Below are 72,089 nucleotides of genomic sequence, written 5' to 3'. Positions count from 1 at the left end.
CTCACTCACTCTGCTACCACCAAGCAGATGTGGCACGCTCACCACACTCACCTTGCCAAACTGGAGGCGCTACCACCCAGACCACTGTGGCACCATCAACCACCCTAAAACTTTAGCATAGTAAATGCTTACACTGGGGGTGCTACCCCCCAGAAACCTTGTGATACACTCGACCACACTCACTCCGTTGCATACCAAATGCTACACTGGAGGTGCTACCACCAGACACCCTGCGGAACACACAACTGAACACATACGTCTCTGGCATACACAATGCTAATGCTAACTCTGGAGGCGCTACCCCCAGAGACCTTGCAGTACACTCAAACACACTCACACAAACCCTGGAGACGCTACCTCACTCACCCTCAATAGATATTCTGGACGCTACTTTATACTAATTTCTGCACACCCAGACCACTCTGCCATCCTCACCATAAGCATCTCACACATTTTAGCATCAACAAGCCTATTTCCTTCTAAAACAACCTTCAATTTACATTACTAGTAAATCCTGTATATGATGCTAAAAGTCCATGCCGTATTTGGGCAGCCTAAAATTCTAAAGGTCCATGTTGCATTATGGCAAGCTACCTGCTACAAATACTCAAATAAATTATATCACTTGCTATCCTCACTTATAACATACTCCTTACATATTTATACTTGCAGCTTATCAACAATTGTGCATATAGTTAAAATCCTAATCGTCCATAGCCAGTCCATGGCTGTAAACTGCAATTCCTCAAAGGGTTATCTAAACCTTATGCATAATCTGCTTCCTACGCATACCACTGGACATCCTTCTCTAAGCAAAAAGTGTTTCTACACTTTCAACATTTGCTGCTCACACCTAACGCAAATTGTTATGTTTATTCCTACTATGTTAACAACATTATATGTTACTGCAACATTTTACATAAAACATATAATATACACTTTCTTTTGAAAACATCCCAAAAACCATAAAGGATACATATGGCACATTTCTTCTTCTGTTTCTTTACACCTACGGTACAGTCAAACAGTACCACTGCTCCCAACCGTTCGGTGGAGAACTCCATTATTCTCCTTGTCTGCGCCTCGATCTGTTGGAGTCACCATGCAGCACAAACCTCTGCCACTGCCAGGCCGCACGTACCGCTGCTCCCTGGTCATTTTCTCCCCTGTACCTCTCGTGGCACAACGAAAGTGCTGCCACCTTAATTAAAACAAAAACATTGGCACATTCCTCTGCCGGCGATTCACCTTCTCGCAACTACTTTCTCCCAACGAACATCACGTCACATGGTATACCGCCGACACCGAACTCCTCAGTGATACTGTCACTAATGTGTTTCCGGCTTTGAAACAGTACGTCATCAGACTGCTTTCTCTTGATGCTGGGGCCATGCTATAGGGTGCTTTACTCTGAGTTCTCTCCTTTCCCTCTTACGATACGCAACACTTGCCATGATCACACTATCCAAGCAACGGCTCTTGGATTTCCTGGCCGTTCGACCCGGTCACCAACTCCCTTCCCAGGAACACGACATCACCATTATTACTGTAGCAGCTGAGACCTTCAGGGCTCCCTCTGTCCAACCGTCACGCAAACCCTGTACCAATGTTCATTCTCACAACTGTCGCTGCATGTTACATTATACACTGTTTCTTCTCTATTGTTAAAGATAACAATAACGTGTCTTTATAGCTGGGGTCTCTCACTTAAAATACACTGGAGAACTCCCTTTCTTTAGAGTTGCCTCCGTTCTATGGGCACATTTCTCCCACTGGGCGTTCATGGGCATATCTTCCCTTCTTCAGCCGTGGGGTACCCTTCTCCCTTTTTAGTCCATGGGCCACAACTTCCCCATTTAGCTTATGGGGTGCAGCTTCTCCTTTCACCTTATGGCCCAGCTTCTATCTTCAAACACTGGACTCAGATCTCCCTCTTGCTTATGGGCAGCTGATCCCTTCTGTTATGGGGCTCTCTTCCTCCCCCTTTGGTGCCCTGGATGATGGGTCTTACTTGTCTTGGGGGCAGTGTTGTCCTACTTCTTGTCCTTCTTTCTCCTGCACCCCCTGCAGCAGGCTTCTTCAGCTTTTTTTCTGTTTCTTGCACACAGGTTCTTCTTCTTAAGACATCCTCATTGCCATTGTAGTAAAGTGACCTCCAGCCTTCTTATAGTTACATCTAAGTAGTTTATTAACAGGTTCTTAAGTTACAGATACATTAGGTACTAAGGACAAATAACACTGGCACCCATCACCCAGGCAGGATAGCTCTAACTGCCTGAGTGTGGAACCCTCACATTAACATTCTGACATTCACACATCAACAGTCCACATGACATCACCAGCTACAGCATCCACAGACAGGTACTATATAACAATAACGATTTATAATTCTTCATTATTTAAAGAATAGTTTGGCCTGTTTAAATTTACAAGGAAACTGAGATTATGGCAGTCTTCAGTGGACTTCCAAAAATCCACAAGGATCTCACCAATCCCCCCCCTTTGTCCTATCGTAGCTGGGGTAGGTGGGCTATTAGAACCACTGGCACAACATGCGCATTCTATTCTGCAGTCTCTTATACAATCGACACCTTCCTAAAAGACACTGGGGATTTTCTTTGTAAATTAGAGGACACCAGTAAACTTCCAGAGAATTGTATACATTTCATGATAGATGTGATAAGCTTATATACATCTATTTCCCACAAAGATTGTATACATGCTCTTGAATGGCTGCTATTGAAACATGATGCAGTAGGAGCAGAAACATTCTTCTTGTCAGAACTATTGAAAATTATTTTGTATTGCAACCTTTTCTGCTTTGATGATAATTACTATCTACAAAAATCATAGACCTCCATGGTGTCAGCTGCAGCCCCACCATTTGCAAATACAGTAATTTATTTCTTTCAAACAACATATATACTACAGAGCAAGACATGGAGCCTACCTATCTTTAAGTGGTATTGATATGTAGATAACATTTTTGGAATATGGCACAGATCTGTAACATCATTACATGTGTCTTACAAGAACTTGAAAGGCATATATCCAAGGGTTCAATTTACCATGGACATAGCTAACCCTCACATACATTTCTTGGACCTAAATGTACTCTATTCCTATGACTCAGAATAATTCATAACTAACAGCTATTGTAAGCCAACGGATAGGAGTTGCACACTCAGAGCAGACAGCGTTCATCCTCTGAGTGACAAAACATCTCAATTTCTGCGACTATGTGGGATAATTGCAGAAGAGATTGAACTGGCTATACAACTTGAGGTTATGTCTTTGAGACTTAAGGAAAGAGGTTCTGACAGTTTTTGTATTTAAAAAGCAAATCTTAAGGCCATGTCCAAAGACAACAATTTGCTTTGACTCCATCCAGTCCAAACCAACTCCAGATCTCATCTATGTTGCCACATACTCAAATCAAAGCAGGAAGCTACAGAAAACCATTAGAAATAATTGGTCTTCTTTATTAGAAGGCAGAAGTCTACACCCTCTATTTGCAGAGGCTCCATCTTTTTCTTATGAAAGGAGTTGTCATTTACAGCAAGAAATGGTATTAGCTGAATGTACCAGTCTAGATTCACATATTTCTGGGAGCTTAGCAAAGAACGATACATACCTCTGTTCAAACTGTGGAAGTTCTCATTCTATTATGAAAGAGCCTATCATTCACCATCTTTTAAAGTGATATACAGTTTTCCTAATACACTTCGCCACTGTGATTCTCAAGGGGTGATCTAGGCAATCAGATGTCCCTGCAGAAAAATGTATGTAGGCAAAACTACTTGGAAGGTCAAGATTAGATGGAATGAGCACAGCTGAACTACTAGATTAAAACACAGCAATTCTCCTGTATCTCGTCATTATGTTGAACACAACCACAATGTATTACACATGCAGTTATGTGTTTTAGAAGGGGTAGTTAAACGTAAAAGAAGGGGAAACTAGGACAAACTTCTGTCACAACAAGAGGTATTTTATGTAACCTTTTTGGACACATTAATGCTTAAGGGTCTGAATGACCACCATGAACTACAATATTTTTTATAAGAATATTCTTTTTCTCAAGCATTCAAATTAACAGTCATTTTCCTCCTTACATGGGATAGTGGGGCCGTACCTGTGGTAACACACTTTTCTGGATACAAAATACAATAGATGAACATACATTATGCCATTGAGCCAAAGACTGATATTTAGGATGAATATTGCTTCCATTTATCCTTTATGAATGCATCTTAATTGACATTAGCTCAATAATTGTTCCTACATTTTACTACATTTTCAAACACATTTTGAAAGGTTGTTTGTGAGTACATCTACTCATTCTAGTTCTATATATGACATTGGCTTGTAATGTACCCACTCAAATAGACACCTATTGAATTCCTAGTAAATATGTTTGCTACAATACTTATATCCGTGGTAAATACACTTTGCAACCAATTTAATGCATCAACTTACCATTGGTCGCACAATCATGTAATTTCATTTTTGATATGTTTACTATGCAAGCAAATTGTGATTGAAAGATGTCACCAGTGATTATGTTGTTACGTCATGACATCACTGTGGCTGTACACAATGATGTCACTATGCTGCTATCCGCCATTGCACTGTGCCTTTACAAAACAAATGTCCATCTCACAATCTGTTTCAATCCTCCAAATTGTAGGCTGTTTTCCTTAAACGACCAACACGATTTTGCACTGGAAAGCAAGACTAATTGGATTCATGCTGTTATTATTTAGGTTTATACATTTTATATGCATTTTACAGTTGGTATAGTACTATTTTATATTTTATTTTTATTCCACATTTTATATTTATTTGTATTCCACATGTTCACAGCTCTAACAGTGAAAATACCTGAGATACCTCCCTGGTGTGGAGTAAGCTATCATTTTTCTTTTCCATTTTGAAGAGTGTTGCTTCAAATATATAATAAGGATCCTTGAATATACTTAACTCTACGCTTTGAATCCTATCAATACCATCTTCCCATGGAGATGGTTGCTGTGTAATTGGATGATTATGTTTTCGAACACGAATGTACCTTTCCTGATTAGTATTTAAACTGGGGTTGAAGGGTGTGCTATGGTGATAATAAAATACATTAACTACAAACATTATACAAATGTAGAATAATGAATTTACACTCACATACGTATTCTATTACATCCAACTGTATCTAATGAGTCTTTCCTTTCGTTATGTGTTTTAGTAGCTGTTAATGCTTGTGAAGAAGGTCCATAGACTGAAACACTAAAGCACAAATCATATACTTAAAGCTCTGTTCAATTATGATTATGTATTGAGATAATGATATCATACACCATATGCATATGTATCTATAACTGTATCTATACACTTGTATTGAATGATTAAACTATTTCCTAACACATATTACTAAGTTATTTTTGTAGTTGAGCATGGGCAGCTTCTTCCTAACATAAGGAGAGCCTGGCGTTGCATTGTGAACTATGCAACAAACCAGGGTGTGTTAACCTTTGCTCCTCAAAAACCTGTTATAATGGATTAAACGAAGTCCATTTACTTAATTTATTATAAATACATTCACACAATTAGAGTGCAATTTACTAGAGATTGATTTATTCGAAGCTCCTGCCTCCAAACATCTGGGATAAAAACAAAACAACGTAAATGTTAATAGCTGTCCCCCTACACTAGGCAAGACACTGGCAAGCTCATTCCTCTACCTCTGCCTCTGCCTCAGCCACAAGACTCAGCATGAACTCGAGCTACTTCAAAAAAGGCAGCACGCGCTCCCCTCCAGAAAGAACATTGCATGATAACCTGTTCTGAGGTGAGAGTTGGTAGCACACGCGTTTTGCTCACTGTACCTTTCACAGATGGGAAATATCCATTTGCATATCAGTCTTTGTCCCGCCCACATGGGCAGTCCAGCACCGAAATGCTATGGCAATTCCTCTCTGAACAAGAGTACCAACAGCAACCCCATACACGTGTTTCAGCCTTGTTGGGCCTCATCGGTGAGGTGAAGCTGTGCCTCTCTGAGCACAGTGAGCCTCTCTCTTATGCCGCAACCTGTCGACCTTACAAAACCCTGAAGGAGTTCAAGAAAGTTTGGCCTGGCCAAATCGGTGGAAATTTGGGTGCTTTGGAGTTTGCTTAGTAAATTTGCTCAGGCTAAGGCATCATTGACGATTTACAAGGTTCGAATTGCTGTAAAAAAAAGCTCTACTCTACCTTACTGCTGCAAAGGAACTGGCACATACAACACATGTAAAAATCCTCATGCTGCACACCACTTATGTTCAAGAAAACAAGCGTATAACAAAATGGTGAGGATTATTGCTATCGAAAATGGACACAATTTTGTTGGGGTGTAAGTCCACCTTAGCCCCACATGTTCTCATTGTACAAGCCAAAAAACAGTCAAAGGTCACAGTTAACAAGCATCCCACAGGGCTGGTTAATGGGTAGTGGACATTAGATGTTAAAAAAAGAACTGGAGCCTCATTATGAGTGAGCCGGTCTGGAAATAAATGTGCCGGTAACAGGTTACTGGCACCATTTCCGGACCGGCTAACTCTGTGTTTGCTGGTAGGGGCTCAGAACTACTGGCTGGTCTGACCTGCCCGGAGTTTATGCCCCTATTGGTATGTTTTTCACTGAAGCACCGGTACCGTTACTAATGGTGCCGGTGCTTCGGGTTCCATTTCTCCTGGAGTTCTATAGGACTCCATGGGAATGGGAACTTACTGTACCATTGCCGCTTGTGATATTCCGGTTGCACCAGGATGTCAGGCACCGGTAACATTAATACAGGATTGGTGGCAACCCGTCGGTAGCACCGACGGGTTACCGCAACCTCGTAATGAGAGCCCTGGTTCTCAGCTTGTTTCTAAATGCAACATTATCCTACCATGCCCTGGCTCCGGAAGTAGACACATTCCATTTAAGCAAAACCTGTGCACAGAGTAAAGAATAAAACCGTGGGTCTTGATGAAATACTGATTGGAATTCCCTCCCCACAGCCTTAACGGGGCTTAATAATGAGATCTTAGTGTTCACGCCTGAAACTCAACATGAAGATATAGATATTGGCTCGGATTGCACAGAACAGTTGGGATCGTTCAAACATTTTTTGAAAGTGCGTAAGCTTAGCAGGCCTTTAAGCCATATATGGACTTTTTTCTTAGTGTGCTTTGAAAAATGTCAGGGCTTTCCATTACCGAGGCTTTGCTTTCAAACTTGGCAGTTCTAGCAGTGCACTCCTTGGTAACAGCATATCCTTACAAATCAACTTTACAGATTTAAGAAAAATATGTGATTCTTCAAAAGGAGCCTCTAGTTATATCCACTACAATGACTTACGGGAAATTAACCAACTTATTAAAGCTGTCCTAGTAATGTCTGTATTGTAACAGATAACGTGTTTGACAATATTACTTTTGTAATACAATTCACTGTTCTAGATAGATTGAAATAGAGGCTTGGCAAAGCTAGTAGTATTAGCTTTTGAGTGGGCACTGTATAAGGATGTGTCAGGTACTGCCATCCAATGCCAAGACACAAGAACTTCCATCATTGCCTGGGACTGACAGCAAATGTCCAGTTACACACACCATTTCGTGGTGCTGCCATTAATTGCCCACATCATTGGCATGAATTTCCATCAAATGACCATATATTCACAACATTGTTATGTGTTGTCATCAAATTCCCAGGCACTCTTATTATTAGCACCAGGGATTGGCATCAAGTGCCCAGGTAATCATCCCATGGCTAGGGATTTGCCATTGACTGTGCAGATACTCTACTCACACCATTGACATGATTTACAATCAAGGTCTAGATCATCACTATATTGCCAGGGGTTGTCTTCAAAATGTCAGGTTCACACTTGCCCCCACACAATTTGCTGCCATGGTGCAGGTGATGTGTACAGTACAACGGAGATAGAGAGCAGCCAGCCAATATGAACATTCCTTATACTAGTCACACTATTCTTCACAGCGCTAGGAAAAATGGGTGAGGAAACTGAAGAAACTGTATTAATCAAGAAGGCCATGAACTGAACTGAATATCTGTATGCACAGTGTGTGGGTGCATGGAAATCGTTTTGGTGTAGGTGCAGTGTATTGGTGAAGGTATAGCATGTTGATGTATGTGGAGTATATATATGCATGCTGTGTGGGGCCATGTGCCTGCAGTGTGTTGGCATGTGTAGGCAGTGGGTGAACTTTGTGTGTGTGTGCAATGTGTGTGAAGTATGTGGGGAAAGTGTGCATGTCCAGTGTGCATAGGCACTGTGTACGTGCAGCAGTACATATGTGTAGGGCACTGTATTTTGGGGATGTGTGGTCTGTGGGCTAAATGAGGATGTGAGGGAAGAATGTGTGTGGGTGGAAAGTGTGTGTTCTGGCAGTGTGTGGGGTGAATATGTGAGGGCATGTCTGGCGCAGTGTAGGTTTGTGTGTGTTGGTGTGTTTGGAAGGCCAATGTCTGTATTTGTGTGTATGTGTGTTTATGTGTGTCTGAGAGAGAGCATATATATATCTGTGTGCCTGTGTGTGTTTGGTTAGGGGCACGGGAAGTCTGTGTGTTGTTTTGGGATGTGTGTTTTGTGAGAGAAGAGTGTGTATGAGCAGTGTGTGTGGTGTGTGTGAGTGTATTTGTGTGTGTTTGTGTGTGTTTGTGGTACTGGGTGTAGAGAACAGCGTGTGGGGCAGTATGTGCATGTACGCATATGAGGAGGTCATTGTGTAAGGGCACTGAGTGTGGTTGTATGTGTAGGTGCAGTGTGTATGGGCATGTGTTTTGTGTGTATGTAATGTGTGTGTGTGCATGTGTGGATGATTACTTTAATAATTAGAACATCCACTTAGAAAAACATTTAATTGATGATCCATTGATCCAAGATCAATTTAGAAATGTGTGTACTGGCGGTCACTGTTGCACGACAACAGGTTCGGCTGCAGCCAGAAAGTGCTCTGGCGCGGGCTCGAAAATCCTCTCAAAATATCCTGTTTCCCTGGGACGAATTCCCTGCATCACGGCAGAATAGAAGAGCAGATGATCCCATGCCCTGAACGCAGTAATGGCACCTAGAATTTCTGCTAACCGCAGACCAGTCCCACGCTCTGAGATGAGCTCTGAGACGCAGAAGCACAGCACCGTGAATCCGGTGCCCCAGGGCTGCAGCAGCTTGGAGATCCTTGGCCATGGTGTATGTTGAAACGGTGGTGAGTGTTGTGTCCTCGCTCGCCACCTAGCCTGACACTAAACACCCTCCTCACAATGCCTGTGGTTGCTTTGAACCCAGCGGGTGCCCGTACCCTCCCTCCTAGCCTGCTGCACAAGATCTCATGCCGCGGGACCTGGATCAAAGCCCTGAGCGAGTGGTGAGCCAAACTACACATGGGCCCTCACCCTGGCCCTCCGCTCTGCCTCTGGAACCTCTCCTGCGATACCTGGTGCACAGACAGGGGTGCAGTGTGAGCCCAGCCATGGATCATGATATTGTAGGGCCCGCTTGGCTTACGATCAGAGAGCGGATCCACCTGGGCCTCCCCGGAGGTTGAGGGGGACGACCACATTACTCAGTAGCATGTGGCTTTAGCAGACAATATTCCTGAGGTGGGCTGGGGGTGCATTGGGATTCAAGCAGAATACCAACCTGAATGAACACACCCCACCCGTCCTATACCTACCTAGTGTTGGGCTCAACTCTACTGGAACAACATGCAGACTGCTCACTCTGGGGTGCAGGGGCCTAGTGTTGCTACCATCCCTGATCACTTTGGGCCCTCTGCCATTTTGAAGGATTTTAAACTACGTGGAGACAGAAGAGCACCGCTCTCCAGGAGCAAATATCAGCATGGTTAACACAAAGAAACAGGCAAAAAGGAACCAGTTTGCTAAGCCTGATCCCCCTCCCACCTTTTCATTACCTGTCCCAGGCCCCTTTCAGCTCGACATTGCCGAATCGGACGCTGGTCACTCTAAAGATTAGGACTGATACACTGGGCACAAAAATCGACACGCTCACTTGTAAGGTCGACATTACTACAGTACGTATATATAAATTGTGTAACTGCATGACCGAGGCAGAAACCAGAATTTGGGAAAGCGAAGATAAAATATCCACCATGCAATGAGAAGTCTCCCACCTACAGCAGACCATGAAGGAAATCGCAGCAAAAAATGATGGCTTAGAGGGTTGATCCCGGCCTAACAATATACGCTTCCTTGGGGTCCCGGAATCCACACCCATAGAGCAAATGTAGCCATTTGTGGAAAAGTTCTTAATGGACATTCTGGGGGACCCCCAAGTCTCAAAAATGGTTTTGGTGGAAAGTGCACACAGCTCCTTGGTGACCTAACCCCGCTCCCCACCGGGGCACACAAGCGACCCATCGTTGCACGATTCTTTAATTAGTAAAACAGAGATGCCCTTCTCTGGGTGGCCAGGGAGTGGGACAAGCTCCACTGGGGCTCTCCAATTATCTGTCTGTTTCCAAACTTTAGCCCACAAGTGCAGGAACAAAGGAAGACTTTTCAAACTGTAAAGAACACCCTGAGACAAAAGGGCATTCTCTACACAATGCTGTTCCCTGCTAAACTCCATGTGGTACATAATGGGAAGGCAATCTTCTTCACTATTCCTGAAGCAGCAGAGCAGTTTGTGATCGAGCTGCCTAGTCCTAATGGCTCCCTAGGGCGATCACCCTGACAAAATGCTGGCCTGAACACTGTCTTGAATACCTATCCAGCTACTTCTGGAATGATTGTCCCGCACCTTATGCTCTCCACTCATGGGTTTCTTATATCCTGAGGGGATTGTTCCACTTGAACCTGGTGAGCCTGACACCATTGTAGTCTGTCGGCCACCTGCGGTGCCTCGATTCTGCAGACAATGCAAACGTTATGTGTTTCACCTGTAGTTTAAGCTGTATTGTTATGGGAGGTGCTTCCGGTATGTTATGATTTCTGGCATGGGTGATGGGGGTGTTAGGTTATTTAAGGGGGCGTACGGGTGCGGGATGGCCATATTAGTACACAGTCTCATAATGGCACACATTCAAACCTACGTAGTCACACAAAACCCATAGAACATAGTCGATTCTCTGACTGGACGGCCCAGGGAAGCACTGTGCGGCAATCTGTGTCAAAATATTGTCTCCCCGACAACCGATGGGTGATAAAATTACACTGCCTACTTGGAACAGACGAGGCTTTACCAATCCCCAAAAAACTAGACTGAGCCAACTACCTCAGGAATCAGTAAAAACCCCATGGTGACTAACAACATATTTAGACAATACTCTGATCAACTGTACATGTCATGATTGAATGCAGGGCACAAATCCATTTCACAATATCTAGACCAAGTGTCCTTGGGATGGTCTACTGGTCCCCCTTCCCAAGCTACAAACTCACAAGAACAGGCTCATGACCCTTTCTCTCCTTGAAACCCGGCAATGGGTGCACTGCAATGTGTAGCTTGTTTCTCTGTATTAATGTTGTATCCATGTTAATGGTGACAGAAAGTAGCGATGAATACTCTTTTGCTCTAAAACATACCATATTGCTATGTTAGGGGTGATGGTCGGGAGGGATTTGGGTAGTGGGGGTGGCTTGGGGTTTGCTGCCAGTATGTTGTGTTACTTTGAAAATGACAATAAACAGAATTTAAAAAAAGAAATGTATGTGCTATTTTAGGAGTGACCTAAACTTAAAACTTGGCATTGGCCCCTCCCAAGACCTATTGGACCAGACATAAGATCTTGTATTAAGTTTACGAGAACTTATAATGCTTGACCCTAATCATACTATATAATAAAAGGCCAGATGTATGTTTGTCTGAAGTCGTCCGGCCTGTTTCACCCCTTATTACCGCTAGATGGAGCTGTTGCCTTAAGCATACAACAATAAGACTTCAAGTCCATCTTCCAGGGAAACAAAAATTGTATTTCAACAATGATAACATACAATTAGCTGCAGATAGGCTCAAGACAGGGATACCACTTTAACATCATACTTCAAGTTGCATAGACTAAGAAAATATACACATTTAAAATATAGGGTGGCAATAGCCTCCCTATAGTTAAGGTGAGTCGAACTACCACTCGAACCTCGACAAATTCTATTGTTAATAACCTTTGATTCGAGTAACAGATTTGGCCACAATTCTGAAGGTGATTAGGGACTCCCACCACCCTTGCCATACTACACTGCAAAGTTTGGTAAAGTTTCATTAAAAAATGAAAAAGTTGTCAATAAGACAAAAAAATGTGTTTTCCGAAGTTGCGGCCTACTTCCCAATCATGTTCCCATAGACAAACAAGGTACATTTTTGCCAAAACGCACAGCCCAAACCACGGACGAATTTGGACCAGGTCCGAAACAACTTGGACATGAAGCATTTCAAAGAGTCATTTTTGTGGTTTGTGGTTATTCCGTCCAGTAGTTTTTAAAATATTTGACAGAGAAGGGGTGCCCCCTTCTCAAAAATAGATGGTTATATCTCGGGTAAATTACCAAAACTGGGTGTTTTTAGCAATGAAATAGCCGCCATCTTCTTTTTTTCTCAAAGAGATAGATGCAGCTATACCGAAGGATATTCAAAAATAAAAAACAGGGGAAAAGTAATTTGCATGTCAAAATCAGTCTAGAGGTGGGGGTTGGCTAGAGGTCACAAAGTGAAATTAGGGAATTGTAGGGGGTCTAAGGACTGAGTTTTCAACATAAAGCTCATAAAGCTTTTCTGTAACCTCGAAAATAACCTGTTTTAAAATATAGAGTGGCCGTACCGACTGGCACTGGCTGAAGGCCATGGCTAATGGTTCGGTAGTGTTCGGCCATGCCCTCCGGCCTTGGCCGAAGGCCATGGCTAGTGGTCTGGTAGTGTTCCAAAAATCTATGGAATGACAAAACCCTTGAAATCCAAAGAAAAAACGTTTGTTGCAGGGACGTTAGGAATGTTACATTGAGAACTTAACGCACCAAAACACCTGAAAGTCAGCTAAAGCCACCTTAACTTTACACTCCCTGTTGTGCAGCCTATGACCACAATGATAACATCATAGGTGACATCACTGATGACCTAACGGCATCAGACATAAGATCACTCTACATATTTGCTGATATTTAGACCATCCTTACATTTCTACAAATGTGGTATTAGAATTTTAGAATAGTTCATAACAATGAGTACATTGATTAAAACAGTAAACAGCTGCACATGGATCATATCACTGTTTGTGAAGCTTTCCATTGTAGTGCATTGGTAAAACGTGATATTTGAATTATAAATCGTACACTGCTTAGAATGTTCCTGTTTGTGCAAAATCTAAGACATGTTCGCTATAAAACAATCTGTATATAGATTTTTTAAAAAGTGTAGAAATAAATAGAAAGCGACACATGTTGAACCTTAATTATTTACGACGTTTTAAAATAAACATATGTAAATGTTCAACGGTTTTATTGTAAGAAAAATGTGTGCAAGTATAATTTTCTAAATGACATGAGAAGTGCTTTAAAACAGGGAACAACTAAGTATTAGGATATATTTGACAATTTTTCAAACATGGGTATTGAAAAATGGTATTAGATCTCTAAATGTTTATATTTATAGAAAATAAGGAAGTTTTAAAATTGAACATCTGCTTGAAAACATGTACACAGATGTGTATTTCTTTCTGTATGCCTTTTGTAAGTGATTAACATGTTAAAATTGATTTCAAACACATACTGTACAAAGTAAAAGTAATCTGTAAATAGTATCCCATTTTTTATACATTGACTTGTGTGTATGTCATAGATGATGTAATTAGTGATGCCACTAGTGATATCATTGTTGTGGCCATAGGCTGTGCAATAGAGGGCGCAAAGGTAAGGTGGCTTTAGCTGAATTTCAGGGGTTTTGTTCTGTTAGGTTCTCACCTTAACATCCCTGCAACTAAAGTTTTTTCCTTGAATATATAAACAGAAATTCACGTTTTAAACTTTATTTGACTTCCATTTACTTCATTTTATGATCTCATGTCTACTTCAAATCATACTGCATGTGAATTGTATTACTCTGAAATCCCTCAACATTACATATTTGCATCCAAAACCCATAAGTGGAATCCAAGACAATGAGGAGCAGATACAGCAAATGGCTGTATGTACTATGTGACGTTTCAATGGATTCTGTGAGATTTTGTTTGAGGTTTCTTCTCCTTCATGTAAAAGGAGCAAGATCCTTTACAAAATGTTTTTTTTTTCTATTAACATAAATTACGTTAAAATACACCAATAATATTATTATTCCTATGTTTGGTACTTGTATACAGTGCAATCCCCGGAATAAATTTCAGTCAATTTTCCAATATGATTTGGTTCATTTATTTTGTACATGTATATTTCTTCATGTATTCATTTCATGCATTTATACATATGCTCTATCCACATTGCATAATTCCATTGTGCACAGTTTCGTGCTTTGTTATAGTTTTCCATGTATTGATTTCACACACATATATACAGTTCCATAGTTTATAATTGTCAAGAATGGCACTCTGTCAAATGTGGCACAGGGTACCCAGGTAGGTTTTGGGTGGCTGTGCTGAAGTAAGGTAGCAGATAAGCACACACAGCAGGAAGTTCAACAAGAAAGAAGAGTAGGAAACTGTAGCTGTGAGCTAAAAGGGGCAAAAGATACAAAGGTACAAATAAACTGGATTCCCTCTTGGGGTGTATGCTGAAATGGGAAAGAGTGTTCCACGAACCTTAGGAAAATCCAGCCTTCTGCACAGATTGCTATAACAGAGGCCCACGCTGTATGCTCATGGCTGGGAACAACAGCAGTGGGTGTCTGTAACACTGAAAACGCGACAAGGGAAGGGGCAGAGGTTGCCTGCCGGAAACCAACAGGCAAGCTCTGTACAAAGGGATTGTATAAGACACATGAGAAGACAAAAACAGATATATCCAGCGAAAAGGAAGTCAATGAGCAATCTAGCAGAAGGAAAGACAGTTAGACTGAAGTAGATAACCAAAGGTGGAGTACAGAGGACTCAAGGAAGAGAACAAGGGAGCAGCAGTCAGGAAAACAGAAGGACTGCAAAGTAGGAAGCAGGTCTGCAGTCAAGAGTGGCACTAGGTGCAGGTAAACTGTAGTGGCTTGCGGAGGACTGTAGTAGGCTGCAAGGCAGGGAGTCCAGAAGAACAGGACAGAGAGAGATAAGTAGTAGGTGACAGACAGAGAGCCCCAAAGAATAGGGCCGCGAGGTAGGGAGCCCAGAGGAGCAGGGCGTTAGGCAGCTAAGTGTAAAACAGGCTGTAAGGCAGAGGAGTGCAGCAAGCCGCAAGGCAGGGAGCCCAGAGGACAAGGGCTGTAGGCAGCGGAGGGAGACAGGCTGCAAGGAAGGAGCCCAGAGGACACGGGCTGCGAAGAGGTGCAGGCTGCAGGGTAGGGAGCCCAGAGGACAAGGGCTTTGAGACAGCAGAGGGTTGCAAGCTGCAAGGTAGGGAGCCCAGAGGACAAGGGCTGTAGGCAGCCGGAGTGAGGCAAGCTGTAAGCAGGGAGCCCAGAGGACAAGGACTGTAGGCAGCCGGAGTGAGGCAGGCTGCAGGGCAGGGAGCCCAAAGGACAAGGACTGTAGGCAGCCGGAGTGAGGCAGGCTGCAGGGCTGGGAGCCCAGAGGACAAGGACTGTAGGCAGCCGGAGTGAGGCAGGCTGCAGAGCAGGGAGCCCAGAGGACAAGGACTGTAGGCAGCTGGAGTGAGGCAGGCTGCAAGGCAAGGAGCCCAGATGACAAGGACTGTAGGCAGCCGGAGTGAGGCAGGCTGCAAGGCAGGGAGCCCGGAAAGGGCACTGGATCAAAACAGGATAATGTAGCAACAGGAACAGCATACAAAGTAGCGGGTCAAAGCAAACAGGAGTGGGGAGATCTCAAGATGCAAGACACTGTGCTCCTGCAGGCAGCTGCTTATATACAGCCCTGCCCTGTTCTGAGGCAGGCTAATTGACAGCACCTGGAGCAGCACACCTGAAGACAATCTGCCTCCTCCCTCTCTGGTCCTGAGCAGGGGGAAGCAGCACTGGCCGCTAGGGCTTCTGGGGATTGTGGTCCCAATAACGATGAATGAGAATAGCCAGGAATTGAGGACTGTAGCCAGGTGCATTATGGTAAATGTAGTTAATTGAATAAAATATGAAAGAACCAAAGTTGAGCAAATGGAAATAAAAGACCAAGGCGTGAATAGGAGTTGTTCAAAGAGTATTAGAAGGATCAATGAGTACCAAGTAGTCCATGATGGTTGCCAATGCGTGCGCCAGCGGCGCGGGCATGACAATAATATCATTTTGCACACAGCTTTTGTACTTTTTTTTCTTTTTCCTTCTATTTTCAATACAAGAATCTACTAATCTCCCAACACGTGTTTCCCCACAACTTTAGCTGTGCTTCCTCAGGAGAGATTCTAGACCAAAGAGAAAATAAAAAAAGAGCTCTAATTTGTTTCATGTTTTAAAATGATAAGAGAATTAGACAAAAAACATATCAGAATGAAGGAAGAGGACCTTCTCAATTTTACACTCTGAAAATGTCTTCCTTTATGCACATTAGTCAATATACATGGGCTTTTCCACTCTGATATCACTATAAGATATTTGTGTAGGTTCACTTGCATAGGATTCTTAGAAAGGTGAATTAAAATGCTGCATACTGGGGCAGCAATGCTGGTCAGAGCTAGATATGATTTAAAGACAACTTGACAGGAAGGGGTGAGAGTTATCACCCCAAGGCATTTTGAAGTTAATTTGACCTCATACATCAATGAGAAGTGGGTAGGGTTCTAAAGGGGACTTTGGGCCTCATTACGACCCAGGCGGTAAGTTACCGCCTGGGTCGTACCCTTACTACCATGGCGTAAACTATGTTTACGCCATGGTGGTTGGCGGATTTACCGCCCCATTCCAAGGTGAGTGGGGCGGTAAATCCCCATTTCCCATTTTACCCTTCCCCATTCCCATTTTTGCCCCATAGGGCATAATGGGAATGGGGAAAGGCGCTAATTACGCCACCGTAAATTACGGTGGCGTAATTAGCACCAAGGTCCCTTTGCGGCATGGGTTTTAACGCCTGCAAAAAGCAGGTGTTAAAATCACCATCGCGCAAAGGGACCTTGGAATCAGGCGTTAAGGGTCGGCGCCGTTTACGGCGCCGTAAACCCCTTAACGCCTGGGTCCTAATGAGGGCCTTTATCTTGATAGCCAAACGGTTGCAGTTAATACACATCAAATTCACCTCCATCCCCACATTTGACGCAACAAGTGTGCTAGTAATAAACACTCATCTTGATGGAACACATTCTGGCCAATTAGTGCTAAACTTACCTTGACCTAAAAACAGTGTCACTACCCCTTGCTGATGCACATGTTTCCGTTTAAGTACATAATAGATCCTTGCCTAGAGTACATTGGTACTCTTACAGTAGCCCTGTTAACACATAATTGCCCCATGCCATTACTCAACACAAGATACAAGATTCAAATGACGGCACATCATTCCCCCCAATAGCCTTGAGCAAGCACAAATCAGTATCACTTGATATAGACGCCATCGCAAAACGCATTATCAGCCTAACAGGCAACTACTGCTCAGCAGCCCTTTAAGCATGCATTGGCAATGTTCACAGTGCCCCAGAAGGCATTCATTATGCAGCAATGCCCCTATTATGCAGGTGCCTGATGATGCCGAAACATGCTTGTGGTTGCTTGTGGTCTTTTGCAGAAGGATTGTGATCAAACAGTTCAGGCTGCAGTGTCCCTTTTGGGATAGGACCAAACCTGTTTTGCTTATGGGCTATCCCCCCTTTCTGTAATGCCCTGATAGGCCCAAGAATGATGGTCTGGAGGGTCTCACAGAAAAATGGCAGTGGTTAAAACTAAGGGCCGCATCACGAGCTGGGCGGTAACGCCGGCGCTATTAGTGCCAGCGCTAATATCCCTACCGCCAAACCCCCTGGCACTATTAGCGCCAGATCATGGGTTTGGCAGAAGGGTTATTGCCCATTCCCCATTGGGCCTATTTGGGAATTCCTCATTCCCCATTGGGCCCAATGGGGAAAATGTGCGCTTTTACCGCTGGCGGAGTTGCCGCCGGCGGTAATCGTGCCGAAAATCGGCAATTTTGCTGTGGATTTCCCCCCAGGTAAGAGCTGCGGGGAAATCCGTCAACGCCATGATCTGGTGGACTCTTAAATGCGGCGGTAATAGTGCTACCAGACTCGTGATGAGGTCCTAAATCTAAAGATTGCAGCCATCACCTCTTTTGTTAGGTTCAAGATCCTCAGATCTCACAAAATGTTTGGTTGTACAGACACAATGGACTTTTCGCAAACGCATACAAAACTACTGAGGTTGTACCCACACCACCCAATTTATGTGATTGGACACCAACAAACTACTTATACTTTTACTAGACAGACATGAAGAACGATGTTGCCCTCATTCACAAAGGCAGTGTATTATTTCTCACAGACATAACGGAAGTGGAAGCATGACACACACAGTGTTTTGAGGCTGTGCTCCAATTGTGGCATGTCTGGGCCTACTATTGTGTTATGTTCTTAGTTGAAGGTGAAAAATAATCTTAACCTTCTTGTTAGTCTGCAACAATGGCTGGTCTATAAACAGTATCTCTTTTCAAGCAATGAATTCATGCATTCATATGACAAAACTGAACTGAACTCCTCCCAGAAAATGAATTCGATAACTCTACCCTTCTTCAACTCCACGGCTCTTGGTGGAGCCACGTGGGGGGTCACCATACTCAACCTTTTGATGACTTCGTTCTCAAGGCTTGCAAACTCAGCTTGCAAATTATTGCTTTGCTTCACCCCTTTCTATGACTCCACACCATTCCTTTGCCTGCCACGACTACTGACACATGTACAGAGCTGACAAACCTACAGACCTCCTCTTTTGAAAGGGGGTCTGGAGACTAAGAAATAGCAGTATTTATGTTTCATTCTGGAGGGACTGCCAGTCTTTAAGGTTACTCTGGGACCTGCATCTGGAGGCTTGAATACCTAGATCTCAGAGTCAGAGGTCACACTGTCATTTCATCACTGGTAGTGGCCTTTAAATGGCATTCTTATGTCAGGATGTTTAACTAGGAAGAAAGAGTCAAAATCATAAGGAAACAAAAGCCTTGCTCGGTCTGTTATAATTTAGGAAAGGCTGAACCCACAATTTTAGGGAGGCTTCTGTACTGGGAGCCTATAAAGCTAGACCTGCATCACAGGAGAACATGATGCATCTTAAAAGGAATATCTCTCTCTCCCTCTCTCTCCCTGTCTGTCTCTCTCTCTCTCTCTCTCTCCCTCTCTCTCCCTGTCTCTCTCTCTCTCCCTCCCTCTCTCTCCCTGTCTCTCTCTCTCTCTCTCTCTCTCTCTCTCTCTCTCTCTCTCTATCTCTGTCGGCACTCTGAAAAGGTAACTGACATATATCTCTAGATGCAACCTGCAGCAACATTCCATTTAATTTCATTAGAGAATGTTCTTTTGCATTATCGACACCAAACACAGCACTGAAGTTACAAAGCCATTTTGCCTTATTGCTTAAAATGCTAGGTATAACATTACCTATGTTATCATAACGTTGTTTTTTTTCAGTTTTACCACCTTTATGTGTACATTTGAAAGACTGGTTGTTACATATTTAAGCCCGTGCTGTATGTATTCCGACCTAGAACACACATTCAGAGTACCTTGTTGGTTGGCACGGTCTACCTCAATAATCTAATTCATTCATAAATTAAAAACAATTCCAGAACCGTGAAGGGGCTTGGTAGATGGTGTTCATAATGTGTGATTGCCTCCTGTTTGGCGGCCCGTAAAACAGCTGTGATAATACTGGCCTCCTCTGTTGAGGTGCTTACGCAGGCTATGGAGTCCAGTCACACATGCTATCATGTACATACGGTAACAATGGAGGAGGATTTTTGAGGAAATATCCTTATTGATTATAACACTTAGAGAACCTCATGTCTCTGTTTGAAGTAAAGATCACATTACTTGGTTTTACACATTGAAGGGGTGTGAAATAAAGGGGCACTGTGGTAACCAGGTACTAAAAATAAATAATAAAAATACTTTTTTATTATTATACAAGTGGTGTATTACAAACTTTATACAACTATATAGATGAACATAAACATAAAAGGTACGTTTTTGTCACCGTACCCATTAAACAACGTTCAGTTTCTTTAAAAATGTAATCATACTAATTAAAACTGGTGTAGGCCTACCCAGTAAAACAAAACGTAATTCATCACTTATAACGTCAAAGAGAATACAAAAATTCTGTCTACTTAGGTGGACGAAAGTCTTTTTACTATTTCTATTAATAATATTGAAGTTTGCAAACAATGCCTTGCGTAAATATTTATTCACTCGATATTATTGCTTTATAGGACCTGTTTATCTGTTTTTAGTGAGCATTTGAAATTGTCATATCGCTATGTCAAAACACACTCTAATTTCACAATTACTTACATAAGTCAATACATATTTTGAAAGCTCCCCAATATATAGAAGTTAACGTTTGCACAGAATAGCTTACTAATATGTATAGCAAAAAGTCTTCCATCCGCATTGGTAGGCGGAAGTCGTATTATTATTTATATTAATGCTCCAGTGTGCACACATTAACTTACACGCTTTTTTGAACGTTTTCATATGTGTTCCTGGTATGTGGGGAAAGTGGCTATCAGCTGCATCTGAGATGGCTAGCTGAGCAGTGCCAGCCCTCCAAGGTGCATCTGATTGACACCAAGGGAACAGAGTGTGATCTGGGCTTATTTTGACCAGGGATAGGCGGGAAGGGGAGAGAATGCATGTGTACCTGAACATGACAATGGCTGTGGAAGGGGTGGACTCATAGGCAAACAGCTCTGTGCCAATAGCTTTGGCTTATAGGGGGTGCACCACCACCACCTAATATCCAAACTAAAACAAATAGGGGCCGGTTCTTAAAGGATCAGCACGTGCATAGGTGTATAGTGTGAGATACACAGGCACCTTGCATTGTGTGTGCACAAATTATTACAATCAAGACCGAGATTCTCAAAGGGGTCTGGTGATTAGCTAAACGAGGCTGGCTGTGGAAGCATAGCACCCACATGCAGCCCCCTTATGAACACGGTGGTGGCGGGTAATGGCACAGCCCTAATGTATTCATTGATTGAGGTCACCCACTCTGGTCAATCCTTCAGCAATACCGTGACCCCACCGGCACTTACAGTGAAAACCCTCATGCAGAAACAACCCATGCAAATAGAGTCATGACAGAGACGGCAAAATAGACTGAATGTAATGCAATATGTACATTACATATTGTACTATCTTACTATCGTTTAACAGCAATGATAGTGCCTGAACCAAACCCACTAAACTTGTCCCACTTTCACATAATTTACTGGAGGCCCTGACAATGGCTTTTTACTCTAGATCACGTGGCAACACATTGCACATTAATTGCAAGAGGTCAGTTTACAAATTGTAACCTTTGCATTAGTAATTACATGGGTATTTACAAGGTAATAATAGCCTGAGGTTCAGAGGAATGCGTGTCCACTAAATGTGTGTTCACATTTGGACCTCTCATGCATGAGAAGGGGTGCCATATTATTCCTCACATCCTATTGGATATCACTCGCGTGTATCACCTACATGGGCGAGATTATACGCGCTAAACAGGAATACATTCAGATGTTCATTACAAAGTTTGCTGTACCTTATTAAATGGGTAGCATAACGTTGTAAAACCCCAAAAGGTAAGCACAATCTAAATGTACACAACATCACTTCAGCCCTCATAAAGGGCGTTCAAATACACTGGGCCTCATTACACGGAAGGCGGTAATGGTTAACTGTCACCGTTAATGGTAACGGTGACCGTTAACCATTACCGCCTTACTACGAGGTCCCTTAGCGGGTTGGTGCTTTAACGCCTGCTTTTTGCAGGCGTTAATAACCAACCCGCTAAGGGACCTTGGTGCTAATTAGGGGACCGCAAAATTGTGGTGCCGTAATTAGCACCTTCCCCATTCCCAGTATGCCCTATGGGGCAAAAATGGGAATGGGGAAGGGCAGTGGTGGAAGGGGGAATTACCGCCCCGCCAACCTTGGAATGGGGTGGTAATTCCCCTTTCCACCAAGGCGGTGCCGGTATTTTACTAATAGCTAATAGCACCTTGGTCCTCCTCCTTCCGTGTAATGAGGCCCACTGTTTCCTTAAAGGTCATATCCCTGCAGTGCTGCTTACCCTGCGACAGCAACACATATCATGACTTGCTCTGGCTGGTTATTTGAGGTTGTGGTCGAAGAAGAGTGGTTATGAGCTCTGATTCGGTCTTTGTAGGCCGACACAGCGCATATTTGGCTGTGGTCCTCTTTGCCCTGGCTGGATGTGCTGTAAAGCACAGTGCTACTCATATAGTGTGATGTGCCGCTTGCAGTAAGAGGTACACTGGCACAGCCTTCTTTGCTGATCTTCTGGGGCTCAGAAGGGAATCGACACAGAAACAGAGTGGGAGATGCAGGACTATTAAGATGGCACACCACAATCTCTCAGAACAAGAGACAAATGGCAGAAAAAGAAAACTAACATCACCTCCATGACCCTGTCAATAATGTGTCCGACACCTTCCTCCAACCCTAACCTTGTACTGCAGAGCTTTAATTCTATACAAGGCAACCCCATTCAGGGATTTCAAGCTCTGCACTTTGAGCTTCCCCTGAGAACAACCTTTGTTACTCTCCGCAGCATTTCCTTTTTCTCTGTGCTTCGCTTGTTTTTAGGATTCCTTAAAGCTATTTCCCGGTCCCTTATGGCCAGTTACAAGCTATCTTCTAAATGGCACAGCTGAAGGTGTGGGGTCCTCACTTTTGGCATCTGCACCATGGTGGCACTTCTCTCGGTCAGTCAATTGAAGCATGTGCACACCTTCTTAGTCTCCCTTCAAGCTGGTCTAGGAAAGAGGTGCCAAGCATGGTGCTCTGCAAGGGGCAACACAGAAGTGCCAGTCACAGTATCACACGCAGGGCATAACACCTGGCCTCTGGGGGATCTAACAAATGGAGTGATAACATATGCCACCATGTAATCCTTATGAAGATCAGTTAAGAAAATCCTACATTGGTACATACATTTAATGTAACATGATGGAGGCAAATAAACCAAGGCACAGCAATCATTACACGGGTTGCCTATTGAAGCAAGTGTAAAGTTCAAGTCATTGCGCATGATTCATTGTGCCCGAAATGGCAAATGATGCCTAGCCATGCAAGAGAAACTTCATAGTAATAATCCTAGTCGAACTTTAAGAACCACAAATACCTATCTTTTGTCTGTGCCTAGGTACAAAGGGCTGGGCCCAGGCTATGGAATTCTCTGCCCCTACATTTAAGACATAATGATGACTTTGCTCATTCAGGAAGGGGCTCAAGACCTTTCTTTTTACATAGGGGGTTCCCTTCCTTCTGGTATCTCTGTTCTACTTGTTCCCTCAGTGTGAGCGCCATGATGCCTTTGGCGAAAGCACGCTCTAGAAGAAACAAATGGATTGATTGATTGAATGAAAATGTGTCATGATGATAAACAAGGACAGAGTCAGTAAAATGCCACAAAGGATAATCCCAGCAAACCACCTGATTGGAATAGGTAAAGGCAAAACTAATGCAGTGTAGTATGAATCAGTGCAACTGGCCAACCCTAAATCCTTCACATGGGATAGGTTCATGTCTACCCCGCTGTTTAGACTTAATAGAGACAGCTGCTTAGAATATAGGGTATCCCTAACACGAAGTAGGAGCAAGAGGTAGAGATCCATGTGTTTCTACAAAGGGTAGATCAATATTGACAACTGTATCACAGCTGCGGTCATCAGCAGCAATGGAACAAATAGGGTATCAATGGGACAAAATCCAAAGGGCGCTCAGCGCAACATCAGAGAAAAGTCTTCAGTCTAGCGGGATTAAACAAAGACATAATGGGCAAGTGAGAATGTAATCATTCATTATTGTAAATTTATATTCCCGGTATCTGTCTCTGAATCAGTGGCAACTCTGTGAGGACATGGGAATGGTCCATTCACTTCTCAGTTCAGTTTGCCAGATTATGGTTTCCTCCATTTCCCATAATGCATGGTTTTTTTTAACTTATCGCTCTGAAGGGTTGGTTCCTTTCTTCTGTTCCCTTTCAAAAGGTTCTGTTCCTTTTGTTCAGTTATGGCATGCTCTTTTGACTGGTCGGGCTGCAGACGTTATGATATGATATGATATGGCATTTATAACGCACCTATACACAAGTGTTTCAAGGCGTGACGAGGTAATGGAGGGGAACAAGGGGACAAACAACGATCCTACTAGGCCAGGTGTCATTCAGATCGCGCAAGTGTGTGGGAAGGGAGGAAAGTAAAGTGCAGTACAACGGAGTAGATAATAGCAATAAATAAAAGAAATAGCGGCCAGTATGTGGCAAGTGCAAGGGTAAGTGCGGACATCAGCTATCAAGGTCTGGTGGGGGAATGTAGGATACAGAACAGTTCCCGAGTGCGGGGGATGCCAGGTGGGCAGTGCAGAAGTGTGACACTGGCAGGAGCGGGACCTGGGCCCGGCATCAGAAGGGTGTCCAGGTAGCCAGTGCAGTACTGGGTTCAGCCAGGAGGTCAGCAGAGTAGAGGAGGAGAGAAGGCAGAAGCGAAGAGAAAGGTTTTGAGGTGCTTCGGAACCAGAGATGGTTCTCCTCAAGTTTAAGGGAGGCAGGGAGACTGTTCCAGATGGAGGAGCCAGCCAAGGAGAGAAATCTACCACCAACTCGTTGCTTGGAGAAGTGACTGACTATGAGGGAGTTGGAGGCAGATGAGCAAAGAGCTTCAGAAGGAAGATATTTAGCAAAAGCGAGTTGGAGGTATTGAGGCCCCAGACCTGTGGACGATGCAGAGGGTTTTGAACATAATCCTCGCAGCCACTGGGAGCCAATGCAGAGATTTCAGTCCTGGAGCGATACGATCCCTGGGCTGGAGGCCAAGGACAAGTCTCGCGGTCCTGTTCTGGATAAGTTGCAGAGGGTGGAGAGTAGAAGCAGGCAGATTTAGAAAGAGGCTGTTGCAATAGTCCAGCCTAGAGAGAACCAGAGCTCTGGAGACATTGAGCTTCTGGGGGAAGGAGAGGAAAGGAAGAATACCTCTGAGGAGGTGCAGTTGGAAGTGTGACTTCTTAGAAACATCAGAGATGTGAGGAGAGAAGGAGAGTGTGGAGTCGAAGATGACCCTGAGGTTTTTGGCCTCAAAGGTGGGAGCAGGAGGAGGGCCAAGAGAGGTCGGCCAGAGAGCTACAAGGAAGGAGGGAGCGGGTGTGCCGATGAGGAGAATCTCATTCTTGCTAGCATTAAGGCAAAGGTCATTGGCGGCACACCACTCCTGGATAGTAGATAGACAGTCAGAGATGAGGGAAGGGGAGGAGGAGGCCGAGGGTAGCCTGAAAATGAACTGGGTGTCATCCACGTAGCACTGAATGTTTGGGCAGAGCGTGGCGATGCAGTGGGCAAGGAGTGCCAGGTATTGGTTGAAAAGCCAGGGAGAGAGGTTAGACCCCTGAGGGACACCACAGGTAGAGAAAAAAGTGACAGAGAGGAAGGACCCAAGTTGGACCTGGGAGGGTCGGTCAGAGAAGAAAGAAGTGAGCCATGCAAGAGCCTGACCAGTGATACCCAGGTTATCACAGAGACGGTTGAGCAGGATGGCATGGTTGACAGTATCTAAGGCAGAGGAGTGATCAAGCAGGATGAGGACGGAAGGGGTGTTAGAGTCGAGGTTGGAGAGCAAGTCTTCACGGATTTTCAGGAGAGCAGTTTCCGTGCTTCTGGCAGCTCTGAAGCCAGACTGATGGCCATGAAGACAACCATGATTCAATGTGGAGATACCGCTGGGAGATGGCCTATGAATTTCCCCAGGTAATACGTTCTCCGGATTCTAATCCCTGTACATGAAATTATTACGTGTTTCAAAGTTTCCACCTCCCCTTTCCTTGAGCAGTATCTACAGGAACTAAGGGGGTAATTCATAGAATTCAGCGCACCCGTGGCGCCCGCGGCTGGAGCACAGTGTGCACGTGCGAATCCCTGCACCAGCCGCGTGCGCTAAAATACATTTCCGTGCACAGCGTATTCATGGATTCCAGGGTGCGCAGGAAGTTTCACACGCGATTCCATCAGGGTATGTGTATTTCAGGGGTGTGCGGGAAGTTCCACACGCGATTGGCCCCGTGCGAGCGGGGTACGTGTATTACTGGGGTGCGCAGGAATTTTCACACGCGAATTCAGCAGGGTACTTGTATTTCAGGGGTGCGCGGGAAGTTACACACGCAAATTCAGCAGGGTATGTGTATTTCAGGGGTGCGCGGGAAGTTTCACACGCGATTCCATCAGGGTACATGTATTTAAGGGGTGCGCGGGAAGTTCCACACGTGAATGTCCTGTGTACGTGTATTTCGGGTTGCGTGGGAAGTTACACACGCGAATTCAGCAGGGTACGTCTATTTCAGGGGTGCGCGGGAAGTTAAACATGCAATTCCATCAGGGTACGTGTATTTCAGGGGTGCACGGGAAGTTCCACACGCGAATGTCCTGTGTACGTGTATTTCGGGGTGTGCGGGAAGCTTCACAAGCAAATTCAGCAGGGTACGTGTATTTCAGGGGTGCGCGGGAAGTCTCACACGCGATTTCAGCAGGGTACGTGTATTTCAGGGGTTCCGGGGAGTACTACACGTGAATTGGCCGTGTGGGTCCTCCCAGGTGTTCGCTCTACAACCTCCACGGCCCCTGCAGGCAGCCCACACCACGGGGGACTACCCTGCACCCCTGCTCATGTCCCGCAGGCAGCCCATCCACCATGGGCATGCCCCCGAGCCAAGCCACATGTCACCTTGCACTACTGATCAACAATGCATGTCTCCCAGCACCCCCACCCTCCAGCAGTGCAGGGCACCCTCCACCAGGCCCCCACTCCTGTCTCCCTGCACCCCCCACCCCCCACCAGTCAGGGGCACCCTCCACCAGGCCCCCACACATGTCTCCCAGCACCCCCACCCCCCAGCAGTGCAGGGCACCCTCCATCAGGCCCCCACTCCTGTATCCCTGCACCCCCACCAGTCAGGGGCACCCTCCACCAGGCCCCCACACATGTCTCCCAGCACCCCCACACCCCAGCAGTGCAGGGCACCCTCCACCAGGCCCCCACTCCTGCCTCCCTGCACCCCCACCCCCCACCAGTCAGGGGCACCCTCCACCAGGCCCCCACACATGTTTCCCAGCACCCCCACCCCCACCAGTCAGAGGCACCCTCCACCAGGCCCCACACATGTCTCCCAGCACCCCCACCCCCCAGCAGTGCAGGGCACCCTCCAACAGGCCCCCACTCCTGTCTCCCTGCACCCCCACCCCCCACCAGTCAGGGGCACCCTCCACCAGGCCCCCACACATGTCCCCCTGCACCCTCACCCCCCAGCACTGTGGGGCACCCTCCACCAGGCCCCCACACATGTCCCCCTGCACCCCCACCCCCCAGCACTGTAGGCACCTGCCAGCAGGCCCCCCCTCATGTCCCACACATGTCTCCCAGCACCCCCACCCCCCAGCAGTGCAGGGCACCCTCCACCAGGCCCCCACACATGTCTCCCAGCACCCCCACCCCCAGCACTGTGGAGCACCCTCCACCAGGCCCCCACTCCTGTCTCCCTGCACCCCCACCCCCCACCAGTCAGGGGCACCCTCCACCAGGCCCCCACACATGTCTCCCAGTACCCCCACTCCCCACCAGTGAGGGGCACCCTCCACCAGGCCCCCACACATGTCTCCCAGCACCCCCACCTCCCAGAGTGCAGGGCACCCTCCACCAGGCCCCAACACATGTCTCCCAGCACCCCCACCCCCCAGCACTGTGGGGCACCCTCCACCAGGCCCCCACTCCTTTCCCCCTGCACCCCACCCCCCACCAGTCAGGGGCACCCTTCACCAGGCCCCCACACAAGTCTCCCAGCACCCCCACCCCTCACCAGTCAGGGGCACCCTCCACCAGGCCCCCACCCATGTCTCCCAGCACCCCCACCCCCCAGCAGTGCAGGGCACCCTCCACCAGGCTACCATACATGTCTCCCTGCACCCCCACCCCCCAGCAGTGCATGGCACCCTCCACCAGGCCCCCACTCCTGTCTACCTGCACCCCCAGCAGTGCAGGGCACCCTCAACCAGGCCCCCACACATGTCTCCCACCACCCCCACACCCCACCAGTCAGGGGCACCCTCCACCAGGCCCCCACACATGTCTCCCAGCACCCCCACCCCCCAGCAGTGCATGGCACCCTCCACCAGGCCCCCACTCCTGTCTCCCTGCACCCCCACCCCCCACCAGTCAGGGGCACCCTCCACCAGGCCCCCACAGATGTCCCCCTGCACCCCCAGCCCCCAGCACTCTGCCCCCCCCCTCACCAGGCCCCCACACATGTCCCCCTGCACCTCCACCCCCCAGCACTGTGGGGCACCTGCCAGCAGGCCCCCCTCATGTCCCACACATGTCTCCCAACACCCCCACCCCCCAGCAGTGCAGGGCACCCTCCACCAGGCCCCCACTCCTGTCTCCCTGCACCCCCACCCCCCACCAGTCAGGGGCACCCTCCACCAGGCCCCCACTCCTGTCTCCCTGCACTCCCACCCCCACCAGTCAGGGGCACCCTCCACCAGGCCCCCACACATGTCTCCCAGCACCCCTACCCCCAGCAGTGCAGGGCACCCTCCACCAGGCCCCCACTCCAGTCTCCCTGCACCCCCACCCCCCAGCAGTGCAGGGCACCCTCCACCAAGCCCCCACTCCTGTCTCCCAGCACCCCCACCCGCCAGCAGTGCAGGGCACCCTCCACCAGGCCCCCACTCCTGTCTCCCAGCACCCCCACCCCCCACCAGTCAGGGGCACCCTCCACCAGGCCCCCACACATGTCTCCCAGCACCCCCACCCCCCACCAGTGAGGGGCACCCTCCACCAGGCCCCCACACATGTCTCCCAGCACCCCTACCCCCCACCAGTCAGGGGCACCCTCCACCAGGCCCCCACTTATGTCCCACTCATGTCTCCCTGCACCCCCACCCCCCAGCATTGCGAGTCACCTGCCAGCAGGCCCCCACTCATGTCCCAATCATGTCCCCCTGCACCCCCACCCCCCAGCATTGCGAGGCACCTGCCAGCAGGCCCTGACACATGTCCCCCAGCCAACACGTCACCACAATCTAGATCCCTGGCCCTTATGGGCAGCCTCCACATGCCAAACACCCACCCAAGTATTGCATCCACCCACTCAGAATTGCCAATTACATGATACAACCCCAACGGCAAGTATGTAAATGAACATATGTCCCTCACATACACACAATGGGTGTAAGTGAATGTCAAAACCCATATCATGACATGCATGAAACCAATGATATGATACTACACATTGGAGTTTGATGAAAAAAATGTATTAAAAGCAACATAAATGGGATTAAAAATAAACAAACGACAATGGGAATTAAAATCAAAAAAGCAGCATGTCCGTAAAATAATGAAAAACCACAAATCATAATCCAAAGGAAAGGTGTCCAAAGTCACAGTTCAAAAAAGTACATCCAAGGGAAAAACAAAACCAAAAACCATTGCACCATGGGTAAATAAAATAAAAAAAACATAATCCAACAGTCAACTATATACAGATAAACAATCCAGGGACCATGATCCCAACTGAAGAAATGAAACCTATCTAAAAATACTACGTAATAAAAAAACTATATACAAAAATGTTGGCCATTGTCCAAAAGGTCCAAAATCAAGAAAAAAGCAAAGGAAACCTAACACTAACTACATAACTATTTACAAGGGCAGCGGGCTAGTCCAACAGCTCACTGGATGTTGTCATGGGCCAGGGCATCATCGAACTCCTGTTCAATGGCTTGGAGGCAGACATGTTCCCTGGCCCGAGGTCTCGCAGAGATAAAGCAGTGTCCAGCTCCAACTCCCTGCAAAGACCCTCGAGGCACTCAGCCCGCCTAAGCGCCCTCCGCATGGAGTTCTCCGCCCCGACCATTGTGAGCCGTTCCTCCTCTGCCCGCTGCCGCTCTGCACCTATCTGCTGGCCCAACCGCTCCCACACGGAAGCCACTCCCATTCCAGGGTTCTCCTGCCCTCCGGCCGATGCCTGCACCCCTGATGTTGATGGCCCCGAGCCATGATGCCTCCCACGTCGAGCCTGCCGCTGCCTCCAACGCAACTGCCTGTGCCAGCACGACGGCATCCAGGCTGATGGAATCCACCGACGTCGTCATGCACGTGCCCTGCCCGATGATGCCGTCACATCCTCCATCTGCTGGGGTCTAGTTGCTGGTGTGTCCACCCCTGCTGGACCTCTGACTCCCGACTGCGGCAGGGATGGGATGCCCACCGAGTTGGCTGCATTGGTCGGGGCAGGTCCACAGGGGGCCCTGGTGGCATCTGGGCCGGAAGACGGCATGGAGAACGACTGGCGCATAGCCTCCACAGAGGAGGAGAGGGTCGCCAAAGTGCCCGACACATGTACGAGACCCCTGACCATGACCGCTCCCAACTGGGCCACGTTGGCACGGTGCTCTTTGTGATGACGTACGTGCTCCTCCCGGGTAGCACGCACCTCATCACGAATGACACCCGTGCGCAACGCGACACCAATCAGGACCTTCTCCATATGGCCAGGGGTCCCCTTGTCCGCAGGTGGAGGGGAGTCAGATGACATGGACATCCCCCCTACCTGTGGACGGGCCTGGGATGGGGCATCCCTGCTGGTGCATGGTGGTGCAGTCACAGTGTCAGGGACAGTGACATGCACAGGCACCTCCACGGCGACCTGTGCTGCCTCCTGCCCCTGCCCCTGGACTGCACCACTTGCACCAGCAGGGATGCCCCCACCAGACCCCATGTGCCGCTCAGTAGCGGCCTCCTCCTCCTCTGTGGAAACCACCAACCTGGATGGCTCCACACCGTCCTCCGCCGTTGCAAGCCCCTGTGGGGGCTCACCCACCCCTTCCGCTGCAGCCGTGGGGGCATCCCCGCCGCTTTGCTCCACAGCGCCGTCTCCGCCCTCTTCTTCACTTTGCGCTGCGTAGAGGGAGACATAGAACACAAGCATCAGGGTACTTTACAATGGTCCCCTAGACAGGAAGCAATAGCAGATGAGTGGCACTGTCAAAGATCACTTCCATCATGTCCCTCCACAACACATGGGTCAGTGCAGGCAAAACACATGCAGTAACAGGCATGGCGCATGCTATGGACATAAGCAAACATGTCCAAGGGACTCTTGAAACATACAATGTGGTTTTTGAACTCACATGCATCATGGGTCATGCCTATCACATTCATACACTTCACCGTACTTTCATCCATCTGGACTCGTACACCCCAGACACAGTGGATACAAGGATCGCTAGGCTGCATCAGTGGATCTGAACATTGACACAGACATGTGTCATGCATCCATGGCATTCACAAGTCACAGACACACAGGTCAGACACACAGACATGGAAACCATACATGTACATGGCATCATCACCCATCCCTCACCCCCACACATGTCCAGGAACAGAGACTGGCATGCTCTCATGTGTCCATTCCGCATAGGGCTCCCCATGTAGCATTTAAACACATACACCAACCGTGTGCTTCACACATTACTGGTCTCGCATGCATGACCATGACGTCCCTGCACACACACACGCGTACATGGCCTATGTCACACATACAGGCAAGTATCAGACAACCAGCACACTACAACATGCCCTGTCTCACACAGCAATGCCTGGCCACTTACCACTCGACTCCAGACGAGTCTGCCTCTCAAGGTCCTGGACGTGGAGCGCTGGGGATATACGTTCCAGGACCCTCATCTGATCTTCCGACAAGTGGCCCCTGAAGTCCTCCCAGCGCTTCTTGACATGTTGGAAGTCGCGGACTGCCACCCCCTCCGCGTTAATGGCAGTCACGATGTCCCGTCCATCCTTGTCGGCGCGTGATGATCCGAATAGGGCATCATAATGCCCCAGGACATGCTCCACCAGGACACCAACTTCCTTCTGACTGAAGCTGGTTTCCCTCTGCCCCTCTGGCTGGGGGTCGCCAGTGGTCTCGGATGGTGTTTGCCCCGACATGGCGACCCCGAGGCAGGCGTGGGTGGGCAACTGGGTCCTGGGGCTGGGCTGTGGAGCGATGGTATCCCAGTCGGGAGTCTTCTGTTGCAGCAGGGGTGGACACAGCAACTGGACCCATGCAGATGGCTGATGTGCAGGCACCAAATGGCAGGGCACGGTGGCAGCAGGCAGGCAGGCAGCAGCAGATGGCTCGTGGGAGGCTGCTCGGGGATCTGGGGGGCAGTAATTCGGCCTTTTGGGCAGGAGCGTGGTCTTCTGTGTGCTTACACGTGGCCAGCTTGATACAGAGTGATTTGGCACGTGAAAATTCTGCACGTCAGCGTGTAATTCGAGGAAAGGCCCTTAGCGCGTAAGTGCGTCTGCACGTATACGCAATTTCATTGGACAGAAGGCCCTTCAAGCGCAAGCGCCTCTGTGACGTGCCGCGCACAGGCGTGCATGGGCGTTTCAGCGCGCGTGAAAAACTGCACGCCCGCGTGGGAATGCATGTAATCTGAGGAAAGGGCCCATGCGCGTAAGTGACGTGATGCGTGCAGGCGTTTCCCTCCGCATGGGTTAAAGGTGAGCGGGGGCAGCAGTTCGCTGTACGTGCCTTTCGTGGAGACCGACGTGTGTTGCTGCTTTCTGTTGTTTCGCGCGCCATCACAACTTCACAGCTTTCAAGGACGTATCTCTTCTTTTGGCGGGGGTATTGGCTATGCGTGTTTTTCTGCATCGCGCTAGTCAGACGGTGAGTCGCACACGCTATTTTTCCCACTGCGGGTGCCCCTGTGTATCGCACCCATTTTCGATATCATAGTAGCCTGCGTGTCCCACGCGTACGCCTTATTCGTGTTACTGGGTGCCACCGCGTACTGCGGGAGGTTGATTCCACGCACGTAGGCTGCAGGGTTGCATGCACGGTTTTACTGCAGTTTTGGGGTGCCTGAGCGTTGCGTGACCCGTCACTACATCACCGGGGTCACATACAGCCTTGCAGGTGCAGGGGGGCTGTTAACATCTTGCTTCCCACCCTCTTCACCCCAATTGCCCAGGTCAATTGTGGTGTACACCTCCCATTGGCACTACTCCATCTGTGCCGGCACTACTACATCTGTGCCATGGTTGGGAGGACACCAAAGGTGAGGGGTGCCTAAGCTGGGCGTACTCCTCGTGGCGGGCGTGGTCGGGACGTGGCCGTGGTGACCAGGGTGTCCAGGGCGGCCACAGAGGGGGAAGAGGCAGGGGTGCACCACTTGAGCACAATGTTGTGCCATGTGTCGGTGCAGTCATGCCACCACCCCCTGTGGTTCTGGGGGATGCAGCTTCTGCATCTGGCACTGGCGCCCGTGTGACCCGGCAGTCCGTTCCATCGACTACCACGGGCCCAAGGGTAGTGGTAGCTGCAGGTGCAGCTGTGGTCACCGCCACCCAGGCTCAGGGTCTGCCAGCGCAGGCTGCGTTGGCACTTGAGGAGCCCTTGGTAGATTTCCAACAGGCCAGGAGGGAAACCAAAGGGGCAGGCAGGGCTGCTCAGACCAAGACACGTGTCCCTGGGGCAGTTATGTCATCTGCTGCCCCGAACAGCCAGGTGTTGGCAAGTGCAGGGGCAGATGCACCCAACAACACCGCGGATGTGAATCTGCAAACCAGGACCGTTGCGGTCAATGACCCTGCCACAGCTGATGTTGCTGCGCAAGGTTCATTAGAGGGCACCCAGATGCCACTGACACAACTCAGGCCTTTGGTCGTCCCTCCACCTGCCACTCCCATGGCTCAATCCACCGAACCCACTGGCCATACTGGTCAGGGCGGCATTAGCCAGCCAGGGTCTGCGCCACAGTCCAAGAGGAGGAAGGTTGCACCTGCAGCACAGGCTGGGACCCCACACACAGCCACAACCTCCTGCACGTCGAGGAAGAAGCCTTTCTGCAAGCAGGAACTGGACTTCCTCGTGGGCTACGTCCGGGGCCACAGCCGTGACATGCTAGTGGGTGCCAATAGTCAGACTACGGCTGCCCAACGTGACACCCACTGGAAGCATGTTGCGGAACATGTCAGTTCATTCGGCCATGAGGTGCACACGGGCGCAAGAGTGCAAAAAGCGTTGGAATGACATCAAACGTAGCACTAAGACTAAGCGTGCCTCTAATTACAACTTGACTCTGGTGACTGGCGGTGGGCCTGCACCAGAGGAGGAAGAGCTCACTCCGCATGAGGCACTCGTTGCGGAGTTCATACCACCTGTATTGGTCGAAGGAGTGGGAGAGATGCTGGACTTTGATGCCCAGTCCAGTGAGTGTTGATGCGTGTTTGTTGAGGACGTGTGTGTTTCACTTGTGGGATGTGTTGTGCATGATTGCCACTACATGTGACGTGTACATGGTTCTGATGTGTAAGTAATGCAATGCTTCTGTGATGCATGTCTGCTCTGCTGGATGGTGGCCATGTGGAGCATACGGGGACTGTCCGCATCACCACTATTGCACCCTACTGACATGCTGGTTACAAGTATGCCCCTCCTGTCCATGTTCCAGCTCACTGGCCCTTCTGCATGTGGCGTGGGGTGACCTTCCTCTCAGCCCAAGTACAATGTCATTGCATGACTGACGTGCATGTCTCCTCTGCCTGAATGCGGGGACTCCATGTAGGCATGCTCCCTTGCCCCTCCTCCGCCACTCTGCACCCCAGTTCCACCTTTGCACTGGTCTGCTTCAATCATGCCAATGTGTACTTTCCTGTTCATGCGTCCTGTGTAGATGCTAACTTCCAGCATACAATCTGCCAGATATATGCCGTGTGGTACAGCCTTAGTACTTGATGCATGGTATCTCACTTGTACTGTGCATAGGTCAGATGTCCCGCAGGGACATGAGTGCCCATTCATGCTCCATGTGCATTGCACGCATGCCCCTATGTGTCCTTGACTGGATGATCACTGTAATACAAGTCCTGGGTGACATACATTGCATGGCATCTCATCAGCCTTCCCATGTCAACTGTGGGTCAGTACTACGTTGCACACATGTTTAGGGTCTGACAATCTGTGTGGCTCACAGGCCTCAGCCTGTTTAATGGCCAATGACTCTGTCCAACTGTTGTAGTGTCTTCTTCACACGTGGGCGGCCTCCAGAGTTTTCATCATGTGTCCTGCTTACTGTCCCATCATCATTTGCAGTGTTGTCACTTGAATCACATTAAGCTGTTGATGCCAGTCAACACTGCCTGTCAATACACAGGTCTATGGTCAGCCTTTTGATACCATGCTAGGCATACCTGCTTTTGTACTTGGGTAGAGGGGTGCTTGGCTTCTAGATATGGTACACATTGAATGCACAATGCACGTGATGCCTGAATTTGACCTTGCACTGCCTTCACATTTCCTGACACACACCATGGAGTCCTTGTACATGTAGGTAGTGAGTGGCGTACACATTTTCTGCACTGCATAGACCCACTTCCATGGAAACTGCCACCTTTCAACAGGTCTGATCACAGAAGCAATTCAAAGTTGACCCAGCATGCATGCCAGGTTATATGTTGTGTGTCACATGTCTGCCTGATGCGTTTGTTGTCGGTGTGTGTGTGTGTTGTGTGCTTCTGACATGTGTAGTGACCTTTTTTCTCTCTATTTTTCAGGTGATGACGCAATGGAGGCAGAGGATGGTGTTGTCATGCCAGACACAGGGTTGTTACCACTACCTCAACCCGGCACAAGTGGGGGTCGTGGGGTGGTAGACCACGAAAACACCCAAATGCTACAGTCCATCTTGTCTCTGGCTGCCTATGAGTCCAGCCTTGATGACGACTCTGACGTCCATGTTGAGTTGGATGAGCATCAAGTCCATGTGTCAGGGGTGAGTGATTCTAATGTGGACACTCCTCTGTCCGCGACACCTGCACTGAGGGATCAGACAGTCTTGATTCCTCCGCCCGTGGTTGATCGGGACGCAGGGTCACCCTCCACACCAGTCACTGATGTGCCTGGGACATCATGTCGACAGGGGTATGTAGTTGTGCAGCCGTGGGTGGTGCCAGCACAGCGAGGACACCCGGTCCTTGGGTCCCGCAGGGGTCAAGCCCAGCAACGCGGTCACCGCGCGCAACTGCAGTATACTGAGTGGGAGCAAGACATGACTCCCAATTCAGAACGGCAGGGGGCAGCAATGGAGAACATCGCTGAGAGCATGGAGGGTGTGGCCCGATCTGTGCTCCCCCCTGCTAGGCAGGTGCTTCTCCAGCAGCAGGCGGCACGGTCCACGGCCCGCTCGCTCAGGCTGGGCATGGCGGCCTCAGACAGGGCACGCCAGGCTGAAATCTCGTCTCTGCGTCAAGCAATTGCTGCTCACGCAGAGGCGCACATGGATGCCCTGAGGGAGGAGTATGCTTCCCTCAAATCCACTCTGGGTGTCCTTATGATGTCCCAGAGGCAGTGGGCAGAGGAGAGATTTTCACAGCTTGAGCGTACCATCTCGGCTGAGCTACAGGCTTGCCGGGAGGTGCAGCGGTTGTCTAGCCAGGCCTTGCAGGAGGAACTCCGTGTTACACGTGCTACCTTGCAAGAGGAAGCACGTGTATCACGTGAGGTTCTGCATGCAGACCTACGTCACATCGCCACACAGAACCAGGCTCACCCATCCGGCAGACTTGCTGCCGACGAGGGGAAAGCTGCAGCTAGGTGTGGCCAGCCTACTGTGCCACGTCCTCCTTTCCAGGATGAGCCAGACTCGGACGACCATCTATCTCCCACATAGGTTGGGCTGTGCAGGCGTTGAGCCCATGGAGTTTTTTTTTTGGCTCCGCATCATCGCATGTGGGTGTTGAGCGGCACCCTGTACCTCCCCCCTCCTGGGTGCCTGCCCTTCCCCCTGGTCGTATGTGGCCATTTTTGATTTTTATTTTAGTTTAGTTAGTTAAGTTTCTGTTTGATAGTTAGTTTAATTAGGTAATGTAGGTTTTTCATAGTTAGTGTAATTAGTTAATATAGTTTAAAATTGCTTGTCTATTGTGCTTTCATGTGATGGTGCGGTGCTTTGTGGCTTTTGAAGGCATCCACTGTCTGTTCCAGCTGGGCCCTTCAGGCTTGTCTTGTGTATGTGTTTGCTGCTTGGGGTCCTTGACTCACATATGCCACTCCTGTCTCCCTTATCCTTGGGCTCGCAAGGATGGTTCGGTGTGACAGCCTATTACACAAGGGCTTTGGACTGTCATATCTGTGGCATGTCTGGTGCTGTGTAACTTGTGTTGACACCCCTAGTGGGGATGATTGCGGTGTTATTGTCCACTGTTCAGCTTTTGCTAGAAGGGGTGTTTCATGATTAATGTGTACATTCATTGCTATGCATTGCGTAGTATGTTTCTTATCTTTACTGTACACGTGCTTGTTGCAATTCATGCCGTAGATAGTGTGTTCCACACTTTGGATGTGAAAAACGGACTGATGGTGTGATTTCTGATGTAAGTCTCTGACATGGTCCAGTAATGAGATGCCTGAAGAGACACACACAGATGACTTTAAAGCATTAATCATGTGTTTCATGCCCTTTCTGCAGGGGGATGAGCCTCCACACCACCTTTGCCAGCAGACATGGCCCATTGGACGTCTGAATTCTGGACACGTTTGTTGGTGCCCACATGCACATGTGTGCACAGGCAGAGGCACAGGGATTGCAGACCTACATCCTAGAACTGCTGACGTGTTCCAAGGAACTCCAGGCAAGGTGAGCAGCACAGGGGGGCCACAACACAGCAAAGCTTGCACCAGGCGAGTTGCACATGCAGGCTTAGTAACAGCACTGAGGGTGAGCTTGGACAAATATTGGTGTTGAAGCACAGAATGCAGCTCAGATGTGTTGGTGGACTGGTGGCTGTTGATTGTAAGGTTGTCTGGGGCACCTGCAGGGGCTGTGGCACATACCCTCCGGTACACCAAGGTCCATCGAGGCACTTGTATCAACTATATAGGTTTCCGAGACATGGAAAGGGGCAGCTCACAGGGACATACAGCAAGAGACATACTCGGGTGCAGTGCATTTCATTTCCATGTACATTTTGAAACATGCACTGCCTTCTTTGTTTCGGTCATGGTGCCTAACTCCATATTTTTCCTTCATACGATGTGTCTGAAACTGCCTTACCGCTATACAACTGCAAAACAATTTATATCAAATGTTGTCCCACCTTTTTGTGAAGTCACCCATTTGCACTTGCCACGTGAGCTAGTTTGTTCTTAATATTCTCCATGTGCTTTGTCCAAAATCCATTTACTGAGCAACGGATCCGCAAATTGTGTGGGATATTGTGACCCATTCCAATGTGCCCCACTGCATCACTTCACAAATGGTGAAAGAAACAGCCCAAAATGGATGCGCTGACTCCTGTGCGTGCCAAAACCGCATTTGGGTCACAACTAAGGAAAGGCTGCACCCCTGCCACACACAGTCAGAGTGGGGGTGAAAACAGAGTTATCACTGCAGGAGAATGCCAGTGGACTTTGCCACATTCAACATGGAGCAAAACAGCAGAAGTGTGCTGAAAACCGAAATTGCTTTTAAAATGCTAGCTTTGCAACCTTCAAAAGTACTGTTTTGGCACTAGATCCATTTATTTCCATTGAATCACTGATATTAAAAGGGTACGACAAAAACTGCAAACAATCTCAGCACTCAAGGGAATACCTAATGCTGAATAAATTGTGCATGTGCTACAGAGGAAAATGTGATTTAAAGGACTCAGTTTAATGTGCTTTTTCAGGAATGAAGTGCAAAATCGCCTGTTTTGAAAGCATGTTTTGGTTTAAAGGTTTAATTCTTTCAGAATGATTAAGGATTGCTAATGTCAAAATCCCCTATAAACTGTGTTCATTTTAGATGTTTCAATGAAAGATGTAGATGACTTAAAGTTAAAACCCAGTCTTCAGTAATTAACTATTACAATTCTGCTTTGACAGTCCTCAGCCTGGGAAAGATTGACACTTCACTGCTGGCAGGAAAGGACTAATTGCTATGGGAAGGCCTCGCATAATCATGAGAAAGGACTCATCAGACTTTCGTCTGGGCCCCAGGCAAAAACAATGGTAGGCTTGAACACTCATCCTTACATCCTTACAGGGGAGGGGCAGGATGTTGCATTCTCTGGGAAGAGCCTTCTCATTGAACTTCAAAGGACTGGCCATTTGCTCAAACTGGTGAAGCAAGAAAAAAAAAACTGACATGGATTTTGAAATTAATTTGCTTATTTTGCCACAGATCTTCATGACATTTAACTTGGCGGCAGGAATAAGTAAATGAGTGAAAAGTACATACCTATACATTTGAACTCATGCTAGCCAGTGGAAAACTTGGTAGGATTTCTTACTGCATAAGGAACAAAAGTTATGCAAAAACACTAATTGCGCAGGAACTGTTAATGCTGCAACTCTAATATTATGTACTCATGTTCCAGGGGTGATTGCACATATATGTACCGAATTAGGAATTGTTAGGCCAAACCTTTATGATAAAAATTGACAAAATTCAATAGAAAGACAACACCAGGTCTCACCGATGTGGGAGTTGGATGTAAAGTTGACCCACAAAATATGTAATGTATGTGTCCAATTTTATTAGAGGGCATAAGTATATACATGTGTATTGTCGGAAAGTTACATTTTGGACCCAATAACTATGGGAGGTTCCCAAGTCACATGATAAAACCTGACAACCTTTTCTGTCATCCTATCAGCAAAGAGCAAGGAGGGAACTGTGACTTTGACCACTCATAGCCTGGTGGGTGTGGGTTGTAAGTCTGCCCCTATCATAAACTTAGTGATGTCACTTGGCAGGATAAATAAGGGAACCTCACAACACACAAACACACTAACTCCTAACTCCATCCTGGTATCCGCGTGACGTTCTGTTCCTGACTTCTTCATCTTGTTCCTGGATTCTTCATCTTGACCAAGCCAAGACCTCGGAATTGCTAAATTCTATTTCAGTTAGGCCGAAATCCTGAAACCATTCCAAAACGTAAAGGAAATAATTCTGATCCAGTTTGGCTTGCTACCATTTATGCTTACCTGCTGATACTCACCATCCCGCTGATCTGCAGTGTCCAACAACCAGGAGGGCCAATCCAATCCAGTCCAACCCAGTCTGAGGTGCCAGTCCGTTGACCAGAACCGCCCAGATGATCCAATTCCGCCAGAAGCGCCCTGCGGCCTCTAGACCCGATACGTGATGACCAGAATCATAGTAAACCATAGTCAAGTTGCCTTACTTGTCCTATCCCAATCTATAACCCATCTTCTCTTCACTTAAGAACTTGCAATAGTGTCACACCAGTCTTGAAACCTTGCTTTGATTTCTTGCGCTAGTAATAATTTCTTTTAAGTCCTTTTGTCTTGTGAAATCCCAAACCCTTAAATTCTCCCACGGGTAGTCAGACTGAGTCCTCCAAGGCGGACACAGAGCTACTGGGGTTCATTTCTGTGGACCACTCTGGGGCTTACTGTGTTTCAAACTGGTAACCAACCTGAATACTCTAGTTTAGAGCATAATTGTCATTGTAAAAACTGATTTCTGTTTTCATTTCTGCGCCTTTATTTTCAAAAACACCTCTCATTCAAACGTGCATAACTTCCTCAATTCTATAGCTAGAGACCTAATTTCAACTCTGAGCTGTAGCTACATTCCTTCTCTAATCCCTTAGTGAAATTCAGGTGGGAATTTGCAATTTTGCAAATGTTTTACATGTGTGTTTTCCCAATCAAAGTATTTTCAAACTTCCATTCTGATTCTAAGTGTGTATTGTTGCTCATATGATAGCTTATGTTTCTTAGAATCTTTGTAATGTTGCTCCCATAGGAATTTATATCAATTTAAGGATTTTTGTACTTTTCATTGTTTTTCTAAGCCATTTTCGAGTGTCATTGTAAAAAGTGTAAAATTTCCCAAACATTTTTCTCTCTTGTTTGGGGAGGGAAGATTGCATTTAAACCCTATACACTGTTCCTTATTCCTAAATGCCTGCTGCTTACTTACATCTGTATAGAATTGCTTCCTTGTGAGTTGAGAAATTTGCAGGGGGAAATCTTAACTTAAGCGCTATCTTTCAAATGTGCCAAAACTGTTCTTTTCCCTGTGTTTTATCTTCTGTATTGATATAAGTGAATTCAACTGCCTTACCAACTTTCTGATTTGTATTGTGACCACATTGGTGATTGCTGAATACATTTTACCTTTACCAACCAGCCTGATCCCTGCTCCATTGTGACCTGGGGGTATTTTGAGAATGGGTGTGATATGAGTGGTATATCACTCATAATAGTGAACCTATAGACACAATAAATAAGTATATTATTTGTGCATTGCATGGTAGGCTGACACCCGGGTGTATTGCCTGATTGAAATCCTTAACAATTGGACCTTATTAAGCTGTTCATTGCTAACTACAAACACATTCCTTAATTTTGTAAATGTCCCCAGTTTCACTCCTTTTACCTTCCCCAAATGAAACACGCACAACCATTCTCTCACAAAAGGCAGCAAACATATTAAATAATTTCATCAGGGCAACCTCAGTGTGAGCCGTAATAACCGCCTAATTTGCATTTGGCAAAATGTACCATGGCTAACTAATCGAACAAGGGACATATGCTTTTACATCCTCCAGACCCACCTAGCAAAAGGCGAAACTGAACTGGAGCGATTACATATCCCTTGCGAACAGTATTTCTGTTGCCAAATACATGCTGCTGTCTCTCCGTAAACGCCATAGCAGACTGAGGTGGAGTGCCATAAAAATAATAAGCAGAGAGTGCCTTAAGGTTATCCTATATACCTAACTCCATCAGAACTGCCCAGAATTGGGATACACTCACTGAGTTGATGGCTAAATACCCCAAAAAGTACATTTCTTGAGTGCAACATATTTTTGATAAAGCAAAACTAATCACTGAAGACTGCTCTACCATGCCCTGGCAACTTATGAAATGGGCCTGTGCATCTTCACAAATAACAGCCGCGGCTGAAAAACAACCTGACAAAGGGCCTCATCACGAGTTGGGCGGTAACATCGGCACTATTAGCGCTGGCGCTAATAGCCCTACCGCCAAACCCCCGGCACTATTAGTGCCAGATCATGGGTTTGGCAGAAGGGTTATTGCCCATTCCCCATTGGACCCATTCGGGAATTCCTCATTCCCCATTGGGCCCAATGGGGAAAAGTCACGTTATTACCATCGGCGGATTTCCCGCCAGTGATAATCGCGCCAAAAATCAGCAATTTTGCCACGAATTTCCCCCCCGCTCAGAGCGGGCGGCAAATCCGCCAAAGCTATTATCTGGCAGACCCTTAAATGCGGCGGTACTAGCTCTACCGCCGCATTTAAGGGTTACCGCCAGACTCGTGATGAGGCCCAACATGTTGCCCATTGAGTCTAATAGTGAAAGAGAGTGATAGTTGATGGGAAGAAAGAACTCTAAGTCTATTTTAAAAATGTATCACCTCTACCACTGCTTTCCAGGAGAAAGGGGCTCTCTTAAAGTCCAGTGTTGATTCAACAATCTGATGGATAAAGAGGACCCACAAGATCAATCAATGCAGAACAGGTCCACAGTTATATTTAACCTGAAATATATTCTGCACTGTAGCTTGTGATCTGCTTTGCTACCCACATGGCCATGCAGTAAAATTACCAAAGCTGACTAAAGAATCCGAAACTACCTTGTCCAATAATAATGCCTCATTAAAGTGGGACTTAAAATTACCATATAAAACTGTGATCTTCTCTCAGGACTCAGGGTGAGATGCTCCTAGTATTCATTCTTTGGGTTAAATTAGTTTTGATGGTGGATTTCAGGCCATGAGCGTTGTAAGCAAATATTACACTACAAGATAATTCCTCAAGTTACCTCAAATTTAAACAATCATTAATAAAGGGCTCTCAAAGTGGATTTAATCACTAAGTAAACCCAAATTACCCCACAAAACCCATGGGGCCTCATTATAATTGACACAGTCTGGTAATAAACTACCGCCACATTTACCGGACCGGGTCACTGCAAGTCTTCCAGTAGGGGCACTGAATTACTGGCAGGCCTGAACTGCTGGCAGTTCAGGCCCCTACCAGCAGGTTTTTCACTTTAGCACCATCCCCGTTAACTCCGTTCGCACCCCCTCCCATTCCCCACTCATCCTTCCTGTCCCCACTGCCCCCCTCACTTCTTAGCACCCATGTAGTTACCCATGCGGGTGACAATATTGTCTTACCTTTTCTGTGGACCTCTGAGACAGAGAAATGTGTATATTCAGTTGCAGATATTTATGAACATCGTCAATACAGTTTGATCTCATATTGCTCAAGTCATACACAATCACAGCTGTTTTCTTCCTCTGTCACTGTGGGCCTCACCTTCTTGTGTATGTGATCTATCAGTTCCAAAATAGAACTCAATAGGGGCCTCTGTTACACAGTCAGGCTCTGGAGCATCAGACCGGGGACTAAATACTTTTTTGTCATAATATATACATATACAGATACATCTGAAATGGGAAAGTAGGTACTTTAACATTTCAGGTGAAAGGTTTTTTTCTCAACCCTTTTAAACCCACCATAACTTTCTTGGTGTTGAGTGTATATATATATATATATAATAGTGAAAATGTGTGGGTTTGTTGCTTCACGTATTTTCCCTATACAATTCCACACCATATCACCAATCTGCACCACATTTTGCACTGTCAAGATTTAGGACCCTCCAGACATTACTGGATCCATGACATTTGAACAGCCCACTCCTTTCCCAGGATTTCAGCAAAATAGGAACATGTATGTTCCCTGCACAATTACACACTGTTTCACCAATCTGCACCAAATGTTGCACTGTCACCCCACCCGTTAGGACCCTCTGGATGGTACTGGCTACATGACATTTAGACACACCAGATTTCAGCAAAAGTCAACATTTCTTTGTGGGTTTGTGGCTTGGCAAAGCTTTGCTTCTTATGCAATTCCACACCATTTCACCGATCTGCACCAAATTTTGCTGATTTACCTGTACCTATGAGGGAATGAAAGCCTAGGCAATGCCAGGTATATCAGCTACTATAAAATAAAAAAGAAACGTAATTTATGGAATCCACCATCTGTTTCAAAGAAAGATCCATCTGAGTCTCACCAAAAAGGAACCATATGTTCCATCCTTTGGCCAAGAGAGATAACACTTCTTAATCAAAGGCAAAGTGAAGGAAGGGTTTGAGGGGTGGAGCCCTTTGCCTTTGAAGACCCAGTGACATATTATTTGCTTGGGACGCTAAGCGATGGCATGTTTTGCTATGTACATGAAGTGCCCTATTTTGAAGTGCAACTCTCATTAAGGTTTGATATGTTACACTGTTTTATGTTATGCTACATCATGGTTATGTCTTTAAGCTATAGAAACATGCTGTGCGTTGTCTTTTTGTGTTGTGATCAGTGAGTTCTTCTCGTACATTAATGCAAGTTAACTAGATTGTACCAGAGTGCTATGGTTTTTGACTTGCACTTATATAAGTCTCGGAAGGATAGCTTAGGGGCAACGTGCTCGTCTTGGAAACAAGACCACATGGAGCAACACAGGTTCCATCCCCGGGTCAGTGTAGAAACCTTTGGGTATTAAGCGCATTATAAATAACCTATCATATCATATACTCATTCACTCCTTTTGGAGGTTAGGGGAGAAAATGATGCCTGTTTCCATTTTTACTAGCTGGTTAGGTCATGTTATATTATGTTGGGGTTTCAAAATAATGTTTTTCGTTTAAATGTCTAATGTTGAAGCAACCGTAAGACTGCAGGTAGCACCCACTGAACACACCAAAAAAGGAACTGTACGTAGACCTGGAAATCTACTGCATTAACAAGACCCTACACCCATGTTATGAACTAGCATTCACAAGCTGGTATTGGGTTATTCCTCCACAGTTTAATGGCATCCATTGTATTCATGTTGGGGGTTGCTGAGCTAGGTCCATTCTGACCTGAAACTGAATCAAGCGCTTAACTCACTGAGCTAGCTTACTGACTGCTTGATCTAATCCTATTATGTGATATTTAATGTTCTTTTATATAGCTCTGAGAACCCAAAGGTGTTGGGGCACTGTATAAAGCAAACAGCCATGCTTGTTTTAAGTTATATTTGAATTAGACAGTCAGTCTGTAAGCACTCATATCTTCAGATGTTGTTAAAAAAGACACGCCTCCACTAGCTTTCAAAATGTGTTTGGTTTAACGGTGAGCACCTGCAAACCGATTATGTTTTTCCATCTGCACATTTCTGGTTGATCCGAAAAGCTTTCTGTAAATGTGTTGAAGGTGAGGGAAAGATAGAGTGAAGATTTAAGTGTAGTCAGGCTTTTGCTCTTGACTAAACGGTGACTTCAGGTATTTAGGGGATTTGTCATGTAGATCTTTTGTGACACTGTCACCCCTTGAAACAGATCTTTGCTGTTACCCATCCCTTCTGTACCTTTCATAAAGGCAGTAAAACATTTTATGGACTGGGATGTACTCCTCTACGAGAGAGGCGAGCAGACAACAGATCCCTATGAAATGTTTATCTAGGAAAAATTGCTAAAAAATGTATTACTACAGATTATTTGATGTGCACAGTGAAACAGAAAATCATTGACATATATGTGTGTGGGTCAACCAATGGGATTGCTCTAACTTACAATTGTATAAAAAAAAAAGAAAAAAAAGATGAGTGTTTAAAAATGTTTTGTATACGATGTGTTTTAAGAAAGAATAATACATGATTATTTTTGATACAACTTGGTGTGATATATGACAATATAATGATCAAAAAGCATATATGAGAGGAATAACCAAGAAGGGATAGTGGGGAAGCAAGTGACCCTTTAAACATGATGTATTGTTCAAATCAAAACTTAATGGAGGCTGTTTATAAGTGGTCGGTAAAAAAGCACCTCCAGTCTCTCTGAGTAGTAGTGTGCCTTTCATAAAGGCTTCATTTATTTTCCTCATAAGCAACATATATCTTTAGGACCTTTGTCCTCGACCATGGGCAGCCTACTCATCTAGACCTTTTAAAAGGCAAGGTCATTCCCTTTGGAAGACCCTGGTCAACCACGCTAACAATAGTATTAGGATAGCAAAGCACATCTCAAGCCCCTCGCAGACACACAGGGTAATTCATAGAATTTCGCAGAAAAGTGTCGCAAGCGGCTGGCGCAGAGTGTCCGCGTGCGATTGTGTGCGCCAGGCACGTGCGCTAAAACCGATTTCCGCGCACAGCGTATTCATGGATTTCATGCTCCCAAACCAGCCGTGGCGCAGAGTATCACTGCGAGCCTGCAGCAGCGCCAGTAACGCCCCCAAGAACGCCCTTGCGCAAGGAAAAGCCATCAAAATCGCTAAATCATCGCAAAGGGCTGCGCTAACCCTGGACCAGTGTACAGGGCTGCCAAACAAGGAACGCAAAGCGGGCAACCTTCATATCAGGAGTACGCGGGAAGTTTTACACGCGATTAGCCAGGGTACGTGTATTACAGGGGTACGCGGGAAGTTCAACACGCGATTGTCCAGGGAACGTGTATTACAGGGGTACGCGTGAAGTCTTACATGCGATTAGCCAGGGCATGTGTAATACAGGGGTACGCGGGAATTATCACACGCGATTTGGCAGGGTACGTGAATTACAGGGGTGCGTGGGAATTATCACACGCCATTTTGCTGGGTACGTGTATTACAGGGGTGCGTGGGAATTATCACACGCGATTAGGCTGGGTGGGTCCTCAAAGGTGTTCCCTGTGCACCCTCCACGGCCCCTGCAGGCAGCCCACAAAACAGGGGACTACCCTGCACACCTGCACATGTCCCCCTGCACCCCCACCCCCCAGCCACCAGGGGCAGCCTCCACCAGGCCCCCACCCATGTCTCCCACCACCCCCACCCCCCAGCAGTGCAGGGGCAGCCTCCACCAGGCCCCCACTCATGTCTCCCACCACCCCCACCCCCCAGCCACCAGGGGCAGCCTCCACCAGGCCCCCACCCATGTCACCCACCACCCCCACCCCCCAGCACTGTGGGGCACCCTCCACCAGGCCCCCACCCATGACTCCCACCACCCCCACCCACCAGCCACCAGGGGCACCCTCCACCAGGCCCCCACTCATGTCCCCCTGCACCCCCATCCCCCAGCAGTGCAGGGGCAGCCTCCACCAGGCCCCCACCCATGTCTACCACCACCCCCACCCCCCAGCCACCAGGGGCAGCCTCCACCAGGCCCACACCCATGTCTCCCACCACCCCCACCCACCAGCCACCAGGGGCAGCCTCCACCAGGCCCCCACTCATGTCTCCCACCACCCCCACCCCCCAGCCACCAGGGGCACCCTCCACCAGGCCCCCACTCATGTCGACCACCACCCCCACCCCCCAGCCACCAGGGGCACCCTCCACCAGGCCCCCACTCATGCCCAACTCATGTCTCCCAACACCCCCACCCCCCAGCCACCAGGGGCACCCTCCACCAGGCCCCCACTCATGCCCAACTCATGTCTCCCACCACCCCCACCCCCCAGCCACCAGGGGCAGCCTCCACCAGGCCCCCACCCATGTCTCCCACCACCCCCACCCCCCCGCCACCAGGGGCAGCCTCCACCAGGCCCCCACCCATGTCTCCCACCACCCCCACCCACCAGCCACCAGGGGCACCCTCCACCAGGCCCCCACTCATGCCCAACTCATGTCTCCCACCACCCCCACCCCCCAGCCACCAGGGGCAGCCTCCACCAGGCCCCCACCCATGTCTCCCACCACCCCCACCCTCCAGCCACCAGGGGCAGCCTCCACCAGGCCCCCACCCATGTCTCCCACCACCCCCACCCACCAGCCACCAGGGGCACCCTCCACCAGGCCCCCACACATGTCTCCCACCACCCCCACCCCCCAGCAGTGCAGGGGCACCCTCCACCAGGCCCCCACCCATGTCTGCCACCCCCCACACCCCCCAGCACTGTGGGGCACCCTCCACCAGGCCCCCACCCATGTCTCCCACCACCCCCACCCCCCAGCAGTGCAGGGGCACCCTCCACCAGGCCCCCACCCATGTCACCCACGACCCCCACCCCCCAGCACTGTGGGGCACCCTCCACCAGGCCCCCACCCATGTCACCCACCACCCCCACCCCCCAGCAGTGCAGGGGCAGCCTCCACCAGGCCCCCACCAATGTCTCCCACCACCCCCACCCCCCAGCCACCAGGGGCAGCCTCCACCAGGCCCCCACCCATGTCACCCACCACCCCCACCCCCCAGCACTATGGGACACCCTCCACCAGGCCCCCACCCATGACTCCCACCACCCCCACCCACCAGCTACCAGGGGCACCCTCCACCAGGCGCACCCTCCACCAGGCCCCCACACATGTCTCCCACCACCCCCACCCCCCAGCAGTGCAGGGGCATCCTCCACCAGGTCCCCACCCATGTCTCCCATCACCCCCACCCCCCAGCACTGTGGGGCACCTGCCAGCAGGCCCCCACCCATGTCCAACCCATGTCTCCCACCACCCCCACCCACCAGCCACCAGGGGCAGCCTCCACCAGGCCCCCACCCATGTCTCCCACCACCCCCACCCCCCAGCAGTGCAGGGGCACCCTCCACCATGCCCCCACCCATGTCTCCCACCACCCCCACCCCCCAGCACTGTGGGGCACCTGCCAGCAGGCCCCCACCCATGTCCAACCCATGTCTCCCACCACCCCCACCCCCCAGCAGTGCAGGGGCACCCTCCACCAGGCCCCCACCCATGTCTCCCACCACCCCCACCCCCCAGCACTGTGGGGCACCCTCCACCAGGCCCCCACCCATGACTCCCACCACCCCCACCCACCAGCCACCAGGGGCACCCTCCACCAGGCCCCCACACATGTCTCCCACCACCCCCACCCCCCAGCAGTGCAGGGGCACCCCCACCAGGCCCCCACCAACCTGGATGACTCTGTGCCATCTTCCCCCGTTGGGCCCTGTGGGGTCCCAGCTGCCCCTTCTGCTGCCGAGGAGTCCAACTCCGACCTCCGCCTCTTGGACCTCCCCTCGCCAGCTGCGGCCTGGGAGGTGGCACCAGACTCCTCACTCCCCGACGAGATCACAACTTGGGAGGGGATCCGGGCCTTGCGTCTCCGGCTGGTGGTGCGACCCCTGCCGCTGTGCTCCACAGCACCTTCTCCGCCCTCTTCATCAGTTGACGCTGCAGACAGGGAGAAAGAAAACACAGGCATCAGGGCACTGTAAAATGGACTCATACACACATGACAGTTATACATGAGTGGCATTGGTAAACCTCACACATGGCATCACAATCCCCAACACACATGTCATTTCAACTTGCACACATGAGCCATACCACAGCCATAATGCAACAGCCAGCACCATCCATTCACATACAACAGCATGGGCAGCCAAAGGTCATCCACACATCACATGCAACATAGGGAGTACACTACACATGCACACACAACACCAAACCTGCATGCATGTGTACACCTCCGCCAACTGTCGCAGTGTCTCGATTGACATCCATGTCACACCTGACAATCATACCTCCACATCCTGTGCCATGCAAGGCCACACACACAAGCACCATCCATGTGTCACACATGAGACCCCTCGCATGTGTCACCCTCACAGCCCTGTACACACCCCCTACTTGGCCACATAAAAATACATGTTCAACCTGCACACTCCTGGCACACCACCACACGCACAGCTTACAATCAGAATGCATGTACACTTACCGCTCGACTCCAGACGAGTCTGCTTCTCAAGGACCTGGATGTGGAGCACTGGGGATATGCGTTCCAGGACACTCATCTGATCTTCCGACAAGTGGCCCCGCCCGCCCCTTAGCATCTGCTGCCATCATGAGGCGCCGGGCCTTGTTGAGGGTCCTGGACCTGAAGTCCTCCCAGCGCTTCCTGACACGTTCGTAGTCGCAGACTGCCACCTCCTCCGCGTTGATGGCAGTCACGATGTCCATCCAGATCCGAGTCCGTCCTTCCTTGTCGGCGCGCAACCTTCCGAAGAGGGCATCATACTGCCCCAGGACATGCTCCACCAGGACACCAACTTCCCTGGCACTGAAGCTGGTGCCCCTCTGCCTCCTTGGCCGGAGGTTGCCACTGGTGCCAGATGTTGTAGTGCCCGACATGGCAACCCCAGAGGCAGGAGTGGGTGGGCAACTGGGTCCTGGGGCTGGGCTGTGGGGCGACGGAAAAGCAGTCGGGAGCCTTTGGTTCCAGCAGGGGTGGTCACAGCAACAGCACCCCTGGCTGATGTGCAGGCAGCAAATGGCAGGGCACGTGGGCAGCAGGCAGTCAGGCAGCAGCAGATGGCAGGTGGGAGCGTGCTCAGGGCTCTGGGGGGCAGTAATTTGGCCTCCTGGGCAGGATCGTGGTCTTTCGTGTGTGTACGCGTGGACAGCTTGATACGGAGTGATTTTGCACATGAAAATCCCACACGTCTGCGTGTAATTCGATGAAAGGCCCTTAGCGCGTAAACGCGTCACCAGCTTATGCGCGTCTATGAAGTCACGTGCACGCGTAGGAATAAGTTGCGTGACACGTCCGAGTCTCAAAGCGTGTTATTGGTGGAAATAGCCCTACACGCAGAAGTTACAAAGCGTGTAATTGGTGAAAATGGACCTACACGCAGAAGGGTCAAAGCGTGTAATTGGTGAAAATGGACCTACACACAGAAGTGTCAAAGCATGCAATTGGTGAAAATGGACCTACACGCAGAAGTGTCAAAGCGTGTAATTGGTGAAAATGGACCTACACGCAGAAGTGTCAAAGCGTGTATTTGTTGAAAATGGACCTACACGCAGAAGTGTCAAAGCGTGTAATTGGTGAAAATGGACCTACACGCAGAAGTGTCAAAGCGTGTAATTGGTGGGAATGGGCCTAGCACGTACACACCGCGTAAGTGACGCTGTACGTGTGGGCCTGCATATAAGGTACGTGTAGAACACCAATTCCTTGTACGTGCTTTTCGTGGAGAGCGAGTGGGTGAATTCTGTACTTCCTGTCGTTTCACACGCGATTTACTTCACAGCGTTTCCAGTTCGTACTCCCTGTTACCTCTGACAGCTTTTTCTCTTTTTTCTCTTGTACTGGTTTACCTGGGCCTGTTCCCTCAAACAGTGTTCCCTTCTACTGTTGTCCTGTCTCCTCAGACAGCGTACATATCTTCTTTTGGCGGGGGTGTTGCCAACCAAACGCGCTCATTTTTCACGCTCTTTTACCTGGCAGACGGTGAGTCACGCACGTATCTAACATCTGTGCTCGCCCGATGTGTAGCCTACCCCTTCAGAGGTCATTCTAGGCTGCGTGTGACACGCATACGTTCATTCTTGTGTTACTGGGTGCCACAGCGTAGTGCTGGTTTTTCTTTCTGCACACGTGGTCTAGGAGGGGTTGCGTGCACGTCATCTCCCTTTTTTGGGCCTCCTGTGCGTTGCGTGACCCGTCATCTTTCCCCAGGGGTTACATTCAGCCTTGCTTTAGCACTAGGGTACAATTACCATCTGGTACCCAACCCCTTTGACCCCCAATTGCCCAGGACAATAGTCTACAGCCACTCCCATACGCACATTAATATCAGTGCCATGGCTGGGAGGCGAGGATTCCGTAAGGGTGGCAAAGGTGGAAGAGCCACAAGTGGTGGCCGTGTTGGATCCGGTAGGGGACGTGGTCGTAACTTGCAGGGTGAGCCTGTCCCCCCATGTGTGGAGGACCAGTCAAGGGCACCCATAATCCCCCCCCTCCCCCCCTCCCGTTGAGGCTGATGTGGCTGACACCATCCATGCTCAGCCCTTGTTGGACCAGCCCATTGTGGCACCAGACCTGGCTGACTCCATGGCTGACTTCCAGGTCAGCAGGGCTACGACACGTGCGCTGGTGCACGTTGATGCCATCATGCCACGTGGATCTGGGGCAGCAAGGTCATCTGCTGCCCCAAGTAGGCAGGGCGGAGAGGCTGCAGGGGCAGCTGCGGCTCCATCCACCCCAGCTCTCACACACCCAGCCAGGACAGTGTCGGTCCTAGTCCATCCTGCTGACATTCCCCCTGACACCATTACACTTGAGCCAATGCCTGCACCAACTCCCATGCTGAGTGTGCAATCCCACACACCTGATACAGAGCCCACCAGGGCTCCTGCCCCTAGTGTCCAGAGCGGCGCAGGACACTCAGGATCACCACCACCTTCCAAGCGGAAGAGGAAGAGTGCTCGTCCGGCATAGGCTGATGCCCCAGACACGGCTACACAGTCCGGCCCGTCGAGGAAGCCCAGCTTCACGGATGACGAACTGAATGCACTTGTCGAGTATGTGTCCGGACATGATAACGAGATGGTCATTGTTGCAGGATCCAAGACCACACCTGCACAACGCCAGACACACTGGCAGACCGTTGCGGACATCGTAAGTGCCCTTGGAATCGTGAGGCGCACAGCCAATGATTGCTATAAGCGCTGGAATGACCTAAAGCGCAGGGCAAATAAGAAGCTGGCCTCAAGTCATGCCGCAGCTCTAGTGACTGGAGGTGGGTCTCCAGTATTAGACATGGAACTCACTCCACATGAGTCAGTCGCTGGGACCTACGTCACGGAGGAACAGATCCAAGGTGTGGGAGATCTGCCTGATTACGAGGCATTGTCCGGTGAGTGCACATGCATGTGTGTGTCATCCATGTGCATGGTGTGTGTGTGAGGGCATCTGTTTGTGTGCCAGGTGAGAGTGTGTGCGCCTGAGTCATATGGGTCAGCCATGTGCTTCATGCAATACATCCTGCGCAGCTGCATATGGCCATTGCAGTATCCCTTCTGCCAACAGTAGACATCTAGCCCAACAGCACCCCAGTTGCCCTTGAAGTGTCACCTTGCCACAAAATTGTTGCTTATTTTTCTATGTTCATTCAGACAGATTGTTTGCATTTCACCACTTATACTAGGTAATCCTCAGTCCTCTAGTCACATGTCTGGCATGGCTATGGTAAAGTGGAGTGACTTTGTTACCTGGATATCATATGTTCACACATGTCCCTGTGCAATTGGACCATATTGGACTGGCAGCTCCAGGTGAAAAATCAGACCTGTTTGAATTAGAAAAGCTATTACATGCGGGAACTGGACTGAATGAATAAGTGCTGCCCTCCTCTCCATCTTCACTCAATAGCAATGGTACATGCCATCTGTGTGATGGCATGTGTGTGTCACCTGGCAATCACAGGCCAATGTGTGATGCCACTGCCAGGCAGCATGCAGAAAATGTGTTCTTCTTCCATCTTTGTGTCATCAGTGTGTGCCATTTGCCTGCCCTTCATACGCAGTGAGGGTGCATGCATGGGAGGGTCTTAGTCATGTGGGACATGTGTCAATCAAGTACTGGTTCTCTTGCTTCTCAGCCCTCATTGTGTGCCATGGTGCTAATGGCTGTTTCCATTTCTTTGTTATTATGTCTTTGCAGGGGAAGACGCACCTGATACTGCTGGGGTTGTGGAGATGTTGCAGAGCCAGGAGGGGTCCGAGGGCCGACCATCCACCAGTGAGGGACGTGGTGTGCTGGTGGGTGAGAACCCACAAGTGCTGCAGGTCGTGCTCTCAAGGGGTGTCTCTGGCTGCACCTCCCCCGAGCTGTACTCAGCTGTTGATTCGGATGATGAGACCTACGTGCCGTCGCAGGTGAGTGTTCCAGGGAGGGATTCTGTTCTGTCCCACCCACCTGCACCAGGGTCAGTACCCTCAATGGGGATGTCAGTGTTGGCAGCTAGGCCTTTGGTGGTTACGGATGCAGGGTCACACTCCGCGACATCTGATCCTGTTCCTGGGCCAGCAGATCAGAGGGGGAATGCATTCCTGCAGCCTCAGGCAGTGCCGGCACAGCAAGGCGCAGTCCGCCTTGCCCCAGACAGGTGTGGTGCCCGCTGACGTGGTGGCCGTACGCCGACTGGCAATACCGCATGGGAGCAATCCATTTACGGTATGGCTACCCAACAGGCAGCATCATCCGAGATGATGGCTCAGGCCATGGATAGGGTGGCCACTTCCATTGTCCCCCCTGAAAGGCTGATGGAGCGACTAGAGCAGGCAACCGACTCCATCTGCCAGTCACACAGGGAGGACATGTTGGCGTCCAACAGGGACAGGCGGGCGGCACTGGCGACTCTGCAGGAGGCCATCTCCATAGAGTCCCAGGGCCACAGGGAAGCCCTGAGGCAGGAGCTACATCAACTCAGGACGACTCTTGTTGAGCTTGAGGCTTCAACACACCAAAGGACAGAACAGCAGCTGGAGCGTCTCATCCGTACGCTCTCAGCTGAGATGCAAGCAACGAGGGCGGAGGTCCGGGCATCCCGTGAGTTGTTGCATGGGGACCTCCGCACCCTCATCCTCCAGAACGAGACCTACCACACCCGTATGCTTGCAGCCATGGAGGAACAGAGTAGGGCCTTGCGTGGGCTGCCTCCCATAGTGCAACCACCTCTGGATGCAGCTGCACAGGGTGATAATAGCGACAGCAGTGATACTCCCACAATAGGGTAGCCGTGTGGGCCATGAGCCCATGGAGGTGTTTTTTTTCCCCAGGATCCACACAGGTGGGTTTTGGTGTGCACCTTGTCCTCGGACCCCCTGGGTGGCCTCCCCAACCCCCCCGGGCCCATTAATGGCCATTTTTGATTTTTTTTTATTTTTATTTTTATATTTTTCCCAATTTTTTTGGGACAATTTGTTGGCTTCCGTGGTTCCTGTGGGCATACGCTGCATTGTGGCTGGGCACATGCAGGCTTGTCATGTATTAGGTTCAGATGCCTGGGTTTGAGTCACACACACCCCTCCTGCTTCCCGTTTCCATGGGCTTGCAAAGGGTGTGCCCAAGTGACATTGAAGTACATGGTGACATTCGACTCCCACTACATGTGTGGGTAGTCTAGTCAATACTGTGTATACATTCCTAGTGCATATTGCTGTTGTGTTGTACACTGCATGTTGCATTGATGTGTAACTCATCATCTGTGTCTGCCTCCCAATTTGCAGGTCCCTTCCTCATGTCTACACAAGGCCCTCTAGTCTGGAGATGGGGTCCTTGTTGGCAGCAGTGCACCTACAACTCTACATGGCGCCAACACTGTACAGTTGGAAGTGGTGGGAGTGCAGGCATTTCCAGGTGGTGAGACTACTGATTTATACCTGCTCAAGTTTGTTGTTGGTCCTGCATTAGAGTGAGCATTTCAGGTGTAGCAAGTTTCAATTGGGGACACTGTACATCGCGACACTTGTCATGTTGTGGGGATTACTTTGTTTACCTGCACATAGCATGACATGGCACGGTGTGGTTTGTGGCGGTGCTGGGGATGGGTTGGGTGACATGGCACGGTCCTCTTGTTGCATTTAGCAAGTGGGTATTCATTTTAGCTGCTTGAATGTGTTTCTTCACAAAACTGCATTGGTGGTGTGTGTGGGTAGGGATGCACACATTGTAACACTTCCAGGTGAACAATCTCAGGCTGATATGCTTTTCACGGTTGAATCTCCAGACATTCAGGATCAGTGTCAGGTTGAGTCATCATTGATTGTCAGATGGAATGTGCCAGGCCAGTGTGCAGTCCACAGGGGTGTGATTACTATGTGAAGTAATTAGCCACTAGCTGTGTACGGGCTGCCTCCCCCCGTGCCCTTTCCCCTCCCATGCGCAGCGGCTGTGCATGTGGTTGGGGATGTGGGGCCACCACCATGTCCACGGCCAGGCCCCGGCGTGTTGCAACATTGTGCAGGACACATGCTGCCACTATGATCCTGCACACTACTGGGGGAGCGTATAACAGCTGCCCGCCAGAACGGTCAAGGGAGCGAAAGCGTGACTTTAGCACTCCGAATGTGCGCTCCACTATGCCCCGGGTTGTAATGTGGGCTGTGTTATATCTTACCTCGGGTGGCGTGGTGGGGTTCCAAATTGGCGTCATCATGTGGGGGCTGAGAGGGTAGACACTGTCCCCTGTGGAGGTGGTGATTGGTATCATTGGTGGGGTTGTGACCTTGCTCAGTATCCAACATGCATGCATATGCAGTGGCATACATACTCACCAAGCAGCCATGTATTGCCATGCCGCCCAGCTTCTAGGTCCCGGCATAGGGTGGACATTCGGTAAATGAAGCTGTCGTGGGTGGACCCGGGATAGTTGGCATATACTGAGGTGATGATTCCCTTGGCATTACATACTACCTGCACGTTGATGGAATGCCAGTGCTTGCGGTTCCTATAGATGTGCTCAGATGCCCTGGGGGGACGTAGAGCCACATGGGTGCAGTCGATGGCACCTAGCACTTTGGGGAATCGTGCCACACCGTAAAAATCCAGGGCGGCAGCATGCCTTTCTGCAGGTGTTCTGGGCAGGTATATGTGCCTGCGGACTGATGGGCGTGCAGTGATGATGTTTAAGACCTGGTGTAGGCAGCGTGACTGGGTGGCCTGTGACACCCCACCCACTATGGCACTTGTCCGCTGAAATGATCCAGTGGCTAAGAAGTGCAGTACATTGAGGACCTTCTCCAGGGGGCTGAGTGCTTGGGAGCACAGGCTGGGTGATGTGAGGTCATCCTCCCACTCACTCACCAGGTCCAGTATTATGTCTGGTGGAAACCTGTACCTTCCATACACCTGGTCATCAGGCATCCCGAAAAGGCTGGTTCTGGGTGTGAATATTCTGGCCCTGACTATCCTCCTCCTCCTCCTTTGGTAGCCCACTGCCACTGCTGCTAGGAACGGTATGTTCATCCTGGCGTCTGAGCTTGTTATTGTTAAAGTGCGCAAATTCATGCTTTGCGCGTGTTCTAGGCGAGCGTGTGACCCGCGCACACCTGGTTCCCAGTCCAATAGCGTGTGAAATTCCCACGCACCACGGGATACAGGTGCGCTGACGTACTTGCGTGTGTAAGTGCCCGCGCACCCCTGAAATACACGTACATAGGCCAATCGCGTGTACGCGCACTTTTGTCCAATTACACGCGATGACATGCTGACGTGCAGTATTTACACGTGTGCTCCGTCATCACGTGCTGAGTGGGGAACACCCCTGCGGGTCACGTCACATACGCGCTTACGCGCTGAGGGGCTCTGGACCAATAGAATCGCGTATGCGTGCTGACGCGCTTACACGCTAAGGGCCTTTCCTCGGATTTCACGCTGACGTGCCGGATTTTCACGTGCCAAATCACTCCGTATCAAGCTGGCCACGCGAAAACACACGGAAGACCACGCTCCTGCCCAGAAGGCCGAGTTACTGCCCCCCAGTGCCCCGAGCAGCCTCCCACGTGCCATCTGCTGCTGCCTGCCTGCCTGCCTGCTGCCACCGTGCCCTGCCATTTGGTGCCTGCACATCAGCCATCTGCAGGGGTCCAGTTGCTGTGTCCACCCCTGCTGGAACTGAAGACTCCCGACTGGGATTACATCGCTCCACAGCCCAGCCCCAGGACCCAGTTGCCCACCCACACCTGCCTCTGGGGTTGCCATGTCGAGCACTTCCACATCTGGCACCAGTGGCAACCCCAGGCCAGAGGGGCACCAGCTTCACTGCCACCGAAGTTGGTGTCCTGGTGGAGCATCTCCTGGGGCAGTATGATGCCCTCTTTGGATCGTCCCGCGCCAGCAAGGAAGGATGGGAGAGGATCTGAGCCGACTGTGTGGTTGCCATCAACGCGGAGGTGGTGGCAACCTGCAACATCCAGAAGATCAAGAAACGCTGGGAGGACTTGAGGTCCAGGACCCTTGTGAAGGCCCGGCGCCTCGTGGAGGGGGGCCGGGGCCACATGAGTTCCATCCAGATGAGGGTCCTGGAACGCGTACGCCCAGCGCTCCACGCCCAGATCCTTGAGAGGGAGGCCCGTCTGGAGTTGAGCGGTAAGTGTCCAAGCATAACTGTGTGAGACAGGGCATGTTGCTGTGTGCTGGGTCTATGATACTTGCCTGTATGTGTGCCATAGGCCATGTATGCATGTATGTGTGCAGGGACATCATGGTAATGCATGTGCAACCAGTGATGTGTGACCCACATGGTTGTTGCATGTGTTCAAATGCCGCATGGGGAGCCCTATGCAGATTTTGAACATGAGAGCATGCCAGTCTCTGTGCCGGGACATGGGTGGGGGTGAGGGATGGGTGCTGATGCCAGGTACATATGTGGTAGCCATGTCTGTGTGCCTGACCTGCGTGTCTGTGACTTGTGCATGCCATGGATGCATGACACGTGTGTGACAATGCACAGATTCAGTGGAGCAGCCAAATTACCCTTGTATCCGCTGTGTTTGTTGTGTTTGGGGCCAGAAGGATGTGACTGAGGTGAAGTGTGTGCATGTGATAGGCATGAGCCATGATGCATGTGAGTTACATATCATTGAATGTTTCAAGAGTCCATTGGACATGCATGGAAATGTCCATGGCATGCACCATGCCTGTTACTGTGTGTGTTTTGCCTGGACTGACCCATGTGTTGTGGAGGGACATGATGGAAGTGTACTTTGACAGTGGTGCTCATCTGCTATTGCTTCCTGTCTAGGGGACCATTGTACAGTACCCTGATGCTTGTGTTCTTTGTCTCCCTCTACGCAGCGGCTAGTGAAGAAGAGGGCGGAGACGGCGCTGTGGAGCAAGGCAGCGGGGATGCCCCCACGGCTGCAGCGGAAGGGGTGGGTGAGCCCCCACAGGGGCCTGCTACAGTGGGAGACGGTGAGGAGCAATCCAGGTTGGTGGTTTGCACAGAGGAGGAGGAGGCCGCCACTGGGGCACACATGGGGCCTGGTGGGGGCATCCCTGCTGGTGCAAGTGGTGCAGTCCAGGGCCAGGGGCAGGAGGCAGCACAGGTCACCGTGGAGGGGCCTGTGCATGTCGCTGTCCCTGACCCTGTGAGTGCACCACCATGCACCAGCAGGGATGCCCCGTCCCAGGCCCGTCCGCAGGTAGAGGGGATGTCCATGTCACCTGACTCCCCTCCACCTGCGGACGTGGGAACCCCTGGCCGTGTGGAGAAGGTCCTGATTGGGGTCGCGATGCGCACGGCTGTGATTCGTGATGCCGTGCGTGCTTCCTGGGAGGAGCACGCACGTCATCACGAAGTGCACCGTGCCGACGTGGCCCAATTGGGATCGGCCATGTTCGGGGGTTTCCTGCATGTGTTGGCCAATCTGGCGGCCCTCTCCTCCTCTGTGCAGGCTATACACCAGTCATTCTCCTTGCCGTTTTCCGGCCCAGATGCCACCAGGGCCCCCTGTGGACCTGCCCCGACCAATGCAGCCAGCTCGGTGGGGATCCCATCCCTGCCACAGTTGGGAGTCGGAGGTCCAGCAGGGGTGGACAACACAGCAACTGGACCCCAGCAGATGGAAGATGTGACAGCATCATCGGGCAGGGCACGTGCACGACGGCGTCGGTGGTTTCCATCAGCCTGGATGCCGTCGTGCTGGCAGAGGCAGTGGCGTCGGAGGCAGCAGCGGGCTCGATGTGGGAGGCATCATGGCTCGGGGCCATCAAGATCAGAGGGGCAGGCATCGGCCGGAGGGCAGGGCAACCCTGGGATGGTGGTGTCTTCCGTGTGGGAGCAGTTGGTCCAGCGGATAGGTGCGGAGCGGCAGCGGGCGGAAGAGGAGCGGCTCGCCATGGTCAGGGCGGAGTTCTCCATGCGTCGGGCGTTAAGGCGGGCTGAGTGCCTCGAGGAAGCTCGCAGGGAGTTTGAGCTGAACATGGGGTTATCCCTGCGAGACCTCGGGGCCAGGACAGAGTCCCGTCTCCAGGACATCGACATGGAGTTCGATGATGCCCTGGCCAGCAACATCACCAAGTGAGCCGCAGGACTTGCCCGCTGCCTTTGTATATAGTTATTTAGTTAGTTAGTGTTAGGTTTGCTTTATTTATTTTTATTATTTTGGACCGCTTGGACAATGGCCACTTTTTTGTATATATTTTTTTCATTAGGTAGTAGTAGGTTTCATTTATGGTGTTGGGCTCATGGACCCTTGAACATTCCTGTATATAGTTTGCTTTTTGAAGAAACATTTTTTTTTATTTGTTATTGTGTTCACCATGAGGAAATGGTTTTTCATTATTTTCCTTCTACATGATATTGCTTTGGACAACATTTGTTTTTGTATTCCTTTGTTTTTTTGATTTTTACTTTTGTTCTCGGACATGGACCATTTATTTTGTTATCCACATTGTTGTATGTTTGATTTGTTTACTTATTTTTCATCTTTAATACATTTTTTATTTTTATTTTTACTTTCACTTGTGTTATTTTCTCATTGGTTTCATACATGTCATGATATGGGTTTTGACATTCACTTGCACCCATTGTGTATGTGTGTGTGACGGACATGTGTTCATTTACATACTTGCCATTGGGGTTGTATCATGTAATTGCATTCACTATGTGGGTGGATGCAATCCTTGCCTGGGTGTTTGTGCTGGGTATGCTGCCCATTACTGCCATGATTGAGTATCGTCAGGACCTGGGGGCAGGGGGACATGTGTGGGTGCCTGGTGGAGGCTGCCCCTGGTGGCTGGGGGGTGGGGGTGGTGGGAGACATGGGTGGGGGCCTGGTGGAGGCTGCCCCTGGTGGCTGGGGGGTGGGGGTGGTGGGAGAGATGGGTGGGGGCCTGGTGGAGGCTGCCCCTGCACTGCTGGGGGGTGGGGGTGGTGGGAGACATGGGTGGGGGCCTGGTGGAGGGTGCCCCTGGTGGCTGGTGGGTGGGGGTGGTGGGAATCATGGGTGGGGGCCTGGTGGAGAGTGCCCCACAGTGCTGAGGGGTGGGGGTGGTGGGTGACATGGGTGGGGGCCTGGTGGAGGCTGCCGCTGGTGGCTGGAGGGTGGGGGTGGTGGGAGACATGGGTGGGGGCCTGGTGGAGGCTGCCCCTGCACTGCTGGGGGGTGGGGTTGGTGGGTGACATGGGTGGGGGCCTGGTGGAGGGTGCCCCACAGTGCTGGGGGGTGGGGGTGGTGGGTGACATGAGTTGGGCATGAGTGGGGGCCTGGTGGAGGGTGCCCCTGGTGGCTGGGGGGTGGGGGTGGTGGGAGTCATGGGTGGGGGCCTGGTGGAGGGTGCCCCACAGTGCTGGGGGGTGGGGGTGGTGGGAGACATGTGTGGGGGCCTGGTGGAGGGTGCCCCTGGTGGCTGGTGGGTGGGGGTGGTGGGAGTCATGGGTGGGGGCCTGGTGGAGGGTGCCCCACAGTGCTGGGGGGTGGGGGTGGTGGGAGACATGGGTGGGGGCCTGGTGGAGGGTGCCCCTGCACTGCTGGGGGGTGGGGGTGGTGGGAGACATGGGTTGGACATGGGTGGGGGCCTGCTGGCAGGTGCCCCACAGTGCTGGGGGGTGGGGGTGGTGGGAGACATGGGTGGCGGCCTGGTGGAGGGTGCCCCTGCACTGCTGGGGGGTGGGGGTGGTGGGAGACATGTGTGGGGGCCTGGTGGAGGGTGCCCCTGGTGGCTGGTGGGTGGGGGTGGTGGGAGTCATGGGTGGGGGCCTGGTGGAGGGTGCCCCACAGTGCTGGGGGGTGGGGGTGGTGGGTGACATGGGTGGGGGCCTGGTGGAGACTGCCCATGGTGGCTGGGGGGTGGGGGTGGGGGTAGACATGAGTGGGTGCCTGGTGGAGGCTGCCCCTGGTGGCTGGGGGGTGGGGGTGGTGGGAGACATGGGTGGGGGCCTGGTGGAGGCTGCCCCTGGTGGCTGGGGGGTGGGGGTGGTGGGAGTCATGGGTGGGGGCCTGGTGGAGGGTGCCCCACAGTGCTGGGGGGTGGGGGTGGTGGGTGACATGGGTGGGGGCCTGGTGGAGGCTGCCCCTGGTGGCTGGGGGGTGGGGGTGGTGGGAGACATGGGTGGGGGCCTGGTGGAGGGTGCCCCTGCACTGCTGGGGGGTGGGGGTGGTGGGAGACATGGGTGGGGGCCTGGTGGAGGGTGCCCCACAGTGCTGGGGGGCGGGGGGGTGGGAGACATGGGTGGGGGCCTGGTGGAGGGTGCCCCTGCACTGCTGGGGGATGGGGGTGGTGGGAGACATGTGTGGGGGCCTGGTGGAGGGTGCCCCTGGTGGCTGGTGGGTGGGGGTGGTGGGAGTCATGGGTGGGGGCCTGGTGGAGGGTGCCCCACAGTGCTGGGGGGTGGGGGTGGTGGGAGACATGGGTGGGGGCCTGGTGGAGGGTGCCCCTGCACTGCTGGGGGGTGGGGGTGGTGGGAGACATGGGTTGGACATGGGTGGGGGCCTGCTGGCAGGTGCCCCACAGTGCTGGGGGGTGGGGGTGGTGGGAGACATGGGTGGGGGCCTGGTGGAGGGTGCCCCTGCACTGCTGGGGGGTGGGGGTGGTGGGAGACATGTGTGGGGGCCTGGCGGAGGGTGCCGCTGGTGGCTGGTTGGTGGGGGTGGTGGTCGTCATGGGTGGGGGCCTGGTGGAGGGTGCCCCACAGTGCTGGGGGGTGGGGGTGGTGGGTGACATGGGTGGGGGCCTGGTGGAGGCTGCCCATGGTGGCTGGGGGGTGGGGGTGGGGGTAGACATGAGTGGGTGCCTGGTGGAGGCTGCCCCTGGTGGCTGGGGGGTGGGGGTGGTGGGAGACATGGGTGGGGGCCTGGTGGAGGGTGCCCCACAGTGCTGGGGGGTGGGGGTGGTGGGTGAAATGGGTGGGGGCCTGGTGGAGGCTGCCCCTGGTGGCTGGGGGGTGGGGGTGGTGGGAGTCATGGGTGGGGGCCTGGTGGAGGGTGCCCCACAGTGCTGGGGGGTGGGGGTGGTGGGTGACATGGGTGGGGGCCTGGTGGAGGCTGCCCCTGGTGGCTGGTGGGTGGGGGTGGTGGGAGTCATGGGTGGGGGCCTGGTGGAGGGTGCCCCACAGTGCTGGGGGGTGGGGGTGGTGGGTGACATGGGTGGGGGCCTGGTGGAGACTGCCCCTGGTGGCTGGGGGGTGGGGGTGGTGGGAGACATGAGCAGGTGTGCAGGGTAGTCCCCTGTGGTGTGTGCTGCCTGCAGACCGTGGAGGGTGTACAGGTAATGACTGGGAGCACACAGCCAAATCGCGTGTGGAACTTCCCGCGCACCCCTGCAATCCACGTACCCGGCCAAATCGCGTGTGGAACTTCCCGCGCACCCCTGCAATCCACGTACCCTGACTAATCGCATGTGGAACTTCACGCGCACCCCTGCAATCCACGTACACGGCCAAATCACGTGTGGAACTTCCCGCGCACCCCTGCAATCCACGTACCCTGACTAATCGCGTGTGGAACTTCCCGCGCACCCCTGAAATCCACGTACCCGGCCAAATCGCGTGTGGAACTTCCTGCGCCCCCCTGCAATCCACGTACCCTGACTAATCGCGTGTGGAACTTCCCGCGCACCCCTGCAATCCACGTACCCTGACTAATCGCGTGTGGAACTTCCCGCGCACCCCTGAAATCCACGTACCCGGCCAAATCGCGTGTGGAACTTCCCGCGCACCCCTGAAATCCACGTACCCTGACTAATCGCGTGTGGAACTTCCCGCGCACCCCTGCAATCCACGTACCCTGACTAATCACCTGTGGAACTTCCTGCGCACCCCTGAAATCCACGTACCCGGCCAAATCGCGTGTGGAACTTCCCGCGCACCCCTGAAATCCACGTACCCTGCCTAATCGCGTGTGGAACTTCCTGCGCACCCCTGAAATCAACGTACCCGGCCATATCGCGTGTGGAACTTCCCACGCACCCCTGTAATCCACCCGGCCAATTCGCGTGTGAGACTTCCCGCGCACCCCGGTATACACGCACACGTTTTTTTTCTGTCAGCGCGTGTCTGTGTTTGTGGGTACCCCTTTGCACGTCATTTGTCCTGGAGGGCCACAGTATTGGCCATTCATCATGGCTGTATATAGGTGCTATTTGTTGGCGCACCTTTTGGCGCACATTTCTTCCAGGCGCAGAGACGCTACCGCCTGCTTTCTTGTGGCGGTCGTGTTTGTGCCTGTGCGCTGGTTTGAGCGTGCGCTTTTTTGCCCTATTCTATTCCATGAATACGTGTTGTAGGCGAGCGTGTGGGCTTTCCGTGCACTTGTACCCTGTGCTTCCCCCGTGACGCCCACATTTTGGCAAGTTGTTCCCCATTCCGAGTGTTACGCCCCGTGTTACGCCTACTTTTGTTGCGTGCGCCGCGCTATGTGCGATTTTCGCTGTGGCCTGTGCGATTTTCGCTGTAACCTGGCGCACGCCGTTAGATGGCCTGTGCGCCAACGTGCGCCGCGCACTTTCTTATCGCACATCCGATGGTCTTCTCGCGCACGGCCTTCCATGAATCGATGTGCACTGCTTTTCGTGCGATTTTCGCACGTGCACTGCGATTTTCGCTATTCCACTGCGATTCGCACGTTTTTGGCCACTTGCGCCGCGCTAATAATTCCATGAATCGGCTTGACAGTCTTTATATACATTTAAATCACAGCAAGCTCTGCCTATCACCCTCTTACATACATTATCATGCCCCACAAAGGATTTTACTTGAACACAGCTTTCTTGTCTTATATTGCACCTTTTTTCAGGTCCAGGTGTTCCTGACTGGGACGTAATGCACCTTAACTCGGACAAGGTTCATAAGCTTTGAGACAGTGGTGAGCTGGCACAGTATAAATAAAATACCCAATAACAATACTAATCCAATATATACTGATTAGTGTTTCATTGAGCACCTCCATCAACAGTGGATCTGCCTCTTTAGCAGTACGTTTTATGTAAGGATGTCATGGGGAGTGATTTATGAATGATTCATCCTCGATTATCTTCAAGGCTCAGTACGTGCATTTGTCAGACTCTGCAGGGCTTGCGGTACATTATGAGACAATCTTCTTCTTTCACATAGACCCTGAGGCCTATGCGGCGGCTGCACACAGCACCAACTCACCACCCCAATTGACTGACCACTGCATGTATTTGTATGTTGGGAGAAGATTAACTCATTTTGTTCTCTGATTTGCAGGGGAAAAAAAGAAGTCAGGAGGTGGCGGCGTCAAATTAAAGTTTGAAAAAACTAAAAATATTCAATCATAAAGTGGAGTACCTACCAATGGGTCTCAAACGTATTTAAGGTTGTTGACTTTCCCCTAAAAATATGCTTCAATAAATGTAGCTACAAAATCTAAAAAGCAATTAGAAGACAGACATAGAACTTGCTAAGAAAGTACACCAGATAGGCTTGAAAATAAGTGGACCTGAGTGCATGCAAGTAATCAAGGTAGAGATCAGGACCTGCAAGTTTGCAAGGAAGTAAATGGTGGTGAGGAAAATGATTTGATGAGTATTTCAGTTTACTCTTGGGATAATTCTCCTTTGTCTATACTAAATCTTAGATTGTTGAATCATCAAAATGAAGGAGAAGGGGTAAATCCGATATGGAGCCAATAGCTCAATCTGTATTGCCCACGACCATAACAAAAATTACTTATATAGTAAAAGATCATGATACTTTGGTTCCTAATTTTTTGGCATAAGAGCACAGATGAAGTATGGTATGTGTCACAGGTTTCCCCTTTTCTCACCTGTTTTCGCTGCTTGCTGGAATCCTTGGGAGGAGTTTTCTTCTTTATGGTTCGGGTTTTGTACAACCCCGCTCGGCCGTCTTCGGCTTCCAGCGTTCGTTCAACTTCTATGTCCGGGATCAATAGAAAACTTCCAGAAGGTCCAGGGTACGAAGAAGTGTACTCAGAGGCAGGTACACGGAGTCCGGGAAGAAGGCAGGATAAGAAGGAAGGAGAATAGTAGGAGAAAGCGGAGGGTCCGGGAACCAGGAAACAACAGAGTTCCGCGAAGGCAAACTACGGAGCACACGTCTAGCCACAGCAATCAGTAGCGTTGAGACGCGTGGGGCTGCGGGGGCGTGACTACTTTTTAGGACCTGCTGCATCAGACGTAAAGGCTGGGAGGCAGCGTTTGGTGCTTAACGGCCATGTTGGAAGTACCACGGAGTGTAAGCCCTGATGTGTCAAGGACTAGGAGGTCCAGAAGGGGTGTGTCCGACGGTTCATGACAGCATGCCTCCTCCGAAAACCCGTCCCACCGGGTTTGCCCGGGTGTATGAGATGGAACCTTCTGAGTAACCTGGGAGTATTTAAGTTTGAGATTGGTTCCCAAGTGCGTTCACTGGGAGGGTATCCTTTCCATTCCACCAGGTACTGGAGCTGACCACGTTTATATCTAGAGTCACATATTCTGGAGATGTCATATTCCAGTTGGTCATTGACAAGTACAGGATTGGGTCTGAGGTTAGTCCGGGAGGTCTGGATGTATGGTTTCATCAGAGATGTATGGACAACTGGGTGAATTTTCTTCCAGGAATTTGGTAATTTGAGTCGAAAGGCCACTGGGTTAATAATTTCTTTTATGGGAAAGGGCCCATAATACCGGGGAGCCAGTTTATTTGGTCGTAGATGTCGGGGCAGTAGTCTCGAGGATAGCCATACCTTATCTCCTACGTGCCCTGGTCTTCTTTTGGAGTCTGCATAATGCTTGGTAGCCCTTTGTAACTGCTCTTTGGCTTCTCTTTGTACATTGATGAGTGTTTCAATCCAGGAATCAACTGTAGGAACAGGTGTAGGATGTGGGAGGACGGAAGGTAGCACTGAAGTGTGAAAACCTTGACTGCAGAAAAAAGGGCTGGTCTTGAGAGCCAAGTGATCTGAATTATTATTGGTAGAATTCAGCCAGAGGTATTAGACGTGACCAATCGTCCTGGACGTTGGTAGTGAAACAACAGAGATATTGTTCCAGGGTTTGATTCACACGTTCGGTAGCCCCATTAGTCTGTGGATGATATCCTGAAAAGAGGGCACATTGTATTCCCAATATTAGGCAAAGGTGTTTCCAAAATTGAGATATGTATTGAGGTCCTCTGTCTGATATGATCTTGGAAGGGAGTCCATGGAGTCTAAATATGTGTTCCAGGAAGATTCCAGCAAGTTCTGAGGAAGAAGGTAGGTTATGTAATGGTGTAAAATTAACCATATGAGTGAATAAATCTATGTTGACCATGATAGTTGTGTAACCCCTGGAAGGTGTTAGTTCCACAATGAAGTCCGTAGCAATAATTTCCCAGGGCATTGTTGGTAGTGTGGGCTGAAGTAGGAGGCCCGCCGGTCTCATGTTTGTTTTGACTGCAGACTGCACAGACATGAATGTACAGTCGTATGTCAGTTTTCATTCTCGGCCACCAAAATTGTCTTTGCAGAAGATGAAGGATGTTTGTGATGCCACGATGTCCGGGTGAAAGGTATCGTGACAGAGGTTTAGTATTCTTTGCTGTAGTTTCTGTGTGGGGATGACTAAGCTTTTATCCTTGAAAAGATATCCATCCTTAGTTCTGAGATTCCATCAGTTCTTTCCTGAAAATTAATTCCATAGTTCAGAGGACTGTGTTTGTATCCGAACATCGTCCAGGAGACTGTTTGCTTGAGCCACAAATATCGTGTATGGGAACATTTTAGGGAATGACCGGTTTTCAAGGGGTTCGGAGTCGGGACGTCGAGATAAGGCATCAGCAATTATATTCTGTATTCCAGGGACATGATGAATTTGGAACTGGTATTGGGCAAAGAAGAAAGCCCAACGGGCTTGTCGGCTATTCCTACATTCCAGGGCCTGTAATACTTGAAGATTTTGATGGTCGTTGCGCACCTCGACAGGATGTTTTGCTCCTAGAAGTAAATGACGCCACTCTGTGAAGGCTTGGCGGATGGCTAGCAGTTCTTTTTCTAAAATAGAGCAATGGGTTTCACTGGGAGTTAATGTCCGTGAAAGATAAGCAATAGGATGTTCCAGGCTATTGTCAAATTCCTGTTTTAGAACTGCTCCAATGGCGTAGTTAGAGGCATCTGTCTCCACTAGGAAGGGTTGGTTGATATCAGGTTGAGCCAGGATGGGAGCTTGTGTAAACTCTGTTTTTAACCGTTGGAATGCCTCCTCTTGGGCTGTTGTCCAACAAAAGGGAGCATCTTTTTTCAACAAGGCTATGATCGGTTGGACTATCTCGGAAAAGGAAGGTATGAATTTCCGATAAAAGTTAGCTAACCCCAGGAAGGATTGAATTTTCACAGTGGTCGGAATTGGCCAAGATAGTATGCCTTTACCTTGGACTGATCCATTCCAATACCATCTGGGCTAAGGACAAATCCTAGATAGTGAACAGTAGAGACATGAAAAAGGCACTTCTCAGGTTTTGCTATGAGCTGGTGTTCACGTAGCCGTTGTAACACTGCCTTAACATGTTCTTCATGCCTAAGATGGTCCTTAGAGAATATCAAGATATCGTCCAGAAACACAATGACGAAGAGGAATAGCATGTCTGAAAACACCGGATCCATGAAGCGTTGGAAGACCGCTGGGGCATTTGCAAGTCCGACGAAGGGCATGACCAAGTACTCAAAATGACCAAAAGGTGTTCTAAAGGCTTTCTTCCATTCATCTGCTTCTCTAATACGGATCAGATGGTAGGCACCTCTGAGATCCAACTTAGTGAAGATTACGGCTCCTCTTACTGCTTCCAAGATATCTGAGATGAAGGGCAATGGATAGCGATCCTTAAGGGTGCACTGATTTAAACCTTGATAATCAAGACAAGGCCTGAGCTCATTGGTGTCTTTTGGAACAAAAAACAGTGAGGCTCTGGCTGGGGATTTGGATGGTCGTATGGTGCCATTTTCAAGGTTAGTATCTAGGTACTCACGGAGGGCCTTTTATTCAGGTTCGGATAAGATGAACATCCTTCCAAAGGGAATCACAGCTGAAGGTTTGATATCAATAGCACAGTCTTCTGGTCTATGAGGAGGTAAGGCTTGAACAATAGCAGAAGAGAACACATCAGAGTATTCCTGATAGATTTTAGGAACCTGGATGATATTTGAGACTGTGAGCGGGCCTTGATGATCTGCTGAAACTCCTTCCGATGGTGTCGGAGCGGGATCCAGGAGTAAGCAATGAGACATGCAATGATCGGAACCCAGGAACAAGGATCCTGCTGCCCAATTGATGTATGGGTTGTGTCTTTGTAGCCAGGGCATTCCCAAAACCATTGGGTATCTTGATCTATGAATATTCCCATGGCTCCACAGTCCACCAGTGCCAGAATGGGGTAGGTTTCCTTCTTGGATGGCGATACAAAGGCCTGTAAAATGACTAGATTGTTTTGACCAGTAGAATTCAAGAATGGAATAGATGTGGAGCAAAGATTTCTCTCCCGAAACTGTGCTCCATCTATGATCGGGAGCTGGCATTTCCCGAACGCCGAGGAGGGGCTATAGGACACTCTCTAACTAAATGTTTGGCCGAGGCGCAATACATGCATAAACCTGTATGGATCCTTTGCATCCTTTCTTGGGGGGATATGGGTCCACGGAATGCCCCTAGTTGCATGGGTTCAGGTTTGTTACTAGGGATAGGAACACACTTGCACTTCGAGGTCTCTATGGGGTTCTTCTGGAAGGGTAACTTGATCTTCTTTTTCTCTGCTTTCCTTTCCTGGATGCGAAAGTCAATCTGTAGAGCGAGATCCATAAGGGCTTGGAATTAACTTGGGCGTGCCACTCTGGCTAGTTCATCCTTGATGTCTTGATGTCTTCGTTTAGCCCTCTTCGAAAGAGAGTGAAGCAGGCTTCTGAGGACCAATCCGCTTCTTTAGCCAATTGCTTAAATCGTGTTACATATGTGAGCATGTCCTGGGAGCCCTGATGGAAATCGAGTAGACGTTCCTGAGCGGTATAGACCTGTTCTGGGCGGTCAAACATGGTCTTAAGGGCTTGAATGAACCCGTCATAATCATCCAGGAGGGTATCTCAGGCATTAACTAAAGGTGTGGCCCAGGTTAATGCATTCCCGGAAGGGTGCGAGATAATAAAGCCCACCTTAGCCCTGGGGGTAGAGAAATAATAAGGCTTAAAGGTAAAGTGGACCAAACAGGAATCAATGAATCCACAAAGGTTTTTTGCAGACCCATCGTATTTGTCTACAATTCCACCCAATAGTACACTTTCCTTCATGGCAGAGTCACGGGATAAGACTAACTGCTTTAATGCGGCATTTTCTGCCTTTAGGTTTTGTACTTCGGTCGTTAGTTCTTGCATGCCGCGCATAAGATCTTGAATGGCCACCTCTATGTCTGTATTGACTTCAGTTAGGTGGTATCTCAATCTGTCACAGGTTTCCCCTTTTCTCACCTGTTTTTGCTGCTTGCTGGAATCCTTGGGAGGAGTTTTCTTCTTTATGGTTCAGGTTTTGTACAACCCTGCTCAGCCGTCTTCGGCTTCCAGCATTTGTTCAGCTTCTATGTCCGGGATCAATAGGAAACTTCCAGGAAGTCCAGGATATGAAGAAGTGTACTCAGAGGCGGGTACACAGAGTCCGGGAAGAAGGCAGGATCAGAAGGAAGGAGAATAGTAGGAGAAAGCAGAGGGTCCAGGAACCAGGACACAGCGAGTTCCGCGAAGGCGAACTACGGAGCACACGTCTAGCCACAGCAATCAGTAGCGTTGAGACGCGTGGGACCGCTGGAGAATGGCTACTTTATAGGACGTGCTGCATCGGACGTAAAGGCTGGGAGGCAGCGTTTGGTGCTTAATGGCCATGTTGGAAGTATCACGGAGTGTAAGCCCCGATGTGTCAAGGACCAGGAGGTCCAGAAGGGGCGTGTCCGACGGTTCATGTCTGTATGTAGAAAGGTTTTGAAGAAGACCGACCTAATTGATAGTGACAAGATACAGTCAGGGGGCAAAAACAACAGACAATCTTGTTGGTTCACCATCTAGATGTTTATTATTAGAATCTATTTTTAACCATCATGATTCCACCATACATAATTACTCTAGTGTTCTGTCCCTTTTACATTGACTTCCATCTCTAAGGGCAATTGTATCCAAGGATATTTCCATTATTGAATTTGTGGATGATAAAATCTTGGATAAGGTATTTTTGCATGTTCATTCTCGATTAGTTATGCAGGTCTTATTGGAGGCTTCTTTTCAATTATTACCTTTTGGATACTGTCTGATTGAGGTAGATTCTAGGAGTCAGCAGGTTAAACAGAGAAATGTAAATAGGGAAAAATGTGTGGGTGATTTGGTCTTTAGTAATCTTCTCCTGATTAAGCTGAGATATTCAGTTGAAGACAGTAAAACAAGAGAAGTTACAATGAACAGAACACATATCCCAGTACTACCATCAGAAGAAGGCTGGTAATGGTTGGCTGGGGCCTTACAGTCTAAAACATATTAACAAACAACCAAATTAGGAACAAAGAATAAAATTGTGTTAACCTCTCGGAATACCAGAAGATTTACTCACCTTCTACAAATGGGTTCCGATTTTGGGAAATGTATTGAATATCACATCTTTATGTTCCAAGAAACCTGGCTGTGTGAACTTTATTTGGATGGTTATGAGTTATTTTTGTACCCAGCAACAAATGGCACCAAGGGTCAGAAGGTCTTTTATTTGGAGTAAAACATAGTTTTGGCATAACAGCTTGTATTTGGAAGCAACTAAATTCACTTATATAGGCAATTATGTTGACATGGGATCCTGAAATCTCCCAAGGATGTGATCAGGTTTTAGTGATAAATGTTTACTGGAATCCGATCAGTCTTGACATACAGGGTTTTCTTGAAGCAATTGATGATGCCATGGAGGAGTTGTGTAACAAACTGAAACAATGAAGGTATTTTGATAGCGGGTGATCTCATGGGTAATAAGGATATGGCTCATCTATGGAGGAAAAAGAGTAATAATAAATAAGGTGATGCCTGATTGGCAGTGATGG

This window comes from Ambystoma mexicanum, chromosome 7q, assembly GCF_040938575.1.
Source record: "Ambystoma mexicanum isolate Mex_15411 chromosome 7q, UKY_AmexF1_1, whole genome shotgun sequence".
Classification (NCBI taxonomy): domain Eukaryota; kingdom Metazoa; phylum Chordata; class Amphibia; order Caudata; family Ambystomatidae; genus Ambystoma; species Ambystoma mexicanum.
The sequence above is the reverse complement of the archived record's forward strand: the minus strand, read 5'-3'. Positions refer to the sequence as shown.